This window comes from Gopherus flavomarginatus, chromosome 14, assembly GCF_025201925.1.
Source record: "Gopherus flavomarginatus isolate rGopFla2 chromosome 14, rGopFla2.mat.asm, whole genome shotgun sequence".
Classification (NCBI taxonomy): domain Eukaryota; kingdom Metazoa; phylum Chordata; order Testudines; family Testudinidae; genus Gopherus; species Gopherus flavomarginatus.
In genome coordinates this window covers 16574302-16646390 of record NC_066630.1, presented here as the reverse complement: position 1 = coordinate 16646390, position 72089 = coordinate 16574302, and the positions used below count along the sequence as shown (strand labels likewise).

The 72089-nt window shown below is 39.7% G+C and overlaps 1 long non-coding RNA gene across 1 annotated transcript; it reads right to left on the bottom strand.

The window, feature by feature from the left end:
• Positions 1-24148: 24148 nt before the first annotated feature.
• Positions 24149-55892, bottom strand: LOC127034409 (uncharacterized). Its single transcript, XR_007769386.1, has 5 exons — positions 55724-55892; positions 50737-50867; positions 46617-46732; positions 25632-25726; positions 24149-24389 (listed from the first exon to the last, which is right to left on the bottom strand). It is a non-coding gene; the product is annotated as an uncharacterized LOC127034409 (long non-coding RNA).
• Positions 55893-72089: the final 16197 nt, after the last annotated feature.

Here is a 72089-nt window from a genome sequence, read left to right as displayed (position 1 = left end):
ATCTCCATGCATGCAGTCCTACTTTCACTGATTTATTGCATGAATTTTCTGTTGAATTTTTATGTGACACTTGATCTCCCTCAGGGACTTGTTCAGTTCTGATTGGATAATGTAAATTTCCAATAGTGATTAAGCACAAATGAGTATGAAATTGATTTATTATAATAAGTGAAATTGAGGTCTGATAGTTTTTTTTAAAAAAAGGCAGAAAGAAAAGCAAAGTGCTTCAGATGAATGTTTCTATAATATTTTGCCAACAAGGAACAAAGAAAATTAAGAGTACATTTCTCAATTACACACTGGAAATTAGATATGGAATATTGTTCCAAACTTGTTTGATTCCATGTGCACATGAGAGTTGCTGGAATGGCATAACATCAGCATAATTACATCCTTGCAGAGAGGATATACCATATTACATGATATTTTGCTAAATCTGAACTGATATAAATAATTTAATAGAGTAAGTGGGTGACACTCTTTATTGAATACTTGTGTTTAAAGCTTTGTAGTGTAATATTAATACAAAACATGTTTTTGTACATGCAATACACTCGCCTAAAGAGAGATGTATTGATTGCAATCTTGTACAGTATAGAAAAAAGTTACTACTCTGGGATGGAATCTCATAGATATTATGCAGGTCAGTTCATCTAAACACCAGTCTTAAATTCACATTCTGAAAAGATTTATGGTGTCTGTGGATGCCACCCAAAAAAACTCCCTCTAGGATATGGGCAAGGAATACATCCTTGTAGTTATGAAGTGTCACCTCATGGCCAAGCTCCTTCCTCCTGGATTCATCTGTGAGAGAACTGGAGACTAAAGTCTTCACATTTATCCACAGATCAGGTACAATGTGAGCATCAGTGTAAACTTTTCCCACACTATCCTAACCTATGAGAGACCGCTTCTGGAAGTGACAGGGAAATTCACTGTCCTGGCCCATTCCGTCCTTGCCTTCACTGTACAGGCTACCAAAATTGCCTTTACTGCTGAATATATTAATTTGTGCCAATTGTGTGTGTGTGTGTGGTGGGGAGACTTTTATTTTTAATTATGTAAGGCTCCCCCCACTATATGTGTGTGTGAAGTATTCAAACTACTACTGGACATGCTAAAAGTCACTGCTATAATTCTGACCACAGCCTCTGTGCTGTTGACAAAAAAGTCTGAAAAGTCTATTGCTTTACATACCTCAGAGCATCTTCCTTTTCAAGTGAAAACAGCCCACGTAGATTTACAAATACACATCAGTGACTATCCAGCATGTGAAATCTGCATTTGCACACTGAGTGAGCTACATTTATCCCTGGTTTACTTCTATTGACTTCCATAATGTTGATGGCCTATTGGTAATGATGAAAAGTGTATGTGTCTTACATTATGTTGTACATAAAGTAACCAAATATATACGAGAAAGTACAGTCGATGGCATTTAAAAGTTTACATTTGTCAAGACATTGGATGATTTACCACCACAGTATCCCTTTCCCCCCTATTTAGAATAAGAAATAACTGCATGGTATCTGTTTGTAAATGTTAATTTTTAAATGGCAACTACTGCACCAGCATAACGTGATGCTTTTTTGCAATAACATGGCACTGTCAATACTGTCATCTCTAAATATAAATGCTCTGGACTGAAAGAGATATGAGAACGTAAATTCAAAATAGCCAGAATATGGCCCTTTAATCTCCATGGTGGATTTTAAAGGCATTTCAATTCTTTTTAGAACATTCACCAAAGTTAGGCCAGAAGAAGTCAAAGTAATTTAGATCCAATCTCTTTTCAAAAATGAAACGAACAGAAGTTTTATTAAAAGGAAATGAAGAGGAAATTGAACTTTCATATATCATCGTGCAATTGTGATGACAGAAAACAATATTCGTCGACAGAAAGTATAGAAGATATTTATATGCCTTTTTTCTGTTATTCAGCTACTCTGTGGGAGTTGTGTCAAAATACAGGGCAAGTTATTTTTAAACATATAATGGAGCTGTAGAAAAATTACCTGCTGGCTATCGCTTATGAGTTCTATGTATTCTTTAAAAAAACTTCTATGTTCAGAAATCAGCAACATTAATTGAAATGTATCTGTGTAAACAGTGGTGGATAACCTGCAGTCCACGGGCCCGTCAGGGTAATCTGCTGGCAGGCCACTAGCCAGCTTGTTTACATTTGCACAACTGCCTGCACCTCCCACTGGCTGTGGTTCACCGTTCCCAGCCAATGGGAGCTGTGGGAAGCAGCATGGGCTGCAGAGATGTGCTGGCCACCGCTTCCTGCAGCTCCCTTTGACTGGGAACAGCGAACCACAAGCACTGGGAGCTGCAGGGGGCGTGCCTGCGGACAGTCAATGTAAATAAAATGTCTTTGGCCCACCAGCTGATTACCCTGATGGGCCACATGCAAAAGGTTGCCATCCCTGTCCTATGGCCTAGTTTTCCAAGGCACTGAGCCTGAGTTTGAACTGCAGGTGGCTAAGAAAATTTAGCCCTGAGTGTTTCAAGTGGAGCATCCAAAAGCTGATGCCCCTCAAATTAGTGGTCATCCTTCTGAAAATGAAGGCCTACATTTTCTCTCTCCCTATCGCAAATCCTATGGGACTGAGAAGGCAGTTCCATTGCCTCCACCAGGATGATGGTACTCTAGGAGGTGCAAGGAGGTGTAATTTACAATTTTTTGTGCTTGCTTTTCTGAAAATGGCACAACTTTTAGAATATGGAAAAGGAAAATTGATTACTGTGAAAGAAATGTTAGTTTTACGTTTCTAAGACTCTAGTGTGAAAAGGTAAAACCTTAAAATAATAAATAATTATAAACCTACAAAAGAACTTGACAAAGGCCCTTGACACTGAGCTTTCTTTATAAAGTACTATTATTGTTTTCCACTGAAATGCTCATTAGTCCAGGTAAAGTATGCAGTCTATCCCTTTAATTGTAAGAAAAATATTACTACAATATCTGAAAGCCAGTTTGTCTTAAAATTCTGGATTGATTACTATGAACTTTTGAGAACAGAATTTTGATTTATTACAAGACTGAGGATGGTACTTCCCTGTTGGAAGACAAGAGGCTCAAGAAAGAATGGATTTCCTTCATAAAATATGCTCAAGTTTTGAAATCCTGGCCCCAGTGAAGTGAATGGAAGTTTTGCCACAAATTTTAATGGGACTGGGATTTTTTCCTTTTTCTTTTTGTTTGCAGTGGGTGTGCTGACATTCTAGATTTTCAGTGATTCCGAACATTTTAGGCAATGGGTCAGATTCTGTAGTGCACAAGCCCCTTTGCTCAGGCAGATTAAAGGAGTTATAATCAGGCTGCAAATTTCAAGCAGAAAATTCCCCTGAGATGGAGAAAACTTTCTTTTGGGCACAACAGTATCTATTCTTTGTGCTACTCCTCCATCCAGCATATAGCTTATGGCGGGAGAGAGAGTAGCTGTGTTGGGGGCGTGATGGAGCTCCTTTCTGCTATGCCATCAGCGTTAAAATGTAATGCTGCCCAGCTTTAAAGTGGCATTAAGGCTGAAGCCAGTCCTGAGGGTCAGGGAATTCAGAAGAATGCAGCTTTCTAACTGTAACAAAGCAGTACAAACCAATCATCACAGTAGAAAACAATAATGAAGCACATAGTAAATCAAGATTCGCCTTAATATTAGGCATACTTCTTGGACTTTGTTCTTACATTTCTTTCAGCTAGAAATAAATTTCTTTCTTTTCTGATAGTAGACTTGAAAGAGATTACAACATATCTAAATACATGGAATGGTTTGAATGCCTTTGGAAAGTTAACATCAACCTGAAGGAAACATACTTCTATTTCAGAGCTGTTCCACTTCATATGCCATATGATGGTTTATGGCACTTGACAGACAACACTGAGTGATAGCCAAAAAAGAATTGAATTTTGTAGCAGTTTTCAGGTTATGAATATATACAAAGAAAAAAATGCTAAATGAAAGTGTTAGTATTGCTATAGAGGGTTGTGACTGAGATAGCACCAATGAGAGCTATCAGACTGTTGAAAATCACAGGAACAGCTGTCACACTTCTTGAAATGCAAAAAAACATTAAAAACTTCAGCAAAAATTAACATGCAGTTAAGTTTTATAGCACAGGCTATGAAAACAAGTCAGAATTTGGAAACTGATGAATATCATGAAACTGACACCTAAGAGTAACTAGTAAAACAGTTAAAGCAAAGAAAGGGAAATTAAGCACTAGGAAGAACTTTATTATTAGAACTAGTTCTTGAGTTCAGATCAAGCTGTGTAGGAAACCTGCTCCCCCTTTCATCATCAAGTCTGAGTCATTTCAAATATGGTAGAGTTTTGTATTATATTAAAATGCATTGTAATCAACGAGTGTCAACTTTTCCAAAGCAGTTTGATATACCAGAAAATATGGGTGTGTCTGTGCTGCTACGACACTAACGTGTGCATAGCTGGATGACTATTTTATTAAGAAGAAAACTAGCTGACTTTTAAAATGAATCCCATCTTCATGCTATGTACATGTCCTTTACCAAGTTCAGTTATTTAGTAATGGTAAGCATTGCCTTTGCATTTGATCTTGGAGAATCCTGCAACCACCAAAAAATTTACTAGGTGGTACAGCATGAATTTTCAGAGTAAAACCTGCAAATGTGTTAGCCTGTCCCTCCTGAACGCATCAATAATAAGTAGAGATGTGGGGAGTCTGATGATGATTTGGATATGGATACTAGCTGCGGATAGGGGAAAAGTTCCAGAATTTCCCAGCTGCATGAAGGTTTTCTTTCCATGCACACTGCACTTTGAATGCAGTTTGAGATGGTTGATTGGGTCCTATAAACATTTTGCATTGCTCTTCTTACCAGACCTTATAGTCCTATTTTAACATTTCCTCCTTTATAGTCTTTTAATGCCAACTGTCCGATGAACACCTGTTCACTGAAATCTAGACTGAGACCAGCTCAGATCACAACCACCACTTAACTCAGGGCCTGATCCAGCACTCTTACAATAAGCTATATTTCAGTGACTAATTGTGAGCTTTGATAGACACAAGCATCCTCTAAGTTTGTGTATTTTTATATATTGTTTTGGATGGAAAATAATCTATTTCATATTCACCTTAGTAACGTGCTTAACATATACAACTGCACACCAGTCTGAAATGCCAGGGATCCTTACAGAATCTCTTCTGCCCCCTAAAGCTTCCACAAGACTTCGATGCAGCTGAAAGTAAAAATCAAAACATACAACAGAATAAATGAGGATTTAACCAATTCCCTCTCTGTGGCTTGAGGAAGAGAATGCATTCTTCTCATCTTTAATATGGAATTAATTCCAAACATGAGAGAAATCTTTAACATCTCAGTCATGCTATGCCACGTGTATATTACAAGGTATTCACCACCCTCCAGGGATTGAACTTTATCTTATCACACATATCCATTATGAATCCTCTATTTGTTAGTAGTATAAATAGGTGAACTCATAGCATCTTTGGGCTGTGATAAATCTGAAGGCTCAGATGGAATGTTCATGATTACTTTTTAAAATCTTTCAAGGTCATTCTACATGATTTCATGCTACATAACATCCTTTCTCAATGTGAAATGGACTATGCTAAATATTGATTTTTCTTCTTTGGTTTGCTTGAAAAAGTCATACCATCTTCTCGCTGTTCAATTCTCTGTAAGCTAATGTGTAAACAGCTAAAATTGCAAAAAAACAATTAAGGTATTAAAAAGAGGAGCTGTACTGGAGGTGATTATTTAGAGGACTACATTGAAGAATTGAAAGGCATTCTTCCTTCTAGAAGGAAAAGAATGAAGAAGGTGGAAGAAAAATTATGAGTTGAGCTAGTGGAGTATGTGAAAGAAAAAATGAAGAAAATTGCTTTGAATTAAAAAGTACCTTAAATTTGTAGTTGGAAAAATACAAAGACAATAAATAATTGCTTTAAAAATCTTAAAATGAGATGAGGATCTCATGCTAGTTCTCACTTGAGAAGTTTTCACAACCACTTATTGACACCTGTGTAGGCATTCTCAGAAGAGAGGCCAATGCCTGCATTAACAAGGAGAGTTAAATACACTCTTAGCCCTAGAAGTCTCTCCTTAAGAACACTGTCAAAGGGTTGTCCAGAAGCTTGCATTGCTACCGCTTGTACATGAGGTAAATAGAGGAATTCTGGAGGGGCTTTATTCCCTTGCAAAACTGAAGGAAAAACTGCTAATATTTGTGCCTCTGCTTCATATGTCAGTGCATATATACACATCTGAGGCACTGCTTTTGATAATTTCGCCTGGCTTCTTTAAACTAGTGTGATTATTAGATTCAAGTAAGCCATAGGTCTTTTCCAATTATATCACTTATGACCCTAGATTTATGAATAAAACTCTGGTCTTAAAGCAGCAAAAATGCAGATATTGCTTTTTATCAAGGTAGCACTTTTTAACATGATCATTTTCTCAGGTATCTTGTATACCCATGAGAACTTCCACCCTCTCTACGGTCGACTAGTAATGAATGTGAGTGCTGTTAATCAGGCAGGTATTGATTCAGCTTGCAAAAATGTGTCACTGTGGGATTTACCCTTTGACCTCCAGCTCATGCATCCACTGCTGTGTCCAAGCTACGCTTTCACAATGTGGAGAGCACTTTTCCTACTAACAGCTTTCTACCTCCACTCATCCTTGCTTTTCACATATAAGCAGGAGCTTGTAAAACTGCATTAATAAAAATTCACTTTTCATATGATCACTTCACAAATGAGGTGAAAGGATTGGATTGACTGCTGTTACAAAATATGAGTTTTATTTACCTCTCCCTGGACTGATGTAAATCCCACTGAGGTCTTTGGGAGTCATGTGGGCATAAGGGAATGAGAATAGGCCTCTATGAATTCTCCATTGTAGCACAAATACAGATATTTCTGCTCTAAACTATTGTAGTGTGCCCTTCTTTGTGTTTTGTTATTAAGGTAACGCTCTAGATATTAAAGTAGCAAAGAAACCCTTAAAAATGAAGAGTTTAATCCATGCAGGTATATGTTGCAGAGAGACTGAAGCCGCTGCTCCAAGATATGAAATACTTATATCCATTTCGATGGATGCTAACTTAAGACGCCAGCTATGGTATTTTAAATGTGAGCATTGCTAACTTTTTCACTGTTCAAAGACTGTAATAAAATAATAGAAGTAATATATAAGGAATTCTGCACCAGCACTCCACTATACTTGTGTGAGATGCCATACAGGACTAACCGGAGGGATGCAGAATTTTATAAATTAAAACAAGTAGACCTTTAGAAAGACATGATGGGATTCCAGGAAGGAGCATAACTGGTTTCCTTTTTGGGAGGGGGTCAAGAGGAGTTGCTCAACTTTCAAAAGTTGGGGAAATATTGGCTTAGTGTTTGCAGAAAGAATGACACCATATTTTTATAAGGACACTGGGCATTGTGACTATCTTAAAATCACCTCCTTCGTGCTATGTACACTGGCACTTTATTGCTTACCTATTGATTGTGTATTGCATATTTCAATGCTTAAATTATCAGAGCACAGAGAATTAATATTCAGTGTGAGAGAAAAAATTCACCTCAAAGAATAGAAAAATGGACAAAGGGGCTTTATATGCTGCAATCAAGAACACTGACAAGGTTCATTAGCAAGCCAGAGAGATTCCAATATACTTTTGTCCAGGTGATAAGAGCAGTGATAATGGTTCTTTGTCCCACGTACAGTCATGAAACTTGGAATGAGTGTATGTGATAAATATGTAAGTATTTTCAGTAGCTTTTAAATTTTTCAGAAGGACAAATAATCCTGTGTCCAACTCAACTGCTATGTTCAAACTCTTCTGTGACTTTCATCAAATTAAATAATTTCTGTATCTGAAATTTATTGTCTCCCTTTCTGAATAAGGATTGATCTTTAATGTAACTATGACAATTCAGTGTTGTCCAGTGGGCAACAATTTGTTTTCAGAGTGAAACAAACCAAAAGTGAGTAGAGAGAGGATATCCAGTTTTTTTCATTAATTTTTTCATTTTTCACAACTTGTTTTGTTGCTCAGTGAATGTATTATACCATTGCCTTGTAAGCATATGGGTAACTTTCACAGAAACCTAACTATGGGTCCAACTCTGTATGAAAAAGTCTACTATATTAACTACTGGCAGTTGCATGTACAGCTTCATGACTGTCCTAGATGACCAGCATGCAATTCAGTTTTTCCATCATGGTCAATGACTCAACTGGACATGAAACATGGTCAGAAAAACCCTGCACTGGATGCTAAATGACAGCCCAACCTCCTAATACTTTGATATCTATATTTCATTACACCTCAGAAAAACAGAAACACATTTTCAGCAACCTCTACTGCACACTATTCTCAATGATGCATTTGGTAAAGTAGACCTTCCTGAGAATCTGTGGGTTCATTATCACTTACATTATTGGAGCTACCGAAGAGACTAATATTACTGTACTATAACACAACACATCATCTTTGATAACTATACAATAACAGATCTTCATTGACATTGCCTAAGGTTGGTCAAGAACATCCATTAAGTGACAAGTGCAAAAGTAAATAAGTAACTTTCTTGGGAAGTATATGACTCTTTAAAACAGCAAACACATCCATACGCTACTTAGTTTTAAAAAAGCTACAAACATGATTAAGAAGCAGGAGAGAACTATTTAGGAGGAGAGATTAGAAGAATTATATGTGCAAGTTAGCTATACAATGACTAAAGGGTGATGAGATAACAATCTACAACTATTTCAAGGTTGTAACCACAGAGAAGGAAGAGGAATTATAGAGCACAGTAAAAGAAAATACAAACTAGAAGGAATAGAATGAAATTAAGATAGTGAAAACTTAATATAACTATTAAAAAAAGGGTTACAGATGGCAGAAAGTGTTAAGCTATGAAATAAACTCTCAAAAGAATTATTTGGAACATTTTAAAGTATACGAATGAAAGAGTAATAAATGTAGACTAGGGGAAAATCCTGCATGGGTCGGAGGGCAGATTTGATGACCTAACGTGTCTTTTCCATTTCTAAATCATACAACCCAAGCACACTATGGACCTAGCATTGCAACAAGCATGCGTTTGCTTAACCTTACACCCATGAATGAAGCAAATAGGACTAGTCACAGGTGTGAAGTTAAGCATATGCATATGTTTTTGCAGTATCAAGGCTACAATGCTATATTGGAACCTGGAGTGATTGATTAGTTACTTACAATATTTTTGGTAGCTGCACTATGGTTAAAGACCAATTAAACATTCATTTGCAGACGAAGTGAGTTCCTCAAGTTGCTGGAAGAGTAATAGATTGATAGGGAATGGGGTGAGGACACTTGGTCCTTAAGAGTAATTCATTGACAAAGTTCTGTGGCAAGGGCCAAGAATCCTTTTATCTGTCATTTTCATTGTCCTGAGGGATGCGCTTTGAAAGGAGGAATGTATGTCTATTCACAAAGACTTTCTGCAAGTCTAGGACTTAGAATATTAGGCCTACAAATGTGTTATTAGCTTCCTAAGGCTGGAAGTTATGAAGATCTATTAGTGTAGAAAAAATATTTTAGAGATGCATAATGCATAGAGACCGAAATAAATCCACACTGACTACTTTATTATTTATCTGTTTCCCAAATCAATATTAGAAATAGACTTCTGGTGTGACAAAAGAGATACATTTCATATCTGTAATATGGAGACAAAAAAAACATTGAATGTAATTATCTACCTCCTGAAGTTGTATTAGCGATAGTACTGACTGAATGTAAACAAACATATACATTATTCATTTTGGACATGATCATGCATTCTTTGCTCCCTCAAATCTTTCACTGAAGTCAATCTTAATAATCTGATTCGCTCCATAGCACTGATTTTAAATCAAACAAAATCCTGACTGGCCCAGATTCTCTCTTTCATAAGGGCTGTTTTGTGTTTAAAGCATCTCTAAAGCCACCACAGCCAACCATAAGAAATTGCACTGTCTTCTATATTGTATGTCCTTCAATGTGTTGTATGTTCCTTGGCTGCAGCTGAGGATCGAAGCCAATATGTCCTTGGCAATGAAGATTAAACTCAGCTTGCCCACAGCAATGTATACTATATAACATTATGAGGGGGGGTGGTTCAGGTTGTAGAGAAGCAGCTAGAAGACTGAGACCTCCATTTTGGCAATAGCAAGTAGTAACCCTCTCCCTGACTGGGAGTTGGCTCACAGGAGGGTAGGTGCTATGACAAGCATCCTTTTCAGCCCAAGGCAACAGGTTCTGAAAATCCTGCTAAAGTATTGTGGGAAGGGTTAATTGATAATGATGAAGAAGAAGAATGTGTGTGTAGCTGACATACTTTAAGGGAAGGAACTGATGGATTTGGGGTATTCTACTTTCATATTTTAATTAGGACGCTGATGTACAAATTTTACCTGAGGCTTTATGAAGAGCCAGTTTTGGCAAACGTGCTTCAGACTCAGGAATTTGGCACACTGAAGTGCAGGCACAGGTGTGAGCACATGCAAAGTTGTGTGTGTTAGTAATGTGGAGATCTGAAAGTCAGGCCTTATCCCAGGGAGCTTAATACAGAAGATACCTGTCCCGTTACAGATCTAAATTAACAAGTGAGGCTCCAAAATCTCAAAAAGGCTTAAAACAAACAAACAAAAAAATCCACACCACACAAAAACAAGCAAACAAACCAAACCCAAAACAGTTCCCAGGAGGCAACAATTCAAAGAATGCTAGGAGATAAGAATACTATTGGTGGAACCTACCAGACTTCTGGCTTACGGAAACATAACAGGAATCTGTAAGAAGAGCACAGCAACAAAAGGACTTGAGTTTTAAAAGGTAAATCAAGTCAGATATAAAGCAAGGGAAAATATCAAATAATAATGTAGTTCCTGTTAAGAACAGTGTGGTTTTAACCGAAGTTTAACAGGGTACACAGATAAGCATATATCTCAATACATTCCTTTGAGAAACGAAGTGAAAATGGGCCTATGCTGAACATCCTTAGCCATGGACATGCTTTTCAGATGCAACAACATGCATCATCCACCAAATGACAACAAGATATTTGTGGTGGGAGCTTGCCTCTCTAGTAGTTTGTTCCAAAATTCCACCCCTTGTCTTCGTGTGCAAAACTCTCCTATAGTCTTTGGGGAGGCAAGAGTTCATGCCAACACCTTGATCAGCAAAGGAACAATCACCTTTATCAGCAGACAAACAATTCAAGTGCCTCTTAAGTGTTGGTCCATCAGTCTCTGATCAGGACATATCCTTCTCATTGGGCTCTGGCTGATTCTTGCATGCACAGTGGTTCCTGCTCAGAATGGACATGCACTCACCCTGCTTCCTGGGCCTTTTGTTCTAGCCCAGTTCCCCCTGGGCAGCCTTTTCTGAAATGGTGTCTCTGTGCTCCAACGGGAGGAAAGCTGTCCAAATTAAATAGGAGCTGGATTTCTTGTCAGCTCTGTAGCCAACTAGGACTCTGTGTGGGCTAGATGTTCTCTCATTCCACCCTCAGCAGGGCTGCTATAGGGCTAGGATTGCCAACTTTCTAATTCCAGAAAACTGAACACCCTTGCCCAGCCCCTTCCCAAGGCCCCTCCACCCCACTCCATCCCCCATCACTTGGTCACTCTAGCTGCAGATTTACTGTGACCGCTGGCCCCTTGCCTGGGGGCCGGAGTGCTGCTGTACTCGGCATGAAGGTTGGGCCCCAGAGCGAAGGGGCTGGAAGCTGGCTGCCTGGCCCTGACAGGGCTCTGCTCTGCCTGGGCCTTGGGCTGCTAGGTGAGTTTTATCATCTGGTTTTATTGCCTTTTTATTTTCTCTCTCTGATTACGATGGTGCCCAGGAGGACTCCACTCTTCCAGGAGCTGCTTAAATCACCCAGCTGGGAAGGGAAGAGGGTGGGCTGGAGGGGAAAAAATGTGAGGAGTGGAGGAGAGAAGATGGGGAGGGAAAGAGGCCACGGACGAGAGCAGGGTAGGGGTGAGAGGGGGCAGTGAAGGAGAGATGACAGGACATGGTGGGGGGGTACGTGGGGTGGATGGGGATGCAATGGGAGGCAGAAGGCTACAGGTTCATGAAGATGTCGGGGGCACCGGGGTGCATAGGGACATTATGGGAGTGCAGCAGTATATGGAAGTGAATAGGGTTCAGGGCTCTGGGGGTGGCAGCTCTGGAAGGTGGAGGATGGGTGGGAGAGTGCTGTAAGGGCAATAGAGCTGGGATGGGTAGGTGGGGGGCAGGACGGGATGGGACAGGGGAGGGATGAAGTGAGGAGGATGGAGGTGTGGGAGGTTGGGGCAGAGAGAGATGCCGTCATGGGGGTGCAGGAAGGAGTTGCTCAGAGTCCGGGGCTGCTGTGGCCAATGGCAGACTCAGGATGACTGTCCCAGGCCGGGGTGTGTGGTGCTGCCGGGGCTCAGATGATGCTGGGGCAGTGCTGCTGGTCCGGGCGCACCCCTAACTCCCCGAAGAGGCCAGGCTAGGCTGGGTGCTGGGTTCATCTAGTTTTTCTCCCCTCCAGCAACCCCATTCCCAGCACTCAGAGACAGGGATTAATATCTCAATATCCTGGGTGCCGGCGATGGGGCGGCTGACCTTGGTTTGCCACAGGGCATGTGCAGCAGCTGGAGTCCAGCCACAGGAGGAGTGCAAGGAGAAGCGGGCTGGAAGCCCACAACTACTCAACAGCCACCTGCTGAGTGCTTATGAGTCGATCTAGTTTGTCCCCAGCCCTGACCTGGCCAATGGGAGCTGTGCAGCACAGAGGCTAGCAAAGATCCTGCCAGCCCTGCTGCACGGCACCACTGATCACACAGTCAACGGCCCGGTCAGCAGTGCTGACCGGAGCTGCCAGGATCCCTTCTTGACCATGTGTTACAGTCGAAAACCAGACACCTGGTCATCCTATATAGGGCAGAACTCTTCACACCACTGATTCGTGGGGCTTCACACACAGGATTAAGCATTACAGCTCCCTGATTGTGCTTCTACTGGGCATTCTTGTCTACTGTTTTCCTAGTTTGTTGTTAATAAGGTTAGTTCTAGAGTGCCTCACACTGCAGCTGTCTCCACAAAATCCCTAAAGTGTCACAAATACTAACCCCGCTGAGAATTAGAAGTGTATCTTTGCTTGCACTTTAGAGTTAAAAAAAAAATCCAGCTTTAGTGAAAGCAGCATGGATGCAACAAAATGTCTAATACAACAACAAATGCTCCCTGAAGCAACCAAGGTCAATTATCAGTACTTACCACTTCTGACACTAACATTTTGCCCTGTTGCATTGAACAGTTTTTGCTGCAGTTGCCAACTTGCCCCCAATTTGTAGAGAAAGGCATGAGAAATGAAATCCATATCCACATTTCAGACAGTCTAAAGTTTGAGAATATTTGAATTAGGGGGTTGGGTTCTGCCTATTGATTAGCTGTAACATTCAGCTGTGGATTTACACTGGGTTCACAGCAATGTTCACTTTGGTGGGGCTGGAAGTTGATATTTGGATCTTGGCTTTTGTTTATTTTATTTCTCAAAGATGGAAGCATGATAGTATTATATAAACCATACCACCAGTTTGACTCTTAAATCACTTTGCTGTCTATAATGGATGTAATAAATGTTTCCGTATTCCTGTAGTACAAAAAATGGCTGAGGCAGTTGTATCCATTTGGCAATAGAACTCACTTGACTCTGATGTATGGCACACTTGTTATTTATTTGCAGAGGCTAGAAGGCAAATGCACTATACAAAAATAGTTCTTTAATGTAAAGCATTAAATTAAAAGCTTACCCTCAGGATTTTAACTGCCAGTAGAAGTAAATGGATGCCTTAGATAACAGAGGAGCTGTTACCATTTAAAAATGTTGCTTCTTTTTAAACCTTTTATTTAACAGCAGATTTTTCCCTCTTTTAGGCAGGGTTATATATTCTGAAGACTTCCCACAAATGTTTACATATATTTAGGCAAATTGGGCCTGATCCTGATCTCATTTACTTTAGTGTAAGTCATGAATAATTCTATAGAGGTCAGTGGAGTTATCCCAGTGTACATAATATCAGGATAATTAAGTTCTATGGCAGATCCTTATATGATCCCACTTACTGTAGAACCTGAGCACCTCACAAGTTTTAATGTATTTATCCTCACATCAGGTAGGGAAGATGGGGAACTGAGGCACAGAGTAGCTAAATGACTTGCCAAAGGTCATACAGAAAGCCTTGGTCAGAACAGAAACTTGAACTCAAGTCTCCTAAGTCCTAGGCTAGTGACTGAATCACTAGAAAACCCTTCCTCTTCAGGTGAACTTGCTTTATTGCTGTAAGATGAAATGCTGAAGCTGTGGCATACCAGCCCAAAGAATTCCAGAAATTTCCAGTAGTAACCTGGACTCTTGAGGGGGGGAGGGAGAGAGGGGATATGGAGAGGCGACAGTTTCAAAAGTTAGGAAGTGTTCAATCAAAAGTATTAATGGAGAATATTTAATGGAAGGAGATACTACTGCCTATCATGCTAATGGAGGTTGTCTCATTCTTTTCTTGTACTCCCACATATACCTATCTGTATCCATATGTTGTCACTTGTTTTAAACTTAGATTGTAAGATCCTTGGGGCAGAGACCATTGTTCTATATTTTTAGAGTGCCTAGTGTCCAATAATGTCCATGACTATGTACTATGGTATTTTAAATAATTAATAAAAAGGTATAATACTAAAAGTTATTTGCCCATCGCTCATGCCTATCTGGTCCAATTCCCAAACTCTTCCCATGCTCAGTACAGGCTACCATTTGATACAATCCCTCACTTATTAATCACATTAAAGCTTCCAGAAATAGCCAGTAGAGTCTGATGCAATTCACCAGGGATAATGACCCCCTTATGTGACCTATATATCTATCCTTCCACTCAACCCATCCTCTTAAAAGGTATGGAAAATTGGTTTTGTGCTTTACTGATCTTTTATATGTAAAAATGGCCTTAGTGTTTTTCTGCTTGCATCATCATTACATTTCTCCACCTCAGTTGCTCTCTTTTGATTAAAAGACTTGGACAATCTTTGGAGGACCTGGATGCTGACATCATAGTTCAGGCTGTAAAATGAACTGTAGTTCTCCCACAACTCAGCCAAAGGGTAATAAGGATGTTGCATCTGAGACTGACTAAAATCCAGCTAGTAGAGATGAGAGTCTTCAGCCCAAGGACCACAGGGAAGAAAAATCCATCTCACCTCATTTAGGGTCCCAAAGGCCTGAAAATCAAGTTTCAGCCTTGAGCTGTGATGTCACATAGCACAGAGCCTTCAAAGACTATCAGAGACCTCAGCAAGAAGGAGGAAATAAGAATCTGATTTTTTAAAGCAAAATACACTAGGATTGTATTTAATAATGAATCTTTCTTTGTACTTTATAAAGGAGTGGCACTGGACACAAACACTTTTTTCTTTGTTTGCTTTGAAGGATAAGATCAAACTATAAGTAGAATACATTTACACATTTTGCTCCTTCAGACTGTTAGATTTGCCAAATGCAGTCTCATCATCACCAAATGCCTATGGATTTTATGCTTCCCAGTATCTTTTTCACGCATAAAGATCATGGAGGTTGAATGCCATGGGCTTATAATTTCAGTCAGCATTAGAGTAAAAAGCAAGCAAGTAAATATATAGCACAAGAGACTATTTATCAATAAAAATACCAGCTCTCTGCTGTTTTATTTTATAAAATATTTATCATCAAGCAGTGCTAAAGTACTTCAAATTAGATTCTGAAGCTAACTTGACCAACAAATATCATATTACCTATAGTACCAATAAAGTAGCTGCATATCTTCTGACAACCTAAAGCAACATGCAGCAGCAGCGTTCTCTGAAATTCTGCCTCCTGAACTGAGCTAGCTGAGAAATATCTTTTTGTTCCTATGAAAAAAAATAGAAAGTTTTTAAGTTTTCATCTAGTAAACAACTAGAGAAATTTTAGTTTTTGAATTTTTAGAGAAAAACCTGAATTTTTTCTTGGAATGAACATTTCCCATGAGAATCTTCTATTCCCCCCGCCCAGCCTCCACCTCCCAAAAAAGTTTCAAATGAAAAATTTCTACCAGTTCTACACCTCAATAAATTTGCTTTTATGCATTATTCAGTATTGTTGCTACTAGTCAGAGTGTTTGATGATGCATTGTTATTCCACCACTACTTATAAAATCTGGTAGTGTCTAAGGAGATAGGTAGTAGTACAAGTAACTAAATATTGTGTTTGAAATTCTTCAACATACACACAATTGGATATCTGAAGCAAAATGCCTAACTCATTAAATTTCAAAGAGTGAGAAAAATCTTAGTTTAATGTAGAAACCTGAACATGAAGTCCATACCCTTTCTTACCATAGCCTTGAGAGACAGACTATGCCAGACTCTGAGGCCCCTTGCTGGTGGGCTTGCCACACCTCGCCCCAAAAAAAGGGCAGTGGAGGGCCCTCCAAACTGCCTAGAGTGGCTGAGTGGGCCCAGCAGCCTAATATAGGAAGAGCTGTAGGGCCAGAGAGAATTCAGTTCCTTGCTGGAGCTGTAGAAGCATAGATGGTGTGTGGCTGGCTGATGGCGCCAGGCCCAGGCTCCAAAGGGGCCCAGGCACAGGGCAGCGAGTGGGGGCTGGGAGCATCCCTACAACCCCTCACCCTGAGCCCCCTGCCCTGACTCCTGTACCCCTTTCACACACCCACATAGGGGGGAGGGATAACTCAGTGGTTTGAGCATTGGCCTGCTAAACCCAGGGTTGTGAATTCAATCCCTGAGGGGGCCACTTAGGGATCTAGGGCAAAAATCAGTACTTGGCCCTACTAGTGAAGGCAGGGGGCTGCACTCAATGACCTTTCAAGGTCCCTTCCAGTTCTAGGAGATAGGTATATCCCCAAACAGGAGCTCCTGCTCCTCCTCCCTCACTTTCCCACCTGCACCACCACCAGGTGTTGGGGCTGACACCCTCCCCACACAGCTGCCAGGGACTGGGGCTGCCCCTGATCAGTTAGCAAGAGCAAATGGGATAAATGCCCATTTTTGTCAGAAAAGTCAGGATGGCTGGGATAGAGCTTAAAAAAGGGAATTGGTCCAGCCAAATGGAGATGTATGGTCATCCTATCTCCAGGCAAGTGGGTCCTGAAGGAGTCTGGCCAGGGTGGGGGCAGACCCTGACCTGGCTAATCATGCCACTCCCAAGAGGCTGGAGTGATTCCCTGCCCTGGCACTGGACCGGCCCTGGTCACCATGCCAGCACAGCCTGGTAGACACCATCACCTTCCAGCAGGGCAGCTGAGTGTGGCCAGGGGGGAAGGGTGTGAGGGAGTGGGTCTCTGGAGGTGTGGGGGGGGTTGCTAGCGAGTGGGGGGGTCTGAGTGGAGTGCTGTGTAGTTGTGGTGGTGGGCAGTGGGAAAGTGCATTGGCCAGTAGTGGTGTGGCTGTGTGTGTGGGGGGGGAGGTGCTGGGCAAGGGTGGTGGCATGCAGGCCATTGTGCATTTGTGGTGGAGGATCTGTGTTTGGGGGCTGCTCAGCTTAGCAGTTCCACAGGACACTGGGCATAGGGAGTCAGGGGCTGGGTGGTATGGCATGGGCCCACCCCCGAGGGGAAGGGGCATGCTGTCAGCACAGGGCTGGGCAGGCCAGTGTGCATCTGGCAACTGCCAGTTTGTATACAGTGCCCTTGCACTAGGCTGGGTGGAGCTTAGCTGGCCCCACCATGCTATGCACCATTGCCCCTGGCTGGCCCCTTGTCCTGGGAACCAACCTCCCCAAGCCATGCTCCTTTGCCCCCATGGGGGGCCTGTAGCAACGCCGAGGACTCACCAGCGTGGCACCTCCTGCTGTTCATCTTGGCAATTAACTTTTCAGCCTCCAGAGCATCTTCTGCTGGCCAATATCTCGCTTGCCTCAGGCCCCGTGTCCCTCCCAGACCCCGGTGCCCTTTATCTCAAGGTTCTGCCCCAGTAGTACCCACCACTCTCTGGGTCTCCCCTTCAAGAGAACCCCCAACCCTCTAAACCCACCTTGCCTCACCAGCTACTGCCAGTCATCATCTAGCCCCTGCTCACTAGGGCAAACTGCAGTCTGTAAAGGCCACTCATCATTAGCAAGGGGGTCAGACCTGCTGCCTCTGCCTAACCCTGGGCTACACCTCTGCAACCCCAGTACCTGCTTTGGCCTTTAGCAAGGCCCACAGCCTGGAGATTTGCCAGGCTGGAGCTCCCCAGCTCCTCTTGCCTTTCACCAGCATTACTCTGCTCCTAGTATTCTGAGCTCCCAGGCAGCCAAGTCCTTCTCTCTCCACTGCTAAAGAGATACTCTGTCTTCTAGCCCTGAAACCCTTTTATAGGGCCCAGCCTGGCCCTGATTGGCTGCCTCTTAGCCTTTTCTGATTGGCTTTCAGCCTCTCTAAGGGCTGGCTTTTAACCCTTGCTGAGCCAGAGCAGGGTGACTGCCTCACTGCAGGGCCCACAAAATGTTAATCTGGTCCTGGAGGGAGCTGCAGAGTCACAGACAGGACAGCATTGCCTGAAGCTGGGGAGAGCAAGAAGCAGCCCTGAGCAGGTTGCTGGGACTCCATTAGGACAAAGCCCTGAGGTAAAGGTGAAGACAGTGTGGGGCTATGAGGAAGTGGCCCAGGGAATTAGAGAAGCCATGTGACATAATTAAAGGGACACAGCTGATGGCTGCTACCTATAGGGTCCCTTGGCTGGGTCCATCCTACCCCCCATTAGCCAATGAGGGAAAGTGGCCTGGACATTGAGGCACCCAAGGGAGGGAACTTAACTATAATGGCCCAGCTGGAGGGCTATAGCAAGGAAGCCCAAGAGAGTGAAGACATTGTCACCAGGGAGGAGTCTTGGAGATCTGCCCTATCCTGGAACAGGGACAAACAGAGAGAGTGCAGGCACATGCACCCAGCCAAAGGGGCGTTCACAAGAAGTGAGTGTGCCTTGTTACACCTTGTCTTCCAATAAATTAGACACAGATGTAAATTAGAACATCAGATGGACAATTTCTATACCTGGTAAAAAAAAATGAAAACAAAACAAAACATGAAATAAAGTTGCTTGGTTTTAATAGTATTCAGCATGAAACCCTTAATTGTTTTTCATGAAATTTTCGTATTTAAATAGAACCATTTCCATAATGATTTTCATGACTATTTTCATACAACATTTTAATTTAAAAATTCACAATTTCACCAAAAGTGAACAATATTGATAGTTTTTTTAATGCAGTTTAGAAATAAAAGAATCATTTATTGATGAAAAAGTTTTTAATTAAAAAAAAAAGTAACCTAGCTCAACTGATTAATAGAACAGGTCAGAAATTTTCCAGTGGAACACTTTTCTGATTTGCTGAAATCAGTATATTCCATGCCAACATGTCAGTTTTGATAAAATAGCTCACCCTCCTCCCTGGTTCTCAGCAGCCCACCTAGCAGACTGCTGAGGAGCGCAGACTTCTATGCTCCTGGATCTTTGGCAGCTTGCCTGGCAGGATGATTGGGGAATTGGGAACCTGTAAGCCCCAACTCCTAAGATCCCAGTCTCCACAAGTCCTTGACAGCTTGTTGAGTTGGGGAAATGAGAGGGGAGGCCCAGATTTTTTTTTTTAAATGGAAAATTTTGAAAACCTCTCTCTTGCAGAAATTTTCACACACCCAACTTTTGGTTCCAATATCTTTTGGAAATGCAAAAATGTATTCACTAATATTCTCAGGATCTTTAGTTACAGCTAGAACAAAAGTGGTAGTTTAGCACTGTATATACACTTAAGATAATTCACCCATTTTATTCAATTGCTATTGAGCTCTCAGTGCTCAGTCCTAAGTTGGTCAATGTCCATTGACTAAACTAGGATGTTGTCAAAGCAAGGTCCTTAGGATATGATCCTTTGCTAATAATACTTGCATGGAGTCTCTGAACACCCGCCTTCCTCGGGGGATTTTAGACTCCTCTATATTTGTAGATATATGTCTCTTCAATAATGCTGATTGATCAGCCCTTGAAACCTATATGCAGCTGTGAAAAAGGCTAATGCAGTACTAAGATGCATCAGGAGAACTATTTCCAGTAGAGATCAGGAAGTGTTAGTACCATTATACAAGGCACTGGTGACATAACCTTAGTCCCAGATTTGGACCTTAGCGTCCAAAATATGGGGGTTAGCATGAAAACCTCCAAGCTTAGTTACCAGCTTGGACCTGGTACCTGCTGCCACCACCCAAAAAATTAGAGTGTTTTGGGGCACTCTGGTCCCTCTGAAAAACCTTCCCTGGGGACCCCAAGACCCAAATCCCTTGAGTCTCACAACCAAGGGAAATAATCCTTTTTCCCTTCCCCCCTCCAGGTGCTCCTGGAGAGATACACCGACACAAGCTCTGTGAAACTACACAGAGGGACTCTCCCTCTCCGTTCCCAATCCTGGAAACAAAAAGTACTTTCCTATTCCCCCAGAGGGAATGCAAAATCAGGCTAGCGATCCAACACACAAATCTCCCCTTGATTTCTTCCTCCCACCAATTCCCTGGTGAGTACAGACTCAATTTCCCTGAAGTAAAGAAAAACTCCAACAGGTCTTAAAAGAAAGCTTTATATAAAAAGAAAGAAAAATAAGTACAAATGTTCTCTCTGTATTAAGATGATACAACACAGGGTCAATTGCTTAAAAGAATATTGAATAAACAGCCTTATTCAAAAAGAATACAAATCAAAGCACTCCAGCACTTATATTCATGCAAATACCAAAGAAAAGAAACCATATAACTTACTATTTGATCTTTTTGTCCTTACACTTGGAAACAGAAGACTAGAAAAAGAAACTACTTCTCCAAAGCTCAGAGAAAGCAGGCAGCCAGAAAACAAAGACTCAGAGACACAATTCCCTCCACCCAAAGTTGAAAAAATCCGGTTTCCTGATTGGTCCTCTGGTCAGGTGCTTTAGGTGAAAGAGACATTAACCCTTAGCTATCTGTTTATGACAACTGGTGAGACCTCTTCTGGAATACTAAGTGCAGTTCTGGTCTCCCATGTTTAAGAAAGATGAATTAAAAATGGAACAAGTGCAGAGACTGGCTACTAAGATGATTCAAGGAATGGGAAACCTACCTTATAAGAGGAGACTTCAAGAGCCTGGCTTGTTTAGCCTAACCAAAAGAAGGCTGGGGGGAGATATGATTGCTCTCTGTAAATACATCAGAGAGATAAATACCAGGATGGGAGAGGAATTATTTAAGCTAAAAGCCAATGTGGACACAAGAACAAATGGATATAAACTAGCCATCAACGAAGTTAAGCTTGAAATTAGACAAAGGTTTCTAACCATCAGAAAAGTTAAGTTCTGGAACAGCCTTACAAGGGAAGTAGTGGGGGCAAAAACTTAACCAGCTTCAAGGCTAAGCTTGATAAGTTTATGGAGGGGATGGTATGATGAGACTGCCTACAATGCCATATAACCCATCTGCAACTGCTAGTAGCAAATATCCCCAGTGGTTGTTGATGGGACACTAGATTGGGAGGACTAAGTTATCACAGATAATTCTTTCCCAGGTATATGGCTGGCGGGTCTTGCACACATGCTGAGGTCTGGCTGATTGCCATATTTGGGACCAGGAAACAATTTTCCTCTGGTTCAGATTGGGAGAGATCCTGGTGGGGGTTCACATTCCTCTGCAGCATGGGGCCTGGGTCACTTGACATTTTAAACTAGTGTAAATGGTGGATTTTCTGTAACTTGAAGTCTTTAAACCATGATTTGAGGATTTCAGTAACTCAGCCAGAGATTAGGAATTAGCCAAAGGTTACAGGAGTGGGGCCTTGTCTACACCACAAAGTTGCAGCGCTGGTGAGGGGGTTACAGCACTGCAACTTAGGAGGTGTACACATCTGCAGGGCATTACCAGCACTGCAACTCCCTGTTTGCAGCGCTGGCCGTACACCCGGTCGAACCTCGGGTGTAGAGGATCCAGCGCTGGTGATCCAGCGCTGGTCATCAGGTGTAGACACTCACCAGCGTTTTTCTTGACCTCCTTGGAATAAGCAGGTATCCCAGCATACCTGAGGAAGCCTCTCTGGTAATCAAGCAGGTATCCTTCCCCGCGGTTTGCTCTCGCGTTCCCCGAACCCCCCCGCAAGCAGGTCTCCTTCCCCGGCGGTGTGCTCTCGCATTCCCCGAACCTCCCCCCTCCCCCCCCGCAAGCAGGTCTCCTTCCCCGCGGTGTGCTCTCGCGTTCCCCGAACCCCCCTGCAAGCCGCCCAACAGCGCTGCAGTGTGGCCACATCTAACACCACTTGCAGCGCTGGTTGCTGTAAGTGTGGCCACTCTGCAGCGCTGGCCCTATACAGTTGTACTAATACAGCTGTAACAACCAGCGCTGCAAAATTGTAGATGTAGACATACCCTGGGTAGGTGAGGTTCTGTGGCCTACAATGTGCAGGAGGTCAGACTAGAAGACCAAGATGGTCCCTTCTGACCTTAAAGTCTATGAGAAACACCTAATAACTATAGCACATCTTTACTGATCATTCCCCTCATCTCCAGGTCTCACTCTACATAGGGATTACAAAACTGCATCTATATAAACAAATATAATTAATTCGGAGTAGTTTTAGTATTAGCAGAATAAAAACAAAAAAAGTTTTGACATAATAAAGAAATCCTGAATTATTACTATGGTGCTTGAAAAATTCTGTTGATACAATCTTTTTGGAGTTGCATTGGAATTTCTATGCCTATAGAATTCCATATACAAAAGGTAGGAATTCAGTTATTTTGAATATGACCCTTTCCCTCAACATTCTTTCTTGATTGCAAACAATAAAATTTAATGTTGAGGTTAGACAAGCAATCTAATTAACGTAAAAAAGCCTGTATTACATAATGGGATTACTGCGTGAAACATATTTTGCACCCACGCACTTAAAAAAATCATTTTCAGATGTTTTATTTAGAATGTAAATATACCTCACAGGTGTCTGATTGCCATGTACTAAAAGGAAGTGAAAAATTTACTTCTTGCAGATTGTCTATTTGCCAAATTACCAGTAAAAATATGCATCATTAATTCTCCATATTCTTTTCCTCCATAATCAGGGTTCCTAATGGAGATGCTCAGCCAGAGGAAAGTAGCATCTTTTCTTAAGATAAAGATTCTACCAAAAGCCTGAGGAATAGGGCTGTGTGAGTAATCTTACTCATCTCCACCTCCATTGACACCAATGTTATAACTACTCAGATCTTGGGTCTCAGTGGTTTTTAACCGGAGAACATTATTTTCAGTTCACTTACTGGCTGTTTGCCTCACCCTCCTCCTGCCCTTTTTACTCACAGCACCTCCACTGCTGGATTTCCATGCTCCTCTGCAACATTTTCTCTCTCCTCACCTTCCAATCTCTCTCCTCTTATCTTTACTGGCCATAATAAATACAAAGGAATGAATGAAGAGTCTTTTGCCTTTTTTAGATTGTAAAATGTTTGGGGAAAGGACTGTGTATTCCCACAGAGCTTGTAAGTCAGCTAACAGTGTGGGGCCCAAATAGAACTGGGGCTTGTGAGCACTACCAGAGTATAAACAAACAAATAACAATGATGAAGAGAGGAACTTGCTGAACTAAAGCCCAATCAATTCCTACCGCATTTAGTGGGAACAGTTGAAGTGATTTTAACATGCCTAGGAAAAGGGTGAATGATTGTAACAGAAGCATTAAACTAGTGGCATTAGCTGGGGGGGACAGCCAGAGAGTAGAGTTTTTTAAAACATTTCCACCAGAAAGAGATTTTGACCCCCCCCACAAAAAAATCGCCCAAAAATATTTTAGCCAAAAATGTTGTTACCATTTTCTGACCATCTCTAATAAAGATAAAAGCAGCTGTGACTCTGTTGTTGACTGATTCTTGATCTGGCCAGGAAATCAGCCTAGATTCACCTCCCTATCGCACATTTGTCATCAGGTTGTTAGCCCCAAAGAAAACTTACGAAGATAAGGTAAACTTAAAATAAAAGCTTTATTTATAACACAACAGTTAAAACAGTAATAAAGGGATAAACACTAAGGACTTCCAAACTATAACTATAGAGGACCAAATACAAACCCAGCTACAGCTGTAAAAACCTTAAAGCCCTGACCCAGACAGGACAGGTAATCAGAGGAGAGATGGCTCTTTAACATATCTTGCAGCTTGGTTATAGACATCCACTGACATGACAGGATGAAGCACCAGATGCAGGCAGTGACAGCAGGCTCCTGTGGATGGGACTTCCAAACAGGTAAGCTCACAACTTTGTTCTTCTCTTCACAGGTCTTCCTCCCTGCGCCGTCGTGTGCGAACTGAAACCACATGGTGGCAGATGGACAGCTATCCTCACATGCAGGTATGTACCCTACCCCAGCAACCCTTAGTGTGGTACCTGTCTGCCTCTCAGATAGACAGCCCTGTATGACTGGAGGGCTGGACTTTTTACTGCCCTGTTACTAGGCAGATTACCAGTCACATGGCCTGCCTCTTTTCCTGCCTTTAGCAAAAAGAGCACCAAAGGGTGGGGAAAAAGGGCACCAAACATGGATTCCCAACAACAACTAAGGGAAATCCAAGATGGCTATGTGGGGATAACTGTAAAAACTGAATAATAAAGAGAGTTCCCTTACACTGTGACATAACCCAGGGCATAGGCACCAACTCCGTGGGTGCTCTGGGGCTGGAGCACTCACAGAAAAAAAGTGGTAGGTGTTCAGCACCAACTGGCATCTCTCCCCCACCCCCTCTCTAGCTTACCTCCATCTCCTCTGCAAGCGCACTGCTGTATTCTGCTTCTCCTCCCGCCCAGCACTTGCACTGTGAAACAGCTGATTTGTGGAGGAGGGAGGAGCGTGCTGGGGGAAGAGGTGGGGCCTTGGCTGGGATTTGGAGAAGGGATCCAATAGGGGCAGAGAGGGGGTAGAGTGAGGGTGGGGACTTTGGGGAAGAGGTTGGAATGGGGGCAGGGCCAGGGGCAGGGAAAGGGTGGAGTTGGGGCGGGGGCACCCACCGGCACTGGAGAAAGTTGGTGTCTATGACCCAGGGTACAATTTCATTTAATGGACAGCTGTGTTCCCTCAATTCCCCAATCTTGGGGGCTTTTACACTGTTTTGCTGTGAGAGCAACCATATCTTGTCTGCTCACATACAGTATGTAAATCACTTCCAGCTATATTGTATGAGTGATATAGCCAGCCACTCATGAGTTACACTACAGAGCAACACCTGCAAACTCCCAGTCCCAGACTTTCCCTCAGAAATGTACATCTTGGACATCCTGCTGGACAATACAAGCTCAAATAAAGTCTGTCATTTATTAATGGAAAATGATATCCACAAATCTTGTTATCCCCAATGGAGTTTCCCCAAACACTTCAGTCCAAACACACTGGTCTAGATAAAACAACAAAACACACGTATTAACTAAAGGAAGATAGATTTTAAGTGACTACATGTAATGAAGCATCTGAGTCAGAACTGGTTACAAAGAAATAAGCCACAACTAACACCTAACTTAGCTTGTTAAGTGAATACAAAGCAAAGGCATCTCTCACCACATATTCCAGTAGTCTGACTAGCTGAACCTCTTTCAGTCTGGATTTCCCAACACTCCAATGCTGCTTTCTTTGTTCTTCAGGGGCTGATGATTCTGTGGGTAGAAAGCAAGGGAGAGATGATTTGGGGCATCTGCCAATCTCCCTTTATAGCCCTTTCTTTTGTACAAGAATCATCTCCAGCTGATATTCAGGACACAAAGCTGGTGTGGCCAGCAACCTTAAGCTGCCCCTTTGCCAGAATGTAGATCTTTTGCCCACAACCTGTCTCCTATGGAAGAGTGACCACTTAATCAAGTGATGGTCCCTTTGATCCCATTGACATCTGGCTGAGGCATTGACTAGCTTTTAGTCTCTGGAGAATTTGTTCGTGACTGCCTCCAAAACATGTTGGAACATGTCCCAGTAATATCACACAGTGGAATCTTACATACAATGTTGCCACATGTATTTTACCAGGACAATAATAATCAGCAAATCATGAGTTTTCAATGATACCTTACACAATATGCTTTGTACAAAATTTAACATACTCAATGTAGGAGGGGGCGAAGATAGGGGTACAGACAGTCACAGAACTGTATTATTGTTTGAGAAGACAGATCAGTGTCTGTTGCTATTGTATTTGAAATCCTCTACAATAACAAGATCACCAGTTTCCCCAGATTGAGAATCTTATGGAAAATACTTCTTGTGGGCTGGTTAACCATAATAATAATAAATAACCAAACCCACAAATCTCTGAACTTGGGGTAAATCAGGATCTGGATTTTGCCTTGTCTCTCCTGTGTGAGCTATACATTAAGGAATGTTGTCTTCAGATCTTCAATGACCCAGAATACTGGTGAAACACAGAAAAAAGCTGGGTGAGTGTTCTCCCTGGAGTGTTCTATAAGAATGAAACAAATGGACCCTCATACAATATCTGAGCCACAAACAGAAATGGGAAAGAATACTGAAGAAATAGTAACTCTCCTGGATGTGGCAGAAAACCCATAGAGACTGTACAAATGTGAATCCATGCTGATGATAACATGCCAACTGCTAAGATGATGACAGCTGCAGAAATTGTGGCTGCAGTAATGGAAAATAACTGAGGCAGTAAACCTCAAGAAACCCAGAACGATAAAGAGAACAACAGAAGAAAAATACACCCAAAATGATTGAGATGATTAGCAGTCTGGAACTTGTTATGTACCGGGTTATGAATGCAAGCTCTAGACTACAGAAGAGACCTGATTTTACTGTACTCATTTTAGGAGGGGAGGGGGATGGAGCAGGAATCTAATGTGACTTTAAAATTATGAAATATTTTGCCTGACAGAACAATTATATTCTAAATTTTAAACTAAAGAATTGCCAGAAAATTGTATTAAGATGGCAATGACATTGAATAAACGTTATAATGGGACAGTTCCCAAAGACTTCAGTCACGTTTGGGTCACACTGTGCAAGATAATGTGCAAACACGTAAGGTGGCACACACTGCCTTGGAGAGCTCACAAACTAAAGAGAAAAAGAAAACAAACAAAGGAGGGGAAGCATTCAGGCAAATCAATCTGGATGATGATGGGTACATGGCTAGTTAGTACCATTTCTTCTTTCTCATTTATAGCACAACTGCTCTGTTCCACATAGGTACAGGCCTTGGGAGAGAGGAACTAGATGGTTTTATCAGGACACAGTAACAGATGACAATGACAATCAGTTAATCAGTTTCACCCATTGTTGTGTCCCATCATTAGAGAAAACTACTGGAGCCCACCACCATTCTCCATCCCTGCTACCACTGAAAATCTCTGGGCAGGAAAACAATTAACTGTGTACATATCTCAGTGTTTACTGTGTACACATCTAGAAATGCAGTGATGAGAGGAGCAATTCTTGATGATTGGCCTATGTTTAATGATCACATTTTTATTTGATCCTCATTGTGTGAAGATTAGTTATCACACACAGAGTCCCTAATTAATTAAAAATATATATAAACAAAACATCAGGTTTCATACTGTTACCCATTACTGAAGGGAGGATATGGAATTTCCTCTAGTTACAGCCTCTGCAGAAGAGTGTTGCTGTAAGAAAAATGTGTTTTGGAGAGAGAGGGAGAAAGGTAGGAGGAAGGTGCCCTCAACAAGGTATGGATAGTTCAAATAAATTTTAGATATACATATGAGACAAATTCCATATATACCACTGAGTCTAATGTCTGAAAACCAGGGATTAATTTGCTCCCTGAACTTCTGGGTAATCTTTTGAACTGAAATCCCAAATGTAATGAGGTTCATCAGTCACTAAGGACTGTGTGTTAAATGGAACAAAATCATTAGAACACTGAACAAAAGAGGACTTGAAATTTACTGTGGAAAAATCATTGAAACCATCAACTCAATCAATTATCTCAAAGCACAGCAGCAGTTCAAAAGGCAAAAAGGATGCTGGATTGTATTAGAAGACTCAGAAGAGGGATAGAGTACAAAATCAGAGGTGATGTTTGCCATATAAACCCTTTGTTAGACTTCATCTGAAAAACTAGGTATAGCGCTGGGGTCACCATAGCAAAGGATGGATATTTTGCCACCTCAGGCAGTAACTTCTTTTTTTTACAATAATTATTGAGTATGTTCAGGGGAAGGTTTGGTTCTTCTTTTATTACGAGGAAGATTTAATTTCTCTTATCTCAGTTTGTCAATAGGCATAATGTATAAATTGTAGTATGCACATACATTTTACATAATTTCCCTCTCACTTTAGATTGGAAATGGAATAGGGATCTGTTGATAGGATCCAGGACAGCTTAAGCTAGGGATAAGGTTCAAGGCTGGACCATGATTTGATTTCTGGACTCAACAGTGCAATAATTTTGCAAGACACTTTTCTCCAAGGAGTTTCTAAATTACCCATCATTGTTTTATCTAAGTACTTCTTACAAGATTTCTGCTCCAAATGGTGGATATTTTGGAAATCAATTGATCTTGCAATATTTCAGCCAACTTGAATGTTAGAGATACTTTAAATATCAGCCATTCTTATGAGATTTCTGCCATCTGATGAGATTTCACTTTTACCCAAATAGAAGAGGTTTGGAATCAGAGCCAGAACTATAGATGCAGGTTCAGATCAAAGGATGTAGGTGTGTGTAACTAAGTAGTCTTGGTTTTGTCTGTACTACACCTTTATATTCCTAGAATCTCGACATGTCTGCAGAGACAGCAGCCATTTTGTCCTCAGAGTTATTGTAGCTTGCTGCAGTAGAGACTATCCAACTGTGCTCTCTCATGGAGAAGGTACTTTTGGGTTTTTTTGCTATTTTCTTAAATCTGAAAAAGTAATTGAAGATTGAAAGTATGTCTTGCTCTTTGGGTATGGAAAACATAACAGGGAGAAAATGAAAAGAAGGAAGAAAGAGGAGAGTTTCAATTTAGTCTAAGCCACAAGAAAAGGCTTAGTCCAATTTTCTGATCCTCTTTGCCCATCCGTGGTCATGATAATTTCCACATCACACCTGGGGTTAATCTCCCTCATCCACTGAAGATGACAAGCATGCAGCATCTTTGGTCTGATGCATAACATATAAGGTGTAAAATATTACACACAATAATTCACACCTAGTCATATCCTATAGCTAGGGGGGGAATAATATTTAACTACTTCATCTTAAATTGCCAGATGCATTAGAAGGTTAAATTAAAATGCAATTAAAAATATCATCCTAGTAATGATGTGGGATTCTTAATGTGGAATGTAAAATCGATGGCAAAGTCAATTTATTTCAGAAGGAAAAAAAATCTCTTTTCTTTTCTAGCAATCCTATTACATTATACTTCAGTGCATTGCTAAACATTGCTCTTACCTTCTACTTTAATAGTGGCAAACTCAGGGGTCTGACATGAAATAGGCTATTTCATCTGAGATAGTTTAAGCTGGCCTAAGGAGTGACAAGAGAATATAGCAAGCAGTCAGTGCTAATGACAGCATACCATTTTTATGGACTAAAGGTCGAGCAATGAATTTCAATTATAGAGTGTCAGGATGCCCAAATGTAGGTACCTGATAACAAGCCTGAAGCTCCAAGCTTCTGCAGATTTCTTCTTTAGAATTTCAATAAAGCTCTTAGCCTTTAGCACAGACTTTTTTTTTTTTAACCAGAAGCCAATAGATGTAATCTTTTATAAGAAACTCCATCTTTGCTTCCCTTCAGCAAGAATGGTGTAGTAGCTAAATGAAGCATGCCTTTAAAATGTTATAGCCATGCAATTTTTTTGAACTTGTTTTTATGTTTGTCCCACCCCAACATCTGTATTTGTTTCTTAATCTGGCCATTTTAGAAAACTGTGTTTTTAAATTGAAATCTTTAAATAACCAACTTGCTAAGATATATCTAATTAACTTTGTCAGACAAAGAGGAGAATGTCTCTCTCTCTTTCTTTTAGCAGAAAGTTGAAACCATCTTTATACAATTAGGGGTAAATTACAAACAAGCCAAGCATTTCTAAATGCATTGTTGTAGGTTGGGCAAAATGTCATTAAGGCTGGTTGGTGTAACTGCTGCCCTCCCTTTAAGATAGCTGTAAGAAACAATTAAGCTCCTTCATAGTAGCCCCCACTTAAAACAAAGGCATATGTGACTCTGCCCAGCATGGAAGGCTTTAATGGGCATTATTTTGCTGGGGATGGGAGGCTGGAGAAGCACACAAGAGCAGACTCACAAAGCAGCACACAGGAACATACTGAGAAGAGAGCTACAGTCACATCCTGAACAAGCACTGAGTCCATGGTACTGAAAGAGGACTGGGTCTGTGAGCAAGGAAACTATCTCCTGTTTGATTCCTCTTATGTTCAGGGAAACAGGAGTTTGTACATTCTCTGTAAATAAACAAAGGTACCTGACTCCATCATCAGTTCTTCCCCCTAAGTGGAACAACCTGCAAGACTCCAACTTTATGGCTAGCTGCTCAACTCAAAAGGGATTAACAGTATATTTAGTACACTCACAAGCAGAGACAAAAATAGCAAAGTCATTTGCAAAGAAGAGTCAGGCCCTGATCCTGCACAAAATTATGCATGTGCTTAACTTATATTCTCTACACCCATTTCTCCAAGAGTGGAAATCCAGAATGGGTTTATTATTGTGTTTTCTCATTCATTCATTTTGTTATTAAGATTTTATTTTTATGAAAGTCACCCATCCAGTAAAAAGCCCCACACTTACTAGGTTTAATATTATGTTGCAAACATTTGGATGCAAAAAAAAGACACTCTCACCAGATCATTCATAAGAAATATTGCCTTTCCCCATCTGGCAAAAACATGAGTAGCCAAAAGGGGTTTATCATGGAGAACACAGAGCTAACCAAAAATGGGTCTACATTTTTGTGAAAAGGTTAACAAAAGTTCTACCCTCTCTTTTTGGGGGGAGGTGGGGGTAGGGGTCCAAATGTCAATGGAACACTTCATCACTTCAGTGTTTCCAACTCTAAATTTTTTTCACCATCTCTACTGTAAAAATACATTTGGGGCTTTGTCAGACAAATGGAGGAAGGAAATTTCTGACCTGAAGGCCCTCCACTGAAAGATACCATTACAGTAGCCCTCAGTAGTTCAGAGTGTTACCTGTCCTCTTCATTCTTCTATGGCCACTTCATATAGAATAGAAGGTGAGCCACAATCAGGCCTAGAATAATATTTACCTGAAGTGATACAGTTGGGGCTTTCTTATCTTGGTGAACTCTACCTCCTGAACATTTCATCTTGTGTGTTTCAGTGTGCTCTCTTGACAGAATCTCTTACAGTATTTGACTGAAACATACTGTGCCAGATCATCCATCCATAAAGCATGGGACCTGTGCAATCTCCTTCCGACAGCTATTAAGACTGCTGAAGTACCATATGTTCTTAGAAATAAAAGTGAAATCTCTGTTATTTCTAGAGGCCAGCAGATGCAACGGTCCTGACAGATTTAGCAACAGAGCTCGTTATAAGATTCTGAGGACAAGACTTAAATGCTCTCATGAATGGGCCTTTATAAATGTTTTGCATTGCATTTGCCTTGATCTCACGCAAGAAGAGGATGAAAAGTTAGGAACATTGTGCCATGAATAATTATTAGCTGTTCTTAGTTACTGCTTTTTGCTCTTTTTAGTTACTGTTTTTAGTAATTTTAATTTCTCATTAATGTTTTCTCAATTTCTCTTTATTTTATGTCCCTTAGAAACTGTTTTCTTCCTGCATTTCCATATCCTGTATCTAAAGAAGTGATTTTCAACCTGGGGTCCACAGACTATGTCAATGTGACTATGAAAAAGTTCCAGATCCCAGAATAGACATTTCATATTTCTGATCAATTAAAAGTATGTGGATACTCTCACCTCAGATCAAAATCAGGAACCGTTGTCATTACCATAGAAGCCCACAATTTAGTGCCCTTTCTCATGCTGCATTAAATATCATGCTGAATATGTACAAAATTTATAGTTGAGTACTGTTTAGTCATTTTTCAGCATAAGACTTCTATGGTAGGGGTCTGTGGATTACAAGTTGAATTTCCGAAGGGGTCCACACCTCCATTTGAAATTTTTTATGGGTCCGCAAATAAAAAAAAGTATTAAAACTACTGATATAAAGTGAACTTGTGTGAATAATGGATTTTTCAAGTCATTGAAAATTTCCCCAGATTAATAAATAAATATTATTTTGGTGATGAAATGAAATAAAACTTTTCAGAATTTTGCAGCAAATCAAAAAGCTAAAAAAAATATTTTGGGTAGAACAAAACATTTTGCTTTGGCAAAATCTAAACATTATTGTTTGATTGTTTTTAAATAAAACAGGAAACTTTGAAACAAAAAGTTGTTTTGAAAGCAAAGACAAAACATTTCATTCCAAAAATGTTGAAAAAAAGTTTTGATTTTTTTTCATTTTTTAAAAACCAAAATATACTAAATCTCTCGGGAGGGGATTGCACAAGTCCCATGATTTATGGCAAAACTACAGCAATTCATTAAATGTTTTGGTGTCTCAGAATCTGCATTTTTCACAAGAAGTTGTGTATGAATTGTATGCATTGTCCTAATTAACGCTACAAAGTAATTTTCCCTCTCTTAATATTCCCCCCTTCTTGTCAACTGTTCAGAATAGGCCATTTCCACCTTAATTTAATTGGTTTCATTAGCACTGATGCCCCAGTTGGTAAGGCGACTCCCATCTTTTCATGTGCTGTGATATATATACTGCTTACTGTATTTTTCACACCATGCATCTGATGAAGTGGGTTTTAGCCTGCAAAAGCTTATGCCCAAATACATTTGTTAGTTTCTAAGGTGCCAAAAGGACTCCTCATTGTTTTTGTATGAAAAATATCTTCCAACCCTACAGCTCATTCTCTCAGAGTGTAAATATTGTCTCAGGATTGAGTAGAGCTAGTAGGAGCAACTTTAATGGAACCATATTCTGTGGGAATCTGCAGTTCCATCAATATCACCAGAATTGTGTTTCAGAAAAAGTTTCAGCAAACTTGAAATGTTCCATTTTTACATTTTTGAAACAAAAATTTTCACTGTTTTTTGTTCTGAACAAACTTTGCTTAGAATATTTTAAAAGTTTATATACAAAATAAATAAGTGAAATAAGAATTTTCCTTTGCAGAGTATTTCAAAATTTTTGGTTTTCACTCAAATTCAGACGCGCAAACTCTAATTCTTCTAAATGTAAATTAGAAGTAAGGCTAATGAAGACTAAGTCCAGTATAAAACTTATGTACGTGAGAACGCAATCAGACCCTCAAGCGCTTGGATAGTATAAAACAATTCAAACAAAGCATGAACATATTTCATCAAATATTTCATTTAGATTTCTTTTCTTTTTTAAAAATTTACAGTTAAATGAGTTTTAAGAGTGAAATACCCTTTAAAGAGAGACTTCTGCTGATCCAACTTACAGTGGGAGTTGTGAAAGGGTTTTGGCCTTATATATACTGTTCTAGTCTTCATGAATACTAAACTAAATTTTATATTTCCAAGTAATAAGAAAAATAGATTGAACAGACTGGAAGCAGTGTTGATGGTAAATGTGACCAGAGCTTCAGGCTAAGCCTATTTCACATGCAAAATAATTTAAGGCACTTAATGTAAAAATAAATAAATAAATAAATAAAAAATCCATTTTGCTTAGCCCAGCAGTATGAAACTTCAGAGGGCAAGTACTTCTCACCAGGAGCAAACCGACTTGAATTGTATTTAAAAACTCATTTTGGAATTACATTTAGTATCTAGGCAAACAGTTAGTTTAGTGCAAGCCATTTTGCAGAAAGTAAAATAATTTGTGACAGCAAGAATCCAATGTAACATTGTAACCAGTTGATCTGAGAATATGGGAATGTCCTGTATAATTTTTTTTTTAATAGTTGAGCGTTAATCAATTATGCAAGAAAAAAATACGAGTCTTGCCCACCTTAGGAGACAGAATCTACATAATACTGCCGGAGCTGAGAGAAAATGCTTTCTACTCATGGCAAATAAATGAATTTTAATGAGATGAAAGTCATCATATATGCCACAAATCAGCAACTGCAGGCTGGAACAAAGTACACTTGCCTTAATAGAAAGAGATACTATGCTATGAAATTCCTGACAACAAAGAATCGTTCAATAATATCAGGTCTAGCTACCTTGAACCACATAATAAGAACAGAGGAATGTTACAATTGTGAAGGGGATTAAATGTTACAAAGTGAAGAAGATTAAATTCATACATATCTCTATTATAAGTATCATTATAAAGTTATTTTCTCATGGGACATTTGATTAAAATGAGGTGGGCTTGGGTTGAAAAATTCTCATCCAGATGCTGTTCATCTTCCTCCACACCAGATCTTTGGGGTATCTGGATCATGAGCTTTGGTTCTGAGCACATTTCTTATTCTAATGGATAAGTGTGGAGGCTCCAAACCGAATACGGTTATAGTGGTGCATAATAATATCTGATTTTGCAACTACAAAAATTCAGTGTCAGTTTAATGACTAGGTTTCTATTTAATTTTCCAGTATAAGAAATAGAAAGTCTCTACTCATTTAGATTAGGAAAAATATTTCTCATTATTCAATAAAGTCCCTTACTGTGAATATGAGTGTACAATTATATAGAGTACAATGTCTTTTTCTTATTAAGTTCAGGGTCAGGTCAATTGAATTGGTGGTAAAGTGATGAATGTCTTAACCTAACATACCCTGTTTTGGGTAATTAGGGACCTAACTTCATTCTGTTAAGTACAATATATGCTCTACTTACACCATAGTGAAGCATAGTGTAATTGTATCTTTGTAATTATTTTTTAGGTTCAGTAGTCAGCACAAACAGTTAATTTTTCTTAGAGTTATTTTTACAATGTGCAGTTAGCATGAACAGGTCTAATATTAGAAAATATTTCTAACAACATTGAAATTTGCCAGTTTAAGTTTGCAAAACTCAATCATCTGCATGTGGTTCACATGATTTTGTGCAAAGGAGTTCATCTTCTGGATGTTTGTGAAAGACTGAAAAGCCACTTTGGCACTTTGAAGGAGGTGTGATTCTGAGGGAGCAGGGTACTGCACACGTGGCCTCATATGTAAAGTAGAGAACTGAAAATCAGGAGGTCCCAAGTTCTAGTTAATCCTTGCTAAGTCAAGGTGTTAAACACCATGAAGGAGTGGGGTCATTACTTGGCAAATACATAATAATTACCCCCTAGTTTACTGATCTAGAAAATGGAGGCTCCAAGAAGTGAAGTGGCACGCCAAGGATATAGGGCAAGTCAATAGCAGAACCATCATTTAGTTTCCTAGTCCTTCAGCATGCCTAATCCCCTAAATGTGCCTTGAAAATAAGTCCACTGAACAATGCTGTATCCTTGGAAAATTATGACTTGAATTATACTGTATAACCCCATTGTCCTCAATAAGTGTTCTCAGTCACATCTAGATCTATGTAACCCTACAATTGTCAAACCCTGCCAAAGTTGAGAGTTTTGCAGGACTGACAGTAGCAAAGTGACCTCTCCATCCTTTGTCTGGCTTGTCAGAGAAGGTGCTGCATCCTTTCAGGGGCTATAGAGCCAGAGAGGCAGTTCTAATGGGGACATTGATCCATCTCCAAGCCATCACAGGTGCTTATCTGATGCCTGCAAATGTTGATCTTACTAAATGAATATTTACCTAGTATAGCTGGGTAGGAAGCCCTTGTGATAATTCATACAATTCAATTTTTAAAAAGAGTGAAAATAGCATGCATGGCTGAATAATTGTTCCACACAATTATTAATTAAGATCCAATAGCTCTTGAGGAACATTAAGCTTGAAACATAGTCTACTCTGCATTCCAAAGGCAGCATTTCTGATTGTTCAAAAAAATTTGCACACAGTTAGAAGTTCATGTTATTGGATGAATAAATAATATGGTGAGAGCCCTGAAAAGAACAATTTGAATAACAAACAAGAAATGTATGGGCATTTCAAATGATTTATTTATAGTGCTAACATTTTAAGTTAGATACCTAGATACCCATAATTATTATATAAATTCTAGCCGAATATTTTAACTCTTCATTTAATATGTTGTACATTTTTAACTGTACACCAGTTCCTCAAATAAAATGATGAAAAAATATGCAGCTCAATGAAGCAGGTTTATAGGACTGTAATCTAAAAATATTAGAATATTAAGCAATCATTTCATGCTGTTTCTCAGCACATGGATGCAGCAAAATTAAACAATTTGAATGTTGTAGAATGGTATCAAAAATAAAAATCAAACTTCGGTTGCTTTAATCCGTCTATAATGCTCCTACAGCACTAAATTCAGAACCATAAATAACTATAATTTGAATCTTTTATAAATTGACTCATATTCCAGTGTGCAGTTAGTCTAAAGCCAATAGGACTCTTCTGCATTTGCAAAGGTTATGTTACTAGATGATATGTATTCTTATACATTCTATTGCTTTGCATGCTAACAAGTTTCTAAATGACAGATACAAAGGGTTGTATTGTATGAGCTCTCCTGTGTTTCACTTTGATTTGGGGACTGACAAGACCTACCCATGTGACTGCATATTGTGGTGATTTGCATTAGTGGCAATTTTGCTTATGTTATTTATAGTAAAACAGAAAAAGTATATACTTAGTAAAAAGAATGCAGAAAATCAATACTGTCAAAGTTAAAAGAACATTAGAATCTGACCAGTGAAGCAATTTACAAACACCATATTTGGCTTAATCCTCATTTACATTAAGGTTACTTTATACCTTTAGCCCACACTTTTAAGCATATTTATACAGCCAGACTGGTGTCAAGTGGCCTTAGTGAAAAGAGAGTCATGCCCATTGTTATTAATTATCTGTATTTGAGTATCACCTACCAGCCCTGTTTAAGATTGGGGGCTCATTTTGCTAGGCACCTTACAAACTCATAGTGACAGTCCATGTCCCAAAGACCTTACATCTAAACATGCAAGACAAAGGGGTGGCCAAGGGTATACAACAGGTTAATGCCAGAACCAGGTCTCCTGAGTCTCAGCCCAGTGCCTTATTTACTAGCTGCCTTATTGGAGGATAGGTCCATCAGTGGCTATTAGTCAGGCTGGGCAGCAATGATGTCCCTAGCCTCTGTCTGCTAGAAGCTGGAAATGGGTGCCAGTGGTTGGATCACTTGATGATTACCTGTTCTGTTCTTTCCCTCTGAGTCACCTGGCATTGCCCAATGTTGGAAGACAGGATACTGGGCTACATGGACCTTTGGTCTGACCCAGTATGGCTGTTCTTATGTTTGATCAGACTGCACCACTAAAATGAAGTCTTTGTTATCATCAAGCTACTTATAGCTGGTTTAGGAACACACTTAATATATTTCTTATTTCAAGTATTCCAAACTAACATATATAGTCAGATGTTGGCTTGCAGCATAACAATGAGACATAAATCCAGAGGAATTGAAAATAAAAAATAATCAAAATGAAGTTATCACGTTAATGACATTAATCTGTTTGGTTTGGTGGAGACTTCTACCATTATAGTATGATACTGCAATGTAACTTAACCCTTTGCAGAAGAATGCCACTTTAGCATGTCCTGGAGACAGTCTCTCAGACCATCTCAGTGCACAATGGAGCAAAGAAGAACTCATTCTCTGACAGAGATTAGCTTTGCTGGCTGGTGCGAGGCAAGAGGAGGATGGCCAGGGCCAGCGCTTCCATTTAGGCGACCTAGGCGGTCGCCTAGGGCACCAGGATTTGGGAGGGCGGCATTTTGCCATCCTCAGCGGCAATTCTGCGGCGGGGGGTCCTTCCGTGCTCTGGATCGTCGTCGGAAATTCTGCAGCGGGTCTTTCACTCACTCCAGGACCCGCCGCTGAAGTGCCCCGAAGACCGGGAGTGCAGAACGACTCCCCCGCCGCAGAATTGCTGCCAATGACCGGGAGCGTGGAAGGACCCCTGCCTAGGCACCAAAAACCCTGGTACCGCTCCTGAGGATGGCACCACAGTCAGCGCTAGTACCCAATGACTGTAATTGTGTTTTCCCCTTCACAAAGCCAGGAGCTGGCAGGCTGCTTAACTTCTCCCCATTCCATACCTTTGTACATTTTCTCTGGAACAGAAACAACCTTGCCTCATGGCATTTTTAGATGAAAAGAAAAATGAAACACAGTGACATGCTGAAATCAGACATTTATGTAAAGCAGGATTCAGAAGAGCACGTTACCGAATACAATTAAAGCAGGATATATATCATGCCTTTTCTGCCTCATTGCTGGTAGCAAGTAAAAGTTACCTCAGGACCAAATCCCGCTGATTTTACTTATGTAAATACTCCCATTGACATCAAGGGCAATACTCAGCTGGGCCAGTTGTGCAGGATTTATTCCCGAATGATGATGATGTATGTGAAATGAGTTGGTGGTTTAGTTTTTATTTCATGGGTATTTATATTCCAAACACATTAAATAAACCACTACAACTGGCACTGATTGGCACTTTTATGGTAGGCTCAAGGGGTGGTCAATGACTGTCTCAACATGAAGATTTAACTATGCTCTTGTGATTAGAGTCCAGCCACTAAGGGGACAATCTGGGGAAGCTTGCAATCATTCTTCATCCTGTCCCTGTTCTGTAGATAAAGTGAAGAATTCATTTCCAAATGCTGTCAGCCTGACCTTTTGTGAGCACTAATTTAGAGAATAATACAAGGTACTGCTAAGTTCATTGAGATGCTTACTGTGCAGTATATAGAAGCTTTCTACAATATCCATAAGAAACTATTACACACATTTAGTACCTTGAAATATGTTCTGGAGCTCTATATTTAAGACAGTTTGTATAGTCTTAAATATGGAGTCAGGACAAAGTAATTTTCTGAAGTATCAGAGGGATAGCTGTGTTAGTCTGGATCTATAAAAAGCAACAGTGGCACCTTATAGACTAACGGACGTATTGGAGGATAAGCTTTCATGGGTGAATACCTACTTTGTCAGCCGCATGCAGTGGAAATTTCCAGAAGCAGGTATAAATATGCAGGCAAAAAAATCGGTCTAGAGGTAACGAGGTTAGTTCAATCAGGGAGGATGAGGCCCTCTTCTAGCAGTTGAGATGTGAACACCAAGGGAGGAGAAACTGCTTTGTAGTTGGCTAGCCATTCACAGTCTTTGTTTAATTCTGAGCTGATGGTGTCAAATTTGCAAATGAACTGAAGTTCAGCAGTTTCTCTTTGAAGTCTGGTTCTGAAGTTTTTTTTGCTGCAGGATGGCTACCTTAAAATCTGCTATTGTGTGGCCAGGAAGGTTGAAGTGTTCACCTACAGGTTTTTGTATATTGCCATTCCTAATATCTGACTTGTGTCCATTTCTCTTTTACATAGGGATTGTCCAGTTTGGCCGATGTACATAGCAGAGGGGCATTGCTAGCACATCATGGCGTATATTACGTGGTGAATGTGCGGGTGAATGAACTGATGATGCTGTGGCTGATCTGGTTAGGTCCTGTGATGGTGTCACTGGCGTAAATATGTGGGAAGAGTTGGCATCGAGGTTTGTTGCATGGATTGGTTCCTGAGTTAGAGTTACTATCGTGCAGTGTGTGGTTGTTACTGAGAATATGCTTAAGGTTGGTGGGTTGTCTGTGAGCGAGGACTGGCCTGCCTCCCAAGGCCTGTGAAAGAGAAGGATCATTGTCCAGGATGGGTTGTAGATCACTGATGATGCTTTGGAGAGGTTTTAGCTGAGGACTGTAGGTGATGGCCAGTGGAGTTCTGTTGGTTTCTTTCTTGGGCTTGTCTTGCAGCAGGAGGCTTCTGGGTACATTTCTGGCTCTGTTAATTTGTTTCCTTATTTCCTCATGTGTGTATCGTAGCTTTGAGAATGCTTGGTGAAGATCTTGTAGGTGTTTGTCTCTGTCTGAGGGACAAGCAACACAATCCATCGTCTACAGCCAAGCACTGAGGTGCAACTGCATTTGCTACAACCCTTCAAGAGAGTGCTTTGAAATTCAGAAATATAGGTCTGCTTCTACAAAGGCCTGAGAGAATCTGAAGTTGATTACTATGGGAATGGATGGCTGTTCACTAGGAGCTCACTTTTCATCATATTTCTATATAATAACTATGCAAAACAACAAATTAAACTGTTACTGGAAAAAAATGGGCCTGATCCTGTAAACGTTTTTTGGCCAAAAAAATGCAGATTTAGATAAACCAAAAAATTTCACGAATTTATATTGAATTCAGCAAAGTTCTTCCATTGAAAAGAAAATTAAAAAAAAACAATGAAACAAAATATAAAACAAATTAAAACATTTCAACATTTTCAAAACATTCAATTGAAAATTAGTTTTTTTTCCAAAATATACTTCCATTTTATTTAAAATATTTAAAAGTTTTAAAAACCTTGAATATGAAATGTTTCATTTTGAGTTGAACTAAGTTCTTTGTTTGACTCTATTTTTTTTTCATATGGCCAGCAAACCAAACAATTCGTTATTTAAATAACTCTAGCCCCAACCCCCAATTCTCAAATGTCCCCCTGGACACATGTCCGGGGTCAGAATGCCTCTGTTTTAGGCTGAAATTGGAAAAAGTTCTATGCTAGATTTAGGCTAATCAGTAAGGCCCAGCACACCCTGTTATAAACTTAACATCTTGTAGGATTTCCTAAACGTACATGACCATTTTCTCTCTTCTGAGCTTAAATATTTATCACAGAGCAAGAGGATCTCCATAAACTGCACTGACATGTTGCACTCTGAGTAGGTGGCTTATGGAAAGCTGCATAAAGAGATGTGGTAAAATGAAATCTTGAAACTTTACATAAATATTATGAGTTGCTGTTCTTACACACACACACAATGTATCTTCTGCACACACAAAAATATATTTGATGAACTAGTGGTAATTAAGTTTTTTGGATATTTGCATGGAATTGATATATTGATAGCATTAACTATGTGTATTGCAGTCTGCTATTATGTAAAACTTCCTCACACAGCTCTGTGATATTTATTGTGACTTCCAACATATACTCTACTATAGGTCTCTGGAATAATTCTCAGTAAATCTAACAATTGAACTCCACTATATCTCTGTGCTAATAGTGTTTGCTTGTACAGAGAGATTTTATAACATACCAAAAGAGTAGATGAAAATGACTGACCAAATCTATTTTATTTATAACCTACTGGAAGCAATGTATGAAATATTGTTTTGAGTAGAATATACTAATGTGATGGATGTTTTCTGTTTCATCCCATGATATTTTATAAAAATATACCTTACCTGCAGATTTAAAATTAATACTGTTATTTCTAGTTACTTCACTGACATTTATTCATTGGAATAATCAAAATGACATTTAAGATTATATTATACAGTTAGTTGCAGAGAAGGATTATAAAATATGCTAAATTTTAAACATGAAAAGTCCAACTAATAAAAATGTGTGAATAAAAATGTTAATTATTTTCATCCATTTACTAAGCAGTCTCTACATTAAGTGTTCTGTGCCTTGGATTCTATCAAAAAGTATATTAAACTGAAAGGATATGTTCCAGGATTAATTAGGGTGACTTGAAGAACATCTTATACTATGTTAATTGAGTCCATACATCATCTAAATTTCAAATGCTGTGTTGAATGGACAGGAAATGAAAATATAGATAAAATGTTTACTATTTTGTAGTTATACATGTATCTGATATTTCCTTGAAATGTATATATTTGATACCGAAGATCAGAATTCTCTTCTCAGACTTACTTCCAGAACTGGTTATAAAAGAGTCTTTTTATTCTTTGTGGAAAATTTAAATGATTTTTTTTTTTCATTTTTGTTGAAATCTCCCCCTCCCCATTTTGAAAAATCAAAACTCAAATTATTTGAATTCAGGGAACATTGGTGCCTTGTGAGAGCTGTAAGTTCAGGAGTTTTTTGCTTCCATTCTTCTCTATATGCTAGTTTCCCTGGTCTGACTATATCTCCCATGAAACACCAAAATCTCCCCATCACCACCATAGTGAAGGGAGACAATTGCAAGAGTCCCTGGTCCTGATGCATGATGGGACATGCAGTGTGGTTGGGAAGCACAGCCCATGGAAGAGAATGGCAACATGAGGAAGCTGAACTACGTGTTCCAACAGGCACTGTGGTGGGGCATCTGAATTGAAATATATTGTTAGTCTGAAATATTCCCTTTTTTTTTTTTTTTTTTTTTTTTGAAAGAGAGGGGTAATGAAAAAATTGAAAACTTGCCATGGAAAGTGGATACTTCGCAAAAATAAAAGTTTTGTCAAAAAACAAATTTATCATCAGAATACAGTTTCAACAGAAAAATTTTGACCAGCCCTAATTAGATTTCCAGCATTTGGAAAGTTAAGTCTTTGAGAGGCTGACAGCAACCTCCAAATTAACATTGGATCTGATTTGTTTGAATATAGGCTTTTGTTTACATAACACAGCTATACCACATACAGTACTAATTTCTATAACAACATCTGGATGTTAGGACTGCAGCATTTAGTGACAGGGAACATGTTTGTCAGCTAAAGAAAAACATACGTAACTTGGCTTCTTAGTTGGGGTAAGTCACAGCTTGCAGCCAAAGATTTTTCAGGCAAAAATCCAGCATATGGCATGCATTGTCTATACTGATGATTTTCAGAACCTCTCCCATTCTTGGCCTAGCACTAGTCCCCAGCAGTGGCAGTGTTTTTATGTCTTATTTCCAGGCCAGTTTACCCTAGTACTATGCTATACCAACTCCAGGAGAGTCATTAGACACCATCCACACATCTAAAAGTCATTCCATGTGTTACAAAATGTGTCATATGTTTCATTTTGTACAAAATTCTGGTTCCCCAAGCACAGTCTAACAGATTTTGAACACAGAATTGGGGTTACCTAATCTTCTCCTCATCCTGGCTGTAGAATACAGAGTCCCCAAGCAGTGGATGCAATTACTACTACATTTCATGGCACATAGCCCTATCTGTACTCACTGTGCCTGCCTACACAGAGATGTGGGAATCGATGTGTGTAGTGACAGACCTAGCACGGTATCCCTGATCAGACCCACTTCCAACCTCCCTGCACACTACACAGAGTGCAGGAGTCTCTTTGCACAGCATCTCTATGGATGGGCTACCATCCTTTCTTTAGCAGAATGGAACTATCTCCACTGCTTTTGGGGACTAATGTGCCCATGGCATTGTAGGGAAAGGCAGGATTTCATCCTTTTCATATAAGCAGTTTTTGTTATATGCACAGATTAGGTTTGTTCATTTTTCCATGTTTTAATCTAAAACAACACAGCAGTGCAGTGAGGATATGAGATATATCACAAGGCAAGTCAGAAGCTATCACAAAGTATCTCTGTCACAAAATGAGCCCATTTTTGTCAATTAATTTGCGACATGTCATGAACTAATTTGGTAGATGCCACAGTCACAAGATAACCCAATTTAACTCATGTCAGCACCATATACAATATTAAAAGAGGTGAAGTATGTCAATGTACTGCAGAAAAGGAACAGATTTTCTACCTATGAAAATTAAGAAAGTGATAACCAAAAATTTTGCTTCAGCTAGAGGCTGAAACTGGTGATATATAATGAATTTCTCTCCACACTTTCCCAGCACACAGTACATTACCCTTGAGTGTTGACCTGTGGCACTAAGAGATGAGAGACTAATTTAATTTTATTGTTCCCTCTTTTAATCAAAGGCTGTCAATCATACAATTCCAGTTCAACTAAAATTAAATGGAGATTTGCTGATGTGGGCAATTGCTTTCTAGTTATGGGGACGACAAGTGTTTCATATGTGGTCTCATTTGCATTTGAGCCCAAGTTTTCAGATAAACATTCTGGCTTTAGAATTCTGATTGGAAATGATAGTTGAATTTTAAAGTATAGTATTACCTAATGAAAGAATTTATGATGCAGCTATATTACTGGCAGTAAAAATAAGGGATTCCAGTGGTTTATGTAAATTCAGAACTATAAAGAATTGTTTATTCAACAATTGATTTTTTTAATATAAATTTCATGAAAGTTTATACATGGGGGATTAAAACAGAATTCCAAATAATTGACTCATTTTCTATAAAGGGAGCAATGCATTCCAGGGGAAATTCACATGAAGCACAGCAGATTCATTTAATGCTCTCTTTCATGCCACCTAAACCTAACAGAATTGCTGAACTTCGGGTGGTGATTGGCAGAAAGGGCCTACAAATATGAGGTAGTCTTTGCAGCGGCTCTGAACAGGCTGGTTCATAAGAGACTTTTAAGCTAGCCCAAAGGAAAAGCTGCTATGTGTTATTACATCAGTCCATCGGCTAAAAAACCTTATTTAGGCAGTACTGACTGGCAGTGGTCAGTATTTTAATCTATGGTCTTAAACATAGATTTCCCAAAGGGTTATATGGTAGACACACCATGGTTATGTCTGTGTTTGGATGAATTCCATACAACACAGTCCTCTGAAGACTCCGTAGTTTGGGAAGGGAAGCACTGAGGAGTGAATTTAAGTCAGATGGTATAGGTTTATATCTGTTTTTACTCTACTTATACACCAAAATATTGGAGGCAGTGAACTAGATCTCTATTTTAATAAAGGAGTGGGGAGAATTGGAAAAAGGAAATTACTCTCAATGACCATGACTAAGGATATAGATTCTACTTGATCCATTTTTCCTATTTAATCTTGAGTAATTTATGTCAAAATTACACTATAAAAATCTTTTGATTGATTCATGAACTGGTGATTAGTTGTACAAATGCAAGATGAACTTTGTCCAAAACAATGGACAACAAATCTACTTTTTGTTTTTAAACTGCATAAACTCTTTAGTTTTCCAACTCCAATACTTTAATTAATTTTATGTTAGCAGTTGTTTCCAATTACGTGATTATAGCTTACAAAGTCAACAGAAATCATGTGTTTACCATCCTAGGAATGAAACAGTTTACTGTACAACCATAAAAATTCAAAATCCCTTGCACTGCAATAATCTGAAAGTTTGAATTAGGCTGTAGACTATAGCTATTAAGGGAAGTCATGCAGAAATATGCCCTTTAGCAAGATACTTACTCTAAATTATGTTACTCTTTAAAGTGCTTATTTTACCATGTGAATCTTTAAATTAAAAATGAGGCATTTTTATAAGCTTTCCAAAGGTATATTCTGTGATAGCTTACTTTCATTTTATTAACCTACAGCCTTTTATCAAATAAGATAATCCTAGTTTTCTAACTACCTATCTAAAACAATTGCCCTTTATCTGGAATCCATCAGCATTGCTGTTAGGCATTCTACTTTACTTCAGTTGTTGACTCCACTGATGGAAATCCATGCAGTAAAAGCCTGTGAGATCAAGATGAATGAAAGGACAACGTGAACTATTAAAGGCTGGGCTGGCCCCCTGCAGTCCAGCTGGGATAAAGGGTAATGTGCAGCTGTACTGCTTCAGGAGCAGAGGATAGACCAAGCTATGTCTCAGAGAGCCACAGTTCAGACTCTGCTTCCCATTTGCTCCAGGGAGATGGAGCAGTGCTGGGGCAGTGCTTTCTTGATACAGCTTCCTTCCATCTCTGTGTTGGCTCAGTTGGGCAAGCTATAGTGTTGAGGAGTCAGAATCCAGCCAAAAATCGCTCCCAATTGCTGCCCACCTAGAGATTGTATCTCCCTGCCATGCACAAATCACTAGTGTGGGTATTAAGCAGAAGATAAGGGCGTGCATATAACTTCTTTATTACCTGCATGGGTGGGTTAGGTAGCATATGTCTGAGCATTGGAAAACCTTTTTCATAACTTTACATATGACTGATCAGGTTCCCCTCAAAGTCAGTGGGAATTTGACATTGTCATCAATGACAGGGGATCCACAGGAGGATTAGATAGAAGTTATTTTGGTTTAGTTTTGCAGCTCCAAAGTTATTTGTGCAATACAGAAATAATGTGTTAATTGTCAAACCAGCACCTCCCATTTTAATACCATTACAAGCCAGGTTGTAGCTTAGACTACAAGTCCATGCAGGGGAGTAAGTGTCCCCTTACAGCTCTCCCTGGTACATCCCACTCTTTAGAAGAGTTATGTATGGTACATTAGGCTACTCACCAACTTACTGCCACCCCAAGTCAGGAGGGCATGGAATGGGGATTGGGCAGAGCCTTGCTTCAAATCCTCACATTCATTGCTCAGAGTAGCTGAGCCAACCCCAGAGCATATAGGGATATAGGCCAAGAATAGATTAACACCACCCAGGCGCAAAGAGGAATCATGCCTGAGAGCAACAGCTGAGTCACACTACCTCCCACAGGTGCTCCTGAGGCAAAGGGGCTTGCACATTACTCCTTGCTTGGAGCTGTTCTTACAATCAGAACCTAGCCCCAACAGATCATCTTTAAATTGACATTGCCAGGGAGCCAGTATATTTTATTTTTGATTCCTTCATACAATACCTGTCTACTTACCACGATCTATTTGGAGCAGAGTCCATGTGTTCAGATGATATGAGTCTGTGGAGTATCTACCACAATGGGGCCTCAATCCTGATTTACATCCCAGGAACTACTGTAGTGTAAACATGCTATAACAACAAGAACATAGCCACAGAAAGGAACAGGAGAATTAAATTAAGTAAGGACTTAACACATTCCATATTTCAGCAACTCTCCTTAATCATACAGTTCAGAAGAGGTCATTTCCTTTAAAGTGGTTTTATTGTTGGGTTGTAATAGTCAGAGCTTGAGTTTACCCTCAGGAATAAAGAAATAGGTCAATTTTCTCAAAAAATGCAATTATTTAAAAAAATTGTCATGATATGTGGGACCCATTGACAACAAGGTCTCCAGCACAGTTAAATAGGTAAGGAATACATTACTGTCAGGAAGCCAACAGATAAAACCACTTACTCTTTTAATGGAGTTGTAACATTAAGTAATGAAAATATTTGATCTGCTAATCCACAGAAAAAAGTCTTTGCAAATTGTGATTTTCTTCTTAACTGTGTTTTCAGTGGGACTTTAAAGTTACACACAGAGTACAGCCTAGTACATTACTAACTGACCCAGTTTGCATGTGATTATAAATCCAGGTGGAAAGTTCACACAGCCTTATTCTTTTATGTTTTTGGTAGCCTTATGACATACCCTTTAAAGCTTGACATTGTATGGTAAATCCAAGCACAGCTGCTATGATTTTTCTTTTTGTATAGTCTGTTGGCCAGGCAGTTAAGGCAGTTTAGGGTACCAGTAAAAATGGCTTTGTTGTATTTAAAAAAAAAAAAAAAGTGACGTGACTTCAAGCGGCCTTGTTTTTTGTTTTATTTTTTCTTCTGTTTCATACAGAAGAATTTGCAGGTTTTGCACATTCAAAGCTTCTAATGACTTGGGAATTTTGAGAATGTAGGAACTGGAGGATGAGATCCTTCACTGCTACAGTAGTTTGCTGTGCTTACAGTAGGTACCAGGAGACACAGGACTGTACCATGTAAAACAAACTTCTCAAAACCTTGTCTACCTGCCACTCTATAAACCAAAGCCTGTGCCTAAATGCAGATGCATGCAGGTGGGTGGAGTCCTGCCCCCGCATGGAGCTGCATTGACTTCAAGACACTCTGCAGAGGCCAGTTCATGCAGATCGGATGGCAGGAATAAGGCCCAGCAATCACCATTTGCTTAATAAATCATGAATTAGCAAGATTCAGCCTTGGACACTGTACTTAAAAGAAAAAAATGCTTAATATCAGTACAATATTAGTTGTAATGTCATGCAAACCTGAATTAGCTGTTAAGTGAACACTGAGGTAAAACCTGAGAAGTTTATTGAGGGAATTATTTGATATATTTTAAATAGAAGAATAAATATTGTGAGTATATAATGTAATTTATAGTTTGCCACAACTTTTTCTTTTCTCAGAAAGAAATGTTTATATTTACAATGTAGCAGAAAAAATGAATTACTCATACATACAAAGTTATAAACCTTTAGCATAGACTTTCAGCATGAAGAAAGGGCCTGAGAAGTAATTTTGCAAGTCTCTTATTTTACTCCCAACTTTCCCAAGTGCCTGATAAATGGTTGTAACCTTTATTCTGTCTATGCGAGCCATATAGGATATAAATCTGTATGCTAGGACATACAGGTGCCTGAAAGCAACTCGGTATTAATGTAAAACCTCCAAAAATTAAAAAGGGGAATTCTAAAATGTAGATTTACAAATGTGAAAGGATAGTTTGTTCTGTTATTTAAAGTAGAGGCAATGGTCACAGTTAAATGTTTCCACTGGCTTGAGATATTTTACCTGTTTGAAAAATAAACCTATATATTTTTTTGCTCCAATCCAAAAAAGCACATGAGCATGTCACTAACTTTAAGCATGTGAGTAATCCCAATAAAATCAATGGCACTACTTGTATGCTTGAAGTTAAGGACACACTTATTAATTAGAACGTAACATTATTCAGCTCCAAGAATTTCTTTTTAAAAAATAATTCCTCTCAATCAGAATAATTTACAGATAGAGAAGATGCTCTGTTAATATTCTATTCTGAACCTTCTTTGCTTCTGGACAAATATAATCTCTAATCTTTTCTAACATTAGCATTTACTAACTACATAGTCTTTCCACCATATGAAGAAACATTAGAGCAGGATAGAAGAGAATCAAGAGTATTGTGTGTTTAACTTTCTATTATCAGAAATGACTAGAGAAGTTTTAAGTAGAGTAAAAAGTTGTTCACAAGACCATTTACACTGGACACTAGATCTGGAGATAATTCCATTCATGAAAGATTTAGTTATTTCCAATTTTGATTTTGCTCTGATTAGAGTTGTGGTCCCTGAAAGCCCAGGCTCCACCCCTCCTCCCCTGCCCCCCGGAAGGGCCAAGAAGATGGGTGGGTAAGTTTCCATTAGAAATCAAGCAGGTTTCATCAGGACTTTGATTATATCAATCTGTTTCTGTGGATCATTTGCCAAATCAGCAAATTCTGATGAAACATGGTTTTATCTGAATTGTTACAATCTCTCCTGGATGTCTTGTTAATCTATAGCTGGAGAGGCAATGACAGTCTTTCATGTCTTCACTGAAACTTGTGTAGCCCAAGTCAATTCAAAATACAGCAAAGCCAGCTAAAAAATTGCCAATGAATAACTTTACTCATATGAAATACTCACAAGCCTTTGGAAGCTTGGGACCACAGTCTTTTCAGTCAATGGAACTGGGGAACACACACAAGAGAGGTGCTTCCTCCTATGTACATGCTTTAATAGGAACCAATCATGCATGTGACTAGATCAATATATTTACAGTTGTGCATCATAAAATATCATTAAGAAATGTTAAATGAAAATGCTGATACATGCACAGTAAAAGGAAAAAACAACAACATTCCAAATGAAATACATGAAGGAACATGGTCACTATAATAACTCCTCTCATAGCTCGAACTAGTTAAAGCAATCAAAGCTGCATTGACTTATAAACACAATCTTTAAGTGTTACTGTATTTCACTCAACAAAAAAGTAGCCAGACAGATATTTTCAAATAAAGTTTGAGGAAAAACCTGTCTCCAGTTTTAGAACTTTGTAATTTAAGATGTTCTCGCTTGGAGCAAACTTTCATAGCAGAGTCATAGACTGACAGAATCTAAAATACAGCTAAACAAAAGGGTCAAATCTGTAATAATATCATAAGCATTTCTCACTGTATTATGGTCCATGAATGATGCAAACCATTAATGGATGCTAGGAATTAATTAGTGGTCAGAAGGTTTGGAATAGAGAGCATAGTGTCCCTGAAAAAAGAATGAATTAATCAACCCTATGATTGCTCTATTCTTTCTTTCCTGTGAAGAGATTAAAAACACACCACTGTTGCATGCTATAGAATTAAGAAACCTACAGACCATCAGACAATCCGGTTTATCATTTGTATCATGAACTTCACAGACCTAATAATAATGAGAGGGTTTCAGCATAGTAACATACAAGAGTCTCTTGTTGCAGACATCATGGAAGCCTCATCCTGGTAGTGTTTCAGCAAATTGTACTAATCCAAGTGATTTTAATCAGTGCAGGCTATCAAAGAGGACAAGGTTGAGGTAAGGATCATGAGTTTCAGATTGCCTCATCAAGCTCAGTCAAGGCTTATTTAAGGCAAGTATCTTGATGGAAATCATGTGTGCAGACTTCTAAAGAGAACAGATTCTTATTTAAACAACCACAAAAACAGTGGTATTATCCCCGGTTTTTAATTATTTTAAGCAAACTGCTGTTCTCACCATCTTGACATGCATATGCTTCTAGTTCTGGGTATAAACTCATGGTCCCACCAGACATCATTTAAATCATTTCAGTTTACAGCATGGGCTATAAGCCGTGCTTTCTGGATATCTGTTACATTAATTCCATCTGTAGTATTTCCATAATCAAATATCTCACCTACAGGCAAAACCACTCATTTAAAACAACAAAAATCCATAGGCATATTTTCCAGAGAAAATGATACACATACCAAGCAGTGTAATAAAGCATAATTAATATATTTCTGAAAAAATAGTAGCATAAAAGATCATGTTTTCTTTTACCTGATTCTGGAAACTTCTATCAGACTTCACACAAAGCATATCATGGACTTTGTATTTTCCCTCTGGGACTAGCTGGCCTTTTCAAGAGAAGTCCTGCCCTATTTTCTGTACTTCATAAAGTATTTTAATTACTATAAGAAAAACAGTACAATGTCATAAAAAAAAAGGAATCAGTCTCAATTCTGCAGTAGAAGAGATCTCATCTAGCCTTACCTGCTCATATCCCAGCAGCAACATTTCAATTACTTCCCTACCTTGCGATCCCCACTGATCTCCAGGACTGGATTAAGGCACACACTCTATAGGTCCATACCTAAAGACCCAGCTTCTGGAGTCATATGATGAGTTCATCATTTCATCTTTCATTTTTTTTTAAATCAAGTTTTCAACATGGGTGTGCAAAGAAAATCTTGAAAGCATGACCAGAGTTTAACTGATGTCTGCCTAATGCTTCATAGAACCTGAACCAAGCTCATAGAGGTATCAGCTGCACCCATCCATCTTAACTCTAAGACCTGCTGCCACCCAAAGGAGATGTGAGGCATAGAGAGGGGCAATGAAGACCCTTTTGGGTTATGCTTAGTTCAGACCTTCTGGTCTTTCCTCCAAGCAAGGCTGTCGAGTTCTGCCTCCCTACTTCTACAGAGGCGTAGAATTTCTTTCTATTCCTAGACCCCTGGCTCCCAGATGTTCCCTCCTCACAACCCAATGCTTAACCTTAACCTCATGAGTAAACAAATCCCTATTCAAAAAGCACTTAAAGCATGTGCACAACTCCCATAATCTCCAATGAGACAATGCATGCATGTGCATATATGCCTTGCTGATAGGAATGGCATAAAGCATGTATGTAAAATTAAACATGTGAGTTAATGCTTTACTGGATCAAGGCATTAAGAAGCAGCAATAGCCAGAGACTGTGTTCACAGAGAGCTCGACCTGGCCAGTTGAGATCTGGAGATTTTAGGGACCCCTAAACAAGCTAAATTAACATTAGAAACAAGAAACACAGACCAAGACTTAACTAGTCTACTGCTGTGCAAGACTGCTCTAAAAATTAAAACTCACGCACACAAACACACAAATATCCAGCTGCACTTTATCATTAGGAAAAATAAGAAGACATTCACAGTGGAAATTTTAATATGAAAGAGCCACATTATAGTTATTCAAGTAACTCACAACAGAGGGCAACACTGGCCAGCAAGTGTTAGAGAATGTTGGGTTAGAGATGGTTGGGGTTTTTTTAATAAAAGTTTTTTCATTGTAAAATACCCGTATCCGTTAGAATCAAAACATTTCATGTTTACGGGGGGGGGGGGGGGGGGGGTTGGAATCTAAATTGTCAAACCATCCTGCTTTAACATTTTCAGAATGGAAAGTTCCAGGTTTGGGGCCCAAATTACTTTTCATCTGAATTTTAAATTCTAGTTTAAAGGAGAAAACAATAAAATAATAGTAATGAAAAGGGTCAAAATTAAAATGAATCAAAATATTCCAATTGAGCTGATCTAATTTTTATGGGGTGGGGGTGGGGGGATTTTGTATTCATAAAAATGTTGAAGATATCCCAAATCTGGACAAAAGGTATAAGAACAATTTTAAAAATCTTAAAAATTCTCAGAGGGTGGGAAATGTTTTTCCCACCCAGCTCTAATAGAGGAGTCTGTTCATATGAGAAGAGTGAGACCCACTAAGCTGGGAGTAAATCCCTAGGAGAGGGGACTCACCAGCTAGCAGAATAATTTTATATCTGCATCAGTGTGAGAAAACAGCCATTGAAGGAGAACTTGAGAGGTCAGGAACCAGATGGTCTGTCTTGTTATTTATGGTTTCTTTTAAGAGAAAGCACTCTAGCTGCTTAGGCCTCAGAAAAGGCACATCCTAGCCCAAAGGGTCATGTTTTTATATATGAAAGTTGAAAAGGATGCGGAAGAGACACAAGCTACTGAGTGATCCCTTGGGATACTCTCTCTCTCTACCCTTGGTAAAAGATGGAGTAGCTCTCAAAGAAGGGCACCCATGGCTGTTTTTCAAAATTAGAGAGAGAATACAAGCTTCACAGAGCACATGCTACAGCAACTAAATCTGTTGCTCTCAAAGTGGGCACAAAAATAACCCTGTTAGCCAATATAGGCCAAATTGTGATTTTGGTTACATCTGTGAAACTCACATAAAATATAATGAGAAAGAATTCAATCTTCTTGGTTAACAAAGGACTATTTTTGTGCCTGTGCTCAGAAAAGGAAAAGACAGATTTAACTGCTGTAGCATGTGCTGTAATTAATTTCTCTGTACAGTTTTAAAAAACAGCTTTACTGCCGGCCATTGAAAGCCATTTCTCCTATACTTTAGGCAAGCAATACCTCCATCACTGAACAGTTTCTCGGGCTACTTGAATGTGCTAATCATTCTTTTAATTAAGTCACTGGGTTCTGTTTGGAAACTCATGATCATCTTCTATAGATGAGAGTATACATGAAAACTTGCTTTCTCTGTGAATTAACAATCTCTTGATTAAATTCCATTTATATCTGAGACAAATAATGACAAGGCCTAAAGGTAGCTCTACATGTGCTCACTTCATTACTGATTCTGCTAAAAGGCTTTTAAATGAAAATTAATAGAAAACTTCTGTGGATTAGCTATATAAGGCCATTATTTACCTGCAACACTATTGTCCAGAGTACACGACTTTGCAACTTTCTTTTCAATTTAATTTTTCTATTCCAATTTAAGATCCTGATCCAAAAATCACTTGAGCATGTGATAAACTCTAAGCATGTGAGAAGTCAATGGGTCTGCTCACATGTTTAACATTAGGCACATACTTACGTAGTTTGCCGGCTCAAGGCCTAAAGCAGCATTTGGGATACAGAACAAAAGATAGGCACAATTCAATTCATGAAGCAGTTCATGAAATGAATGCTGCAATGTATTTCATAGGTGTTGGAGATTCCAGACTGATGATCTTCAATATCCAAGTGGGAACTGCCCCTAGATGTCCTTTCCTTACCATGCAACTTCTCCTTCTCCTTCACAAGTCTTGGGATACCCCTTCTTACCTCAGATATCTTTCGGGGGTCCCCAGACTTGTTTGTTATGGAAAGGGGACAGATGTTAGAAGGCAAGGAACACTAGCTAGAAGAAGTAGGCTTGCTGATGTACCAACCTCTGGACATACTCAACTTACATTCTTGGCATTCAGCCTTCAACCCACAGCTCAGTTAAGTGGCCCTAAAGTTAAATATTATTTTATTTTCACAGTTCTAGCAATGAATTAACAATTTGCTGCACATGGCAAACTTTGGGACATATCTGACTTGAGTTCATGCACACAGCCCCCACTGATCTGTTAATACAGTGGATACTTGTGCACCTAAAATGTTTCTGTAAGGCAGAACTACTATCTGTCATGCTCTTGTGAAGGAGATGAGATTCTAGAACTAATTGAAAGTGTGATTTTTTTTAATTGAGCTTTATCTTCTGATGATTATTTCATGCACATAAAAGCAAAACTATTGGATTTGGTGCTCTTGCCTATTGAGTAAACTGAATGTTGATAGTCCTTCTCTCCAAAGAACACAATGTTTATGATTGATAAACATGACAGTATTTTCTTTTTCTTCTTGGAAAAATGTTTTAGCCTTCTCGTAAGTCTCTGTTGCTAGTTATTTTGAGTTGTTTTAATTATGAACTATTGCCTATAGATTCATAAATTTCCAGGCTAGAAGGGATTGTTGTGATTCTTTGTTGACCTCCTGTATAACATAGGGCATCAAACTCCCCCAAAATAATTCTTAGACCATATATTTTAGAAAAAAAAATCCATTCTTGATTTTAAAACTGCCAGAGATGAAGAATCCACCATAGTCCTCAGCAAATTTTTCCTATGGTTAATTACCCTCATTGTTAAACATGTATGTCTTATTTCCAGGCTGATTCTGTCTAGCTTCAAGTCCCAGCCATTTGATCATGTTATAATTTTCTTTGCTACACTGAAAGCCTAGTATCAGATATGTTTCCCAATGTGGGTACTTATAAACATAAGAACATAAGAAAATAACATAAGAAGAGCCATACTGGGTCAGACCAAAGGTCCATCTAGCCCAGTATCCTGTCTTCTGACAGTATCCAATATCAGATGCCCTGGAGGGAATGAACAGAACAGGTAATCATCAAGTGATCCATCCCGTTCTCATTCCCAGCTTCTGCAAACAGAGGCTAGGGACACCATCCCTGCCCATCCTGGCTAATAGCCATTGATGGACCTATCCTCCATGAACTTATCTAGTTCTTTTTTAAACCCTGTTATAGTCTTGGCCTTCACAACGTCCTCCAGCAAATTGTTCTACTGACTGTGTGTTCTATGAAAAAATAACAAACTTTCTTTTGTTTGTTTTAAACTAGCTGCCTATTAATTTCAATTGGTGACCCATAGTTCTTGCGTTATGAGAAGGAGTAAATAACACTTTCTTATTTACTTTCTCCATATCAGTCATGATTTTGGAGACCTCAATCATATCCCCTCTTAGTCACATCTTTTCCAAGCTGAGAAGTCCCAGTCTTATTAATCTTTCCACATATGGAAGCTGTTCCATACCCCTTACCATTTTTGTTGCCTTTTTCTGAACCTTTTCCAATTCCAATACATCTTTTTGGGGTGCTGAGGCAACCACATCTGTACACAGTATTCAAGATGTGGGGGAACCATGGATTTATATAGAGGCAGTATGATATTTTCTGGCATCACTGGAATTTTACTGGGACAGGATAATGGCGAGAGAAGCTTGCAATTCATGTCTGATTTTAGACCATCTTCTCTGCTGTTGGTAGGAACTCACTAGGCACTTAACCACATAGAATGGGAGGAATTGAAATATCCTGCCCTGATATGGTACCCCCATAGGCAGAATTGAGAAGAACATTCTGGCTCATTGAGTCCTCAGAAGGAGTATGGGACAGGTTGTCCCCTCTGTCTACTTACCTAGAGATTTCTTCTGGGGTCTGGAAGATCTTGTTCTATTCTATCCCACTCTGCTCCAGTACCTTCAGGATTTTCTGTGTGGTTTATGATCTCATCTCATTTCTTCAGTCCACTGAGGATACAGAGACCTAAGCCATTGGATTTACCTTCATCCTACAGAGATATTGCAAAGTGCTGTTTTGGGAAGCGAAGAGCGTATTGAATGAAGGTGATATTTGTGTTCCCTGGTGACCATACAATAAGAAAAGAAGAATCTCTGAATATGATTACTTTCTGAGATGTTAGTCTACATTAAAAATGAACCCCGTATATTACGCCTCATATAAAATATGAAAAATATATAGTCTCTCAGCAAGGATGTCATAATTTATTTACATACATATGAAGATGCTTTTCGGTTCCTAAAAAGGGCAGATGAGATGAAAAGAGGTAAACCTAGTTTTTCATTCTACACATAAGCAAGTGGCCAAAAATCTGAATTCCTGGTTAACCTCAATTAACTTAGATACACACATTCAATACAAAATGTATCTAGTTGTGAGCATAATCAATTTGTAGTGATGTTTTTTAATAAGGAAGTCAGACATATAATTTTTATTGAATCTGGCTTATAGTCAACGTGTTGCTATGAGAATTTTTAATTTTTTTCTACTGAAAGCAAGAAATTGTTTTAAATATCACTCAGTAATCAACTCATATCCACATGTACATTTAACATACACATGCTGTGTTTCACTACTCACTCACATGTTTATTTCTTTTTCACAAGGACTAAGCATTGTACAGTGTTTTTAATTACATGACATACAATAATGTTCAATGTTCCAAGGGAAAATAAAATCCGTATTGCAACCACTCAAGTCATAAGCAGAGTTCTTTGGTGTATACAATGTTTTTAAACAACAGAAATATCTCTTTTGTCCTCCTGTGGCAATAAGTTACATGTTCTGGGAGCTGCAAGGGATTTGTCCTCATTTTCTGAATGGGGTGGGACATAATGGGTACATTTCTAAAGTAGGCCAAATTCATTCCTGATACATCTATACTTAACTCTATGTCTCTACATCAGAGATGAATATCTATCCACTATCTTTCGCTAGAGCAGGGGTTCCCAAACTTGGTTCTTGGCTTGTTCAGGGTAAGCCCCAGTGGGCCGCGAGATGCTTTGTTTACCTGAGCATCCACAGGTATGGCCGCTCGCACATCCCAGTGGCTGCGGTTCACCATTCCCAGACAATGGGAGCTGCGGGAAGCGGCACGGGCCTGGCCCCTGCTTCCTGCAGCTCCCATTGGCTGGGAACAGTGAACCACAGCCACTAGGAGCTGTGAGACGCTGTACCTTTGGACTTTAAGGTAAATAAAGTGTCTCGTGGCCCGCCAGGGGCTTACCCTGAACAAGCCAAGAACCAAGTTTGGGAACTCCGTGCTAGAAAATTTATGGTTGAAATAGGAATAAAAAACATTGTCAAGTTATATAACGTACTGTTACTGGCCTCTACTAATAAGAATGCCTAAGACTTTCTATAATAAGTCCCTGTTTTCAGTTGACAAACTCTAACCATTCAAGTTGAAATTTTCTCTGCCTCGGGTTGGAATTTTAGAAAAAATAATATGTATTTAAAATTGTATCATAATGCATACAAAGAAGGGACAGAAGAAAGGTTACACAGTCAATTTCAATTCCTCCATTTCTAACTTGTTTATCCAACATTAATAAAATTCTTTTAACATAGTTTTTGTATATAATTATAGGCAGACCAGGTAGTATCATCTATTAAGATTGCTCAGTACTTCTCATTATAAAGATCTTGTTCTCAATTGCTCCTAACTTTGCATACTTTAACCATTTGGTCTTCAATTTTTGCATGCTGGGTGTCTGTCAATCTTAATTTTGGCATTTGCTAGTATTTGTATGCTTGGTTTGCAACCTTAATAATGTTTTTAACCTAGTTTTTGTGTGTAGTTGTATATTAAGGCACATAAGATCTGGCAACTGTATTGTTCTGGCAACTGCATTAGTTTTTTAATCCATACATAGCCTCCCCCCCTCACAAACACAGATCAAATTTTTAAAATCCATATGTAAATCTTTTTAACTAATGGGAATTCTATTGCCCTTTAAACCTGTTCCAAGAAGCAGGAACTTGTATTTAAATTGAAATTGGAGAAATATTCCTTTTTGTTTTAATTTTAAAGCATCAGCAGAATTACTCATATAAATAGATGGATTAATATGTGCTTTAAAAGTTTACATAGTTTTATATAAAATTTCAATGTTCAGTATTTGAAAAAAATATTTATATACTGTAAACACAGCAGATTTATTACCAGACTGTGCTGTATTAGTATGCTTTCAGGATATAACATAAATGTCACACATTTCCCCCTTCATCTACTTTTCTTTGCCTAGTAATTCATCATTTAAAGAGTCATTTTCAAGACAATTGGATTCTGTGTGCAGAATATGGTCCAAAGACTGGCTGTTAGCCAGTAACTTCTCATTCTCCTGGAACAGGTAATACAGTTTTTTTTTCTTGGTAAGAAAATTATTGAATTCTATATAGATGACTATATCAGAATTACAATGTAAATATTAAAGGTCACACTGAAATATAGTAGAGAGATGAGGCATTCAATAATAAATATATACATGCATTGCATGTGAAATTAGAGTGAGAGGAGGGGGTTAAAACGTTACTTCCACTTAATGTTGAAAGTCTCTAAGAGGCATCTTGGAAAAATAGACTACATGCATAGTGGTTTCTTCATGATTTCCAAAGCTTATTTATTTTAGGGTTTCATTACAGCCTGAAAACCAGAGCTTCCAAAATATATGCTGAGATTCATAAATATTTTGATAGTAGCTGAGCCGACTTTCAAGGGAATTTGAGTCTATTTATGGTTTTCATGAAACTTGTGGTGTTGATAGACCCATCTGAGCTTCACTTTGAATCTAAGAAACTTTATAGAGAGCCCTTCTTACCAAAACTGCTGATTTTTACAGAGCTCCACTCCCAACTTCAGAGAGTGGATAGTCAAGATAGTGATTTAGGCTTGCATGTAAGTATTCCTATTTGGTTCTAGACTTAGTTCTACCAATATTTTAAAACATAAGGTTGATTTTTCCCCACTATGAAGTAATAGTATATCTGCTGGCATGAAATAAAGGGGAAAATGAGAGTAAGATTTTATGGCATTTATAAGCAGATTCCTTTGGAAACTGCTGAATCAATATTTGTTTAGCTGGCCAAGGAGCTTATAAAGATGAATCCCCACCCCCCCCCCCACAAAATAAATACTGAAAACAACTACACCGCTACCTTGATATAATACCACCTGATATAACATGAATTTGGATATAATGCAGTAAAGCAGTGCTTCAGGGGGGTGGAGGGGTTGGCTGTGCACTCTGATGGATCAAAGCAAGTTCAATATAACATGGTTTCACCTATAACGTAGTAAGATTTTTTGGCTCCCAAGGACAGTGTTATATCGAGGTAGAGGTGTATATCAAACAGCACTCAATGGGAACTCTTGCAGCTTCATGGACACATGACACATGCTCACTTCCCCCTTAATGTATCACTTTTTCTTAAATCCTATAAAATCAAATGTTTTGAACCTGTTACAGCTAATCAGACCACTTGTGTGATCCTGATAGGACTAAATTCTGTGCTTGTTGAAATCAATGAGATTTTTGCCATTAACCATCATAAGAGTAGGATCATATCCAAAATAATTGAAAGAATTTTTTTCCAGTTTATATTCACTGGCAACTCTCTAGGGAAGTTTTAATGGATTTATTATGGTGAGTGTCAAGCTGAATTTTACTGTCAGGAATTATTGTCCTGGTCCTCATTTGATCAGGCAATTGTTACTGCCACGCTTACATGCTGCTAGGAGGAAATATGAGCTCTGATAAATAGCAAGTTATTTAGATAACTAGATTATGTTTCCATTTGATCATGTACAGTACTAGCACAAGTATGTTAATGGACACTCTTTGTATGTGTTAGCCAAGTCTTATAGGCTAATGGAGTTTTATATTAGACAGGGTATCTAGCCAACATATAGTGATAAGAAGTAAGTATTAATATACTACTAATGCAAAGAACGGTTGTACAAGACTATGCCAGGGGAGTATAGGATAATAGTAAATTCTTTCAAGTGAATTAACACAATGGGAATATCTATTGCCTGTTAGATCCCAGTGCAGATTTCAAAGGAATAACACTTTCCACCTGGGTAACTCATGTACATCTCAGACTGGCTTTAGGACTCCCCTCCACCAATTTGATTCCAGTAATGCTTCTACTCATGTGCACATTTCAGCAAGCTGAATAGTGCAGGTCTTGTATATGAAGGGGAAGATAGCTAGTGGTTTATGCAAATTTTAAAAAAAAGAGTCCAAGCAAAGGTGAAGTTTAGCTTGGTAAAGAAAATGAAATCAAATCAGCTTTCTCAAGAGATAATAGTGATTCAAAACAGACACTTTTTTAATGCAAACTCAATACTTTCAGTCCAGCTGATCCTAAGAAAAGACCTTTTCATTAAGGATTATCTGTCTTCTTTGCACAGACATTATTGAAGATTAATGAATTGAATGGAAAGCTCCATGTAAGAATCAAACTAAGAATTCTGTTGCTAAGATAGGACAGCTGACTTTCTTTATTGAAATCACACTGTTACCATATGCTTCTAATCCTGAGCAGGTGACCAACCATATTGTTTAATAAATAACTATTTAGTATATCGGAATGATGAGCTCATAAAAGACTTGGCATGTGTTCCTGGCAAGGAAGAAAGTGAAAGGAAAGAAGAATAGAGACTTTCAAAAGAGTTTTTCAAAGATGTTGCTATGGGGAAAAATGTGTGAAACAAGTTGCAGGGTTCCATTACTGTAATATTGTATCAGAAGCAATGCTCACTTATTAGCCATCCAAATTGCTGACTTGCTATGTTATTTCCTACCAGGGGCGGCTCCAGACCCCAGCACGCCAAGCACGTGCTTGGAGCGGCATGCAGTGGGGGGCACTCTGCTAGTCACTGGGAGGGCAGCAGGCGGCTCCGGTGCAGGAGCGGCGCCAGGGTTTTTGGCGCCCTAGGCAGGGGTCCTTCCGTGCTCCCGGTCGTTGGTGGCAATTCTGCGGCGGGGGGGTCCTTCTGCACTCCTGGTCTTCGGGGCACTTCGGTGGCAGGTCCCGGAGCGAGTGAAGGACCCGCCACAGAACTGCCGCCAAAGACCCAGAGAACGGCAAGACCCCCTGCCGCCGAATTGCCGCCAAGGTCAGCAAAATGCTGCCCTCCCAAATCCTGGTACCCTAGGCGACCACTTAGGTCACCTAAATGGAAGCACCAGCCCTGCTCCGGTGGACCTCCCACAGCCGTGCCTGCAGATGGTCCGCTGGTCCCGCGGTTCTGGTGGACCTTCCGGTGGAGCCACAGGACCAGTGGACCCTCCGCAGGCACGCCTGTGGGAGGTCCACCGGAGCCACGGGACCGGCGACTGGCAGAGCGCTTCCCGTGGCATGCCGCCCTACTTGGGAAGTCCTGTATCCCCATAAAAGATGTAGCATTGGTATTAGCAGTAAGAGCTTTACCAGCAACTTATCTGAATATAGTTCTACAGGTTGTTCTCACCTGTTGTTTTCAGCAATATCTCTAATTTTAAGCAAGAGTGGCACTCACATGACTTGTCCCTAGCTGTTGTTTCAAACAAAGTTTCATGTTGGAAATACATTTGTTAATGCACAAAGATTTCTATTTGCTTCGTGTTAATAACAATAATACTGTGCTCAGCTCTAGGACTTTCCATGTGAAGATTTTCAAACAATGAAGCTTCACAAAACTCCTATTGGATGGTGAGTAGAGGCCTCTATTCAGTTCTGTTTTTGGTGGTGGACACTTTAGCCAGGCTCCCATACCACAGGAAATTACCACCTAACGCAAAGCAAGGCTCAATGGATCCAGGATCCCGCCTCTTAAAAACTGCTTCTGACAGGGAGAAAATCTGAGATTTTTCCACCCAGAGGATAAGTGTGGAGGGAGATAAGTGAAGAAGAGAAAGAATGCGGGGAAAGGGGAAATATACCTCAAGTTTAATCACACACATATCACCTGGCTCCAAGAACAATAGCTTCAGTTCCTTCAGTTAGCATGTTGCTCTCAATTTCAGGAATTTATCTCAGTGTCAGGAACTGTGTTTTCACATTGCATAATATTTTACTTCCATTGTTCCAGGAGGTAGTTAGCATTTGTAATATGAAAATGCATCATTAAATCTCTTCCCCTCTCCCAAACTTCACAATAATAAAAGATTTACGTCTCCAATATTTAAGGAAAAAAAGGTGAAGCTTAAGGAGGGGAAGAGAAGTAGTTTAAGTGTGATGAGAATCTTTGTAGCAAGAAATAGCAGTTTCACACTTAACTGTATTTCCATATTTTTCTAGATTCAAGTCTCCACCTTAATGGCCTGTGGATTTCTTCAAGAGCTTAGTATTATTTATTTTACAGTATAAATCTATGACACAGCCAGATGTTTAAGGTAATGCTCCATTGACACTGATCTTTAGTTTCAACAGAAATGCTCTATTGGTTTCAATCATTCAAAATGCTTTTTTCACCACCTTTCCCTTGTAGAAGTACAATCTCAGTTATGCCCAACCTCTCTTGTCACATTGTAATCTTGGTGATTTTTTTTCAGGTTACTTTAACAAAATGAATATATAGCAGTATTTAAATCTATATAGTTACACTGACAGGGCTTAATAAACCCAATTACTCTCCCAATTAAGAAGCAGGAAAAAACCCCAATGAATTGTTTCTTGGTCATACTCAATAGACGTTTACCTGTTTAAAATGATGGGCTAGCAGAAGAACACAAATATTAAGATAAAAAAAACACCCTAATATAACTTTTTTTTCCATATGCCATTTTACTATCATTATTTATGCCTATTTCTTGTCCAATCCAGGGCAGAAAATGTACTTAATATTGACTATACAATCTTATCTTTTCAAAAAATTCTAGCAGAATAATAGAAATATATTTTTACTATCAATACAGATAATCTGTAGGAATGGCTTTTGATTAATCTGCATTGTTTTATTTCATGAGGCTATTATTGGTGTTCAAAGATGTGACTAAAGATTTTGATAAAAGTATATCAGCATTCCTCAAACTCTTCATCACTCAGTCTTATATGTTGTGAAGCCACATTAAAAAAAACAACAACAACAACAATCAGCCAAAACAAAACCCCCAAACCAACCAAACAAAATGCAAACAAACAAAAGGTGCATATTGTATATACAGCTGAATAGACTATTAAAGAAATAAATAATTCCTTGAGAAGCAACACAGAAAGTGAAGATTTTCAAGAGTGATTTTAGGTGCCCAGTTTTTGAGTTCTCAGTTTGAGACAACTTAAAGGAACCTGACTTCCACTAGGTGGATATTCAGAGCTTTCTAAAAATCAGGTCTCTTTAAGATCTATGCCACGCGCCCAAAACGGAGGTAAACAAAATCATGGATTACTTTTAAAAATCTTGGACAAAGACCCCAACCGTACAGAAACTAACGACTTATCTTCACTGCAACAATTAGCTCAAGTTACTCCACTTGAGTTAGCCAAGATGGATGGCTACACCTCACAGGCTACATTGCATAACCACATAGTGTAGAAGCAGCCTACACTGACCAAAGGAATTTTTCCATCAGTCCAAGCGACAATAGCTATGTTGACAAGGGGGAGGGAGGGAGGGAGTTATAGGCTCATGAAAGTTTGTTTTTCACACCCGTTTGATTTAGCTAGGTTGACCTAACTTTTAAGTGTAGACCTGGCTAATGTTGATAGAAGTACTGTTCTGTAAACATAGCTGCGTCCACACTAGGGTTTATGTTGGCATAGGTACATTAGTTAGGCATTAGTTTTTTCCACACCTCTGACTGACATAGCTATGCCATTATAAAACTTTCAAGTGTAGGTCACACCTTAATTGAGTGAGAGTGACCACACATTGACACACTACACTCGAGCTACTAGCGTAATTTGATTAGCAGCACAGAGTGATTGGATTATCAAAGTGATGGGATTAGCAGTGGTGGGTTGGAGCTGCTGCATTCCCACTTCATTATTAGCTCAAGTGTTAGTAGTCCGCAAGCTTCCCCATGACTGATCAGCCTGCTTGAGTTTAAAGTACCACTGAATTAAAACTAGAGATTTTCCTGCGTGTGGACCGGGTTAGGGTTAAGAGCAAAACTTAAGTTTTAGCTCAAACCAACAATTAAATGGAGACAGGTCCTTCCACAGATGTGGAACTTTACAACTGAGAATTGTCCCAGTGAACTCAGAGTATTCTCATTGTATTCAAACATATGAAGCAGAGTAAGAAAGACAGAGAACAACAAAATAAACAGTAAAATACCATCCAAGTAATGGGCCCAGACTGCTGTCCTTTGACTTTAATGGGAGTTTTGCCTAGATACATTTTATATCACGTTTTCCATACTGTGCTGCATTGATAACCTTTACACGATCCTTGATGAAGTGAAGCAACATATATACATCTGACAGTACAAGGAAAAGCAAGTTAATCAGCCTACTCAAATTAGTATATTTGATTTCCCTTACCAACAATCCTGGTAAGTGTATGTATTGTACTAAAAACATGACATCGTTTTATAAGGATTAGAATGAATGTCAGTTGTTGTCTAAAACACTAGCCAAAAGCATCACTCATTTTCCAAGATGTGTTACTACTTATACAAATGCAGCACTGGCATACTGATTATTTGACACTCCTCTGTTCATGGGACCTAGTTCTGTGCTGTCAAAACACCATGGATGCCAATAAAGTTGCCTAGTGGGTAATTTGGCACATGGTGTGAAATAAAGCTTTCTAAAAGTAACTGATTTTTTATGCTTATGTCAAAACCTTTCTGAAGTAATCCTTTGTGAATCAGAAAAGTAACACACGGAGGTTGGTTTTCTGTTGCGCTGTACCTTGGCAGTCATTTAGAACAGTGCAAAGTTGTATACAATGCCAACAAATCAGAATAGTAGAACTGGACACTTTTGGTATAAATGCCTGAACAAGGTGCAAGTCTACAGAGAGTCATGCCCATTTATACGGTAACGGTGATGTACAAATTCTTCACAGTGGAATGTGAATGCTCAAGTTAAATAAAACTTCCAAGCATATTATATGGTCAAAATGGGTGAGGTAATATTTTTGATTGGACCAAATTCTGTGTCTCTCACCAACAGAAGTTGGCCAATAAAAGATATTACCTTGCCCAACTTGTCTCTCTAATATCCTGGGACCAACACGGCTACAACTGTACTGCAAACAGCATATTATATGTTGAGCATTCTTCCCTATTGCCAAGGCTGAATATTTCTCTAGTCTAGTATTTTGATCAAAATATACTAATGCACGGTATGTACAGTATTATATAGTAAATAGCATTATCTATTAATAATGTTAGTGTTTTTTCACAATCTGTTGTATAATTGCAGTAGATTGAATGAATAAATATTATGCTGGGCTTCTTAAAAAATGTAACGGTATGACAATTAATTTTCTGCTCCTCCCAAGCCAGCCATCTGGTGTCTTACAACAGTGAGGTGTTTTCAACTAGCTAGGATTTCACCATCTCTCAAAAGGTTACTCTGATTGATGGCATTGGTAACTAGCAGAAAATAAGGTAGTAAGTGATATTTGCTATATGTGTACCCTGTATGATAATCTGACTGTAAATCTAGAAAATGCCAACAATCCAAGTGCTACTGTAAACAGCTATGCTCATCTTACTCCTGTTACACACAATATTTTTGGAATGCTATTCAAATGCTAAATACTTAGCTTGTCCCCAACTCATCTTTTATTTTAAACTTGAACCTGTCTTCTTCAAACCTTGATTAATGTCACTAACTGCTGTTCTCTCTCCCTTCATAGCTGCCAGATGGAATGGAGCAGATTATTCTGCATTATTTAATTGGAGTTCATAATTAAAAAAACAGTGAATGTTATGGACTCTATTTTTCCCCTTTCATCTCTGCACAGTACAAACTAGCTTCTCTAATCAATATTTCACCAATTTGTCATTCAGAGGCTGTCAGAGATGTTATTCCTTCTGCTTTTACTGTAAGTATATCATATAATTTCCATGCTCAGAACCAAAATCTGTCTCTATACACTTTACTCCCAATACAGGCTTAGATTAAATGAAGAGCTAATGTTCTCCACACTGGGCTCATGTACGCATCTTACCCACAGTTTATTCTTGACAAAAGTACAAATAATCTGTAGGGAGAAGAGCATTGCCATGGGAAAGTCTACATGACAGCACTACATCAGCACAATTGCACCAATGCAGCTGTACCGCTGTAGTGTGTTTGGTGAAGACATGCTATACCGATGGGATAGTGCTCTCCCATTGGCATAATTACTCCACCTCGGTGAGAAATGGAAGCTATTTCAGCAGGAGAGCATCTCTCACAGACATAGCGCCAGTATGGACAGTGCAAAACTTGCATCACTTGGACAGGGGAGTGAGGGCACTTTTTCATATGAGCAACGTAAGTTATATCAACTTAGACTGGCCCTATGTTCCAGGACACTCATATATACCCCTGCAAATTCTGACGCAGAGTACCTTTCTTCGGCTCAGTTAAGGAAGGGTGCCCTTCTCCCTCAGTCTGGAAGAGAGCCAGAACTGAGGCAGAGGTCTTCTCTATCCTTCATTTTCCAGTAACAGCTTAGAAGGCATGCCTGCATGTATACTCAGTGCCTAGGTGGAATTTGTCTCAGTGTGTTCAAAACAACGTTGCTTACGTTTTTGCATTTAAGCAAAGTTGACTAATTGAAATCAAAGTAATTTAAATCACTGATTTTAATCATGATTTAAATCAACAAGCAGGAAATCTTGATTTAAATAATAGATTTCAATCTTATTTTGCATTTACTTTTTTTAGTTATTTTCCTAAAGAAAGGATGATTCTTATTGGTTGGTATTCATTAAACATGTTGATTTGCAACTAAATGTAACCCTTCTGCTCCTCTGAGTTGGCAGCAACAAGGGCCAGGTTCAGTATCCAGGGGTTCCGTTTCAATAACACAATGCAAAACCGGCTCGAGCCCCAGCCCAGTGACCTGGGACAATTACATACCACCTCCTCGGGTGCTTCTAAGAGGCAATACTTCCCCACTCACAAGCACGGAGTCTGAGTGTAGCAAAATCCTTTTAATAAAGGAGGGAAACAATGCGGCATCACGTTGGAGAAACAACACAAATAAGATTATAACACAAACCATAAGCAAAAAAAACCCACCTCCAAGTACGTTTGGCAATGTCCTTTCCCCCTTAGCGTCTTAAGTCCAATCACCCCAAAGTCCAACAACCCGAAAGTCTCTGGTCAGTGCCCCCTCAAGTTCAAAAGTCTATTTGCAGAGTTTTACCCCCCCAGCCTGGGTGGATATGGGGGGGGGCACACACAGGGTGTTAAGGGGCACCTTACATGGGCCAGAGCCAACTGCTCCACCTCTCTGTGGAGTTCTGCTGCAGCCTTCACCACGACCAGCTCCACTCCACCAGCTGTGCTGCTCCTCCGGCCGTCTCCGCAATCCGCTCCACTCCACTCACTGTTCCATGCGCTGCTCCAACATGCTGCAAACTGCTTCGCTCTGCCAGCCGCTTAGCGATAGATCTTCAGGCTTCCCCACTAGTTAACACAGTACTCAGTGATTTCAGCTCAGTAAGCTTAGCTCTTTTAGTGATTTCAGCTCTTAGTGATTTCAGCTTGTAATAGGGGAGCCCCGATGCCGGTGCACCATTGGCCCAATGTGAATTCAGCTCAGCAGCCTCTAGATGGACTCCTAATGGAATCAAAATTAGCTCTGCTCTTCAACAGTGGAGAGAGAAGGATGTGCAACTGGTGTTCCAGGCTCTCAAAAGGGGTCCATACCATCAGGTACACACACCAGTCCCCAACCTCTCTCCTTTCACTGGATTTTGGCATCCATGTTCCTTGTCTAGCAAGTGCTAGTTAATTGATGTTGAGACATCTCTGTCATAAAGCAGTCTCATAGTTCCTCATTCACATAGTCAGTGTGACAAAACTTTATTCCTCCTGCCCAATAACAAAGAAATTGGGGATCCCAGAGCTGTCAAAATAACCATCCCAGGCTGCCATGGGCCATGCTAGGTGGGGCGGGTGTGCCAATGTAAATACCTGAAATTTCTTTCCACACTCCCCATAATTCACCACCAGATGTCAGGGTAGAGCTCATCCTGACTCTGCTTACATAAATATAGCCTTTACAGTCCATTTTGTACTTTTTTGTTAACCAGGAGGTAAACAATATCTGTGCACATTTAATCAGTTATATAGCTTAACATGATGGTTCAGAATTTCAATTTTTACTTTTTATTATATTTGAAAATGGCACATGACATTTCTAATTTATTGATGATTAGTATTTTACTCTTGACTTGTGTCAAGTTCTATTTGGACCAAACTCGGAATTCAACTAAAAGTGCACTTTTCAAATTGTTGTTGTTAGTTAAATAAAACTACCTTAAATGTGGTGGATACATTAGAAAAAGTAAAATTATCAAAACATGTTTTGCATTTAAAACTAGCTGATTTATTAAACAAAGGAAGTGTCATCTGGAGTTAAAGATTTGAACTGATTGTTTGGGGTCACTATGTCTTTCAAGATTGTAGAACTAGCAGATATCAGCCTCTTACATCTCATTTTCATTCATAGATTGGAAAAGGGAAAACAAGCTTTCCTTCTTTTTTCAACTCCCACTCCATTTCTCAACTTTAAATGAACTAGTCGCTTAATTGAACTGAATTGTGTGAATTGAGTGAATTGAATAAATTGAAATGAAGAAAAATATTCTCTCCGCATCTGCAGAAGTGGCTACTGCTGTCTAAATCTGGTTTAGCATGTCAACAAACTCTGCTTCCAGATGCTTAGCCGGTGACTTCTACCAGTTCAGTAGTCTAACTTTCTTTAAAATCTCAGCAGCAAGCATGCACTGCTTGGATATTATTACTTTTTTTTTTAACTTAAGAATGATTTTAATAGACGTAAGTAAATTTAGGCCTTATATTTTCATAATTTAAAATGTAATTTTAAATGTTTAATTTTAAAAAGAAAAATGTATTTCATTTATTTTTTTAAACTGCTTTTAATTTAAAAAATCCATTTTTTAAAATCATTGGTATTTTCCCACACTGCATTTCAGGTATTGTTGATTTAAAAAGTGCCTTTGATAACTGATGCATTTTATGTACTGCATATTGAAGTGAAATTGTTGATGCTCACACACTGATTGGATGTTCTTTGTGATTCTTCTGAGAGTGTTTGTAGCTCAAGCATTTGGATAGCATGACAATGGGGGCAATATCAGAACCTGAGTATACAGATTGGACTACATTAATTAAATTTGGGGAATGGTGATGGCAAAGAAAATGACATCACCATCTGATGTCATCATCTTCCACCATGATCAGAGAGCAAAACAGGTTCCATTTACTAACAACATGGCCTAAACAACTGTGCAGACTTGGCCACTGACCAGCTGTGTAGTCTGACTGTAAAATCTAGTCCAATTGACACTGACTGTTTATGTTTTTGCAAATTTTAGCTGTGGTATCTGTAGGAAAATCTTCTGGTGTCATCCTAATGGATTCTTGCTACTCCTCAGGTCCGAAGTAACTACTGGTGGTAAGAGAAATATATTTTGTCATGTTTACCAGGTATGTAGAGATAAACTCCATTTCAGCCATTTGGAAAGAAGAAAAATAAAATCTACCCTATTTACTTCTCTATACTGAAAGAAAAAAACAAACACACACAAAACCCAACAACAGCGTTGCCAGCAATATAGAAAAGAAATGGAAACATTTCCAACAGTGTGAGTGAAAACAAACAGCAGTTCTTTTGACAGGTTAATGTGAGGAAGACTGCTTTGAAGTATGGATGGGGACAGACTAGAGAAACAAAAAGTGGTAGTATTTTCCAAAGTTCTCTCTTTGATCCCAACCTATTTATGACACCAAAATGGGATGCAACTCAAATGCTGTGATCATCTATGAAACAGTTCATCATTATGGGCTCTGGTGTGGCTTTGCCACAAGCCCTGAGCAAGGGATGGCTAATAACTATGCTGTCCCAAGAGCAAACCAAAACCCAGAATGTGATTCAAAATCTGGTGCATGGTTCCCCCACCTATTCTGGGAGATGGGAATTTAATGAGAATGTAATCAATGCCAACCCTTGTCCCATGGTGACCCTCCACTGTGGGAGTGTGAACATGTTGGCTGGGTCCATGCTGGCAGGCAATGCTGATCAAAAAGTTACTCTTCAAAACTAAGATTTAATCAGGTAACAGATAATGAGGAGATAAGATTAAAAAGAAATAAACTGAACTTTAAAATGGGACAAACTGGGTTTACTTGTCATGTTGTTCCATTCTTTCCATCATATTTTCCTAATATCCTCTATCTTACTTTAAAAAAAAATGTTCTTAAAACAGACTGTACTATCCATTTTAAAGGAGAACTTCCCACTGAGAATAAATGTGAGTTCTGCTGAACATCTAATGGTTTTAAATGGCACATAATTGCAGGAAAAGAAAAGAAAAAAAGAAAAGATCATATGAACACCACTCAAAATGCAACAGCCATTGCTTTCGTTGTAATACTATTATCACTAGGTGGAGCAGGGCTGGGGGCAGGTAAGAGGAGCTGGGGAGCTCTGGCCTGGAAACCCCCAGCCTGCAGGCCTAGGGTAAAGCCAACTGGGTACTGGGATTACAAAGGGGCAGCCCACGGGTAGGCAGAGGCAGCAGGTCCAAACCCCTTTGCTTGTGATGAGTGGCTGATACACTGTAGTGTGCTCCAGGGAATGGGGGCTAAGTGATGACTGGCAGTAGCCAGGACTGAGGCGAGGTGGGGATAGTTGGTCGGGGTTCCCCTGGGATGGGGAGACCCAGATCTGGGGAGTTACTACCAGGGGGCAGCACCCTAGATAAAGAGGCACCAGGGTCCAGGGAGGGACACACAGGAGCCAGAGGACAGGTAGATCACTGGCCTGCAGAGAGCGCTCTGGAGGTGGAATAAGCTAATTCCTGGATGTCACCTGCAGAAGGCAGCACCAAAAGGGTGAGGCCCACCTCTACATATGTGCATATACATATCCAAATCATTGTAATTTATTTATTGCTAGCTAGTGAGTCTGCTGTGAAAAGTGATATTAACAAACATACAAGTATAGTATCACTTTTCACAGCAGACATATTCAGTCCCAGAAAACCTAGGGACAAATTAAGCCCTGGATGGAGGGCCAGGGGAGGCAGCAGTGGCTGGGGTAATGGGGGTGGGTGGGGGAGGCAGTGGGGGACTGGAGCATGAAGCCCCATGGCCAGAGCCCAAAGCCCTGTGGCTGGAGGAAGGGGCCCAGGGATGAAGCCCGAAGCCATGTGGCCGGAGCCTGGGACTAAAGTCCAAAGCCTGACCCCCAGCCCCTGGGAACATGGGAAACTCATTGACTCCCTGCTTCTCCAGTGTTGTGCCCCAAGTATCTCCAGAGAGGAGCAGGGCCCAACCTCTGCTGGCAGCTCCAGCAACCAACACCAAGGTGGGGCATCCAGGAGCATCAGGGAGGGGCCACTACTTTGTTCCTCTTGCCCCCCATCCACCTGCAATCACCACCCAAGAGGCTGTGGCCATAAGAAAAGCCCTTGGTGGCTGCATATGAGAAATGCTGGCTGAAACAATGGAAATGGTAAGCTGCCAGAACAAGAGCACTGGTTTCCTACAGTGCTCAGTGCATGTTTAAAGTGAAGGCAGGGGCGGCTCTAGGCACCAGCTAAACAAGCAGGTTCCTAGGGCGGCAAAATAAATGGGGCGGCATAATGAGGGGAGGGGGTGTGGCGGCTTACCGTGGAAGAGCGGCAGGAGCTGGTAGTGTGGCCCTTCCCTGGCTGCAGAGGACGGGCCCCTCCTCAACTTGTTCGCGCTGCTCTCCCACGGGTAGTGGCCACCCCCCCAGCCTCCAGGCAGGAACCGGTAGTGCGGCCCTGCCCCGACTGCAGAGGACCGAGGGAACATGACGCCAGGGCCTGCCACTCCTCCTGGACTTGTCCCTGCCTCTGACTCATCCTCCTCCTCCCCTCTGCTCCTCCTCCTGCCAGGGGAGGGGAGAGGGGAGCGGAGCGGCAGCCCAAGCTGAACCCAACTTGTGGCGAAGGCCAAGGACGACTCCAGCAGCATCCCCAACCCCCGGCCTTGGGAGTGGCGGTGACGGGACATAAATCCATCTCGGCCCGATCCACAGCAAGGTAAGA